The sequence below is a fragment of the Engystomops pustulosus genome, chromosome 4, assembly GCF_040894005.1.
Source record: "Engystomops pustulosus chromosome 4, aEngPut4.maternal, whole genome shotgun sequence".
Taxonomy (NCBI): Eukaryota; Metazoa; Chordata; class Amphibia; order Anura; family Leptodactylidae; genus Engystomops; species Engystomops pustulosus.
The window spans coordinates 226,773,101-226,845,189 of record NC_092414.1 but is presented as its reverse complement, the minus strand read 5'-3'; the positions used below and the strand labels follow the sequence as shown (position 1 = coordinate 226,845,189).

At 46.0% G+C, this 72,089-nt stretch overlaps 1 protein-coding gene across 1 annotated transcript; it reads left to right on the top strand.

The window, feature by feature from the left end:
* The first annotated feature begins 33,687 nt into the window (after positions 1 to 33,687).
* Positions 33,688 to 63,853, top strand: LOC140128409 (disks large homolog 4-like). The gene is made up of 11 exons (XM_072150111.1): positions 33,688 to 33,784; positions 33,865 to 33,985; positions 34,063 to 34,233; positions 34,549 to 34,579; positions 39,077 to 39,104; positions 50,822 to 50,869; positions 50,955 to 51,056; positions 54,980 to 55,152; positions 55,231 to 55,340; positions 62,864 to 62,955; positions 63,065 to 63,853. Exons 2-11 carry the CDS (start codon positions 33,912 to 33,914, stop codon positions 63,169 to 63,171), a joined length of 936 nt encoding a protein of 311 aa, XP_072006212.1. The 5' UTR covers positions 33,688 to 33,784; positions 33,865 to 33,911; the 3' UTR covers positions 63,172 to 63,853.
* The last annotated feature ends 8,236 nt before the right edge of the window (positions 63,854 to 72,089 follow it).

Genomic DNA, 72,089 nt, shown 5'->3' with positions numbered 1-72,089 from the left:
GGAGGACATAGAGGGGGTCAGTAGGATGTATGGTGGAGATGACATGAGATGGGGAGTAGATTATACAGTATATGAGGACATAGAGGAGGTCAGTAGGATGTATGGAGGAGATGACATGAGATGGGGAGTAGATTATACAGTATATGGAGGACATAGAGGGGGTCAGTAGGATGTATGGTGGAGATGACATGAGATGGGGAGTAGATTATACAGTATATGGAGGACATAGAGGGGTCAGTAGGATGTATGGTGGAGATGACATGAGATGGGGAGTAGATTATACAGTATATGAGGACATAGAGGGGTCAGTAGGATGTATGGTGGAGATGACATGAGATGGGGAGTAGATTATACAGTATATGGGGGACATAGAGGGGGTCAGTAGGATGTATGGAGGAGATGACATGAGATGGGGAGTAGATTATACAGTATATGGGAGGACATAGAGGGAGGTCAGTAGGATGTATGGAGGAGATGACATGAGATGGGGAGTAGATTATACAGTATATGAGGACATAGAGGGGTCAGTAGGATGTATGGAGGAGATGACATGAGATGGGGAGTAGATTATACAGTATATGAGGACATAGAGGGGTCAGTAGGATGTATGGTGGAGATGACATGAGATGGGGGAGTAGATTATACAGTATATGGGGAGGACATAGAGGGGGTCAGTAGGATGTATGGTGGAGATGACATGAGATGGGGAGTAGATTATACAGTATATGAGGACATAGAGGGGTCAGTAGGATGTATGGTGGAGATGACATGAGATGGGGGAGTAGATTATACAGTATATGGGGAGGACATAGAGGGGTCAGTAGGATGTATGGAGGAGATGACATGAGATGGGGAGTAGATTATACAGTATATGAGGACATAGAGGAGGTCAGTAGGATGTATGGTGGAGTGACATGAGATGGGGAGTAGATTATACAGTATATGAGGACATAGAGGAGGTCAGTAGGATGTATGGAGGAGATGACATGAGATGGGGAGTAGATTATACAGTATATGAGGACATAGAGGAGGTCAGTAGGATGTATGGAGGAGATGACATGAGATGGGGAGTAGATTATACAGTATATGAGGACATAGAGGAGGTCAGTAGGATGTATGGTGGAGATGACATGAGATGGGGAGTAGATTATACAGTATATGAGGACATAGAGGAGGTCAGTAGGATGTATGGAGGAGATGACATGAGATGGGGAGTAGATTATACAGTATATGAGGACATAGAGGAGGTCAGTAGGATGTATGGAGGAGATGACATGAGATGGGGAGTAGATTATACAGTATATGAGGACATAGAGGAGGTCAGTAGGATGTATGGAGGAGATGACATGAGATGGGGAGTAGATTATACAGTATATGAGGACATAGAGGGGTCAGTAGGATGTATGGAGGAGATGACATGAGATGGGGAGTAGATTATACAGTATATGAGGACATAGAGGGGTCAGTAGGATGTATGGAGGAGATGACATGAGATGGGGAGTAGATTATACAGTATATGAGGACATAGAGGAGGTCAGTAGGATGTATGGTGGAGATGACATGAGATGGGGAGTAGATTATACAGTATATGAGGACATAGAGGAGGTCAGTAGGATGTATGGTGGAGATGACATGAGATGGGGAGTAGATTATACAGTATATGAGGACATAGAGGAGGTCAGTAGGATGTATGGAGGAGATGACATGAGATGGGGAGTAGATTATACAGTATATGAGGACATAGAGGAGGTCAGTAGGATGTATGGAGGAGATGACATGAGATGGGGAGTAGATTATACAGTATATGAGGACATAGAGGGGTCAGTAGGATGTATGGAGGAGATGACATGAGATGGGGAGTAGATTATACAGTATATGAGGACATAGAGGAGGTCAGTAGGATGTATGGAGGAGATGACATGAGATGGGGAGTAGATTATACAGTATATGAGGACATAGAGGAGGTCAGTAGGATGTATGGAGGAGATGACATGAGATGGGGAGTAGATTATACAGTATATGAGGACATAGAGGGGGTCAGTAGGATGTATGGAGGAGATGACATGAGATGGGGAGTAGATTATACAGTATATGAGGACATAGAGGAGGTCAGTAGGATGTATGGAGGAGATGACATGAGATGGGGAGTAGATTATACAGTATATGAGGACATAGAGGGGTCAGTAGGATGTATGGAGGAGATGACATGAGATGGGGAGTAGATTATACAGTATATGAGGACATAGAGGAGGTCAGTAGGATGTATGGAGGAGATGACATGAGATGGGGAGTAGATTATACAGTATATGAGGACATAGAGGAGGTCAGTAGGATGTATGGAGGAGATGACATGAGATGGGGAGTAGATTATACAGTATATGAGGACATAGAGGAGGTCAGTAGGATGTATGGAGGAGATGACATGAGATGGGGAGTAGATTATACAGTATATGAGGACATAGAGGAGGTCAGTAGGATGTATGGAGGAGATGACATGAGATGGGGAGTAGATTATACAGTATATGAGGACATAGAGGAGGTCAGTAGGATGTATGGAGGAGATGACATGAGATGGGGAGTAGATTATACAGTATATGAGGACATAGAGGAGGTCAGTAGGATGTATGGAGGAGATGACATGAGATGGGGAGTAGATTATACAGTATATGAGGACATAGAGGAGGTCAGTAGGATGTATGGTGGAGATGACATGAGATGGGGAGTAGATTATACAGTATATGAGGACATAGAGGGGTCAGTAGGATGTATGGAGGAGATGACATGAGATGGGGAGTAGATTATACAGTATATGAGGACATAGAGGAGGTCAGTAGGATGTATGGAGGAGATGACATGAGATGGGGAGTAGATTATACAGTATATGAGGACATAGAGGAGGTCAGTAGGATGTATGGAGGAGATGACATGAGATGGGGAGTAGATTATACAGTATATGAGGACATAGAGGAGGTCAGTAGGATGTATGGTGGAGATGACATGAGATGGGGAGTAGATTATACAGTATATGAGGACATAGAGGAGGTCAGTAGGATGTATGGAGGAGATGACATGAGATGGGGAGTAGATTATACAGTATATGAGGACATAGAGGAGGTCAGTAGGATGTATGGAGGAGATGACATGAGATGGGGAGTAGATTATACAGTATATGAGGACATAGAGGGGTCAGTAGGATGTATGGAGGAGATGACATGAGATGGGGAGTAGATTATACAGTATATGAGGACATAGAGGGGTCAGTAGGATGTATGGAGGAGATGACATGAGATGGGGAGTAGATTATACAGTATATGAGGACATAGAGGAGGTCAGTAGGATGTATGGAGGAGATGACATGAGATGGGGAGTAGATTATACAGTATATGAGGACATAGAGGGGGTCAGTAGGATGTATGGAGGAGATGACATGAGATGGGGAGTAGATTATACAGTATATGAGGACATAGAGGAGGTCAGTAGGATGTATGGAGGAGATGACATGAGATGGGGAGTAGATTATACAGTATATGAGGACATAGAGGAGGTCAGTAGGATGTATGGAGGAGATGACATGAGATGGGGAGTAGATTATACAGTATATGAGGACATAGAGGAGGTCAGTAGGATGTATGGAGGAGATGACATGAGATGGGGAGTAGATTATACAGTATATGAGGACATAGAGGGGTCAGTAGGATGTATGGAGGAGATGACATGAGATGGGGAGTAGATTATACAGTATATGAGGACATAGAGGGGTCAGTAGGATGTATGGTGGAGATGACATGAGATGGGGAGTAGATTATACAGTATATGAGGACATAGAGGGAGGTCAGTAGGATGTATGGAGGAGATGACATGAGATGGGGAGTAGATTATACAGTATATGAGGACATAGAGGAGGTCAGTAGGATGTATGGAGGAGATGACATGAGATGGGGAGTAGATTATACAGTATATGAGGACATAGAGGAGGTCAGTAGGATGTATGGAGGAGATGACATGAGATGGGGAGTAGATTATACAGTATATGAGGACATAGAGGGGTCAGTAGGATGTATGGAGGAGATGACATGAGATGGGGAGTAGATTATACAGTATATGAGGACATAGAGGAGGTCAGTAGGATGTATGGAGGAGATGACATGAGATGGGGAGTAGATTATACAGTATATGAGGACATAGAGGAGGTCAGTAGGATGTATGGAGGAGATGACATGAGATGGGGAGTAGATTATACAGTATATGGAGGACATAGAGGAGGTCAGTAGGATGTATGGAGGAGATGACATGAGATGGGGAGTAGATTATACAGTATATGAGGACATAGAGGGGTCAGTAGGATGTATGGAGGAGATGACATGAGATGGGGAGTAGATTATACAGTATATGAGGACATAGAGGAGGTCAGTAGGATGTATGGAGGAGATGACATGAGATGGGGAGTAGATTATACAGTATATGAGGACATAGAGGGGTCAGTAGGATGTATGGAGGAGATGACATGAGATGGGGAGTAGATTATACAGTATATGAGGACATAGAGGGGTCAGTAGGATGTATGGAGGAGATGACATGAGATGGGGAGTAGATTATACAGTATATGAGGACATAGAGGGGTCAGTAGGATGTATGGAGGAGATGACATGAGATGGGGAGTAGATTATACAGTATATGAGGACATAGAGGAGGTCAGTAGGATGTATGGAGGAGATGACATGAGATGGGGAGTAGATTATACAGTATATGAGGACATAGAGGGGTCAGTAGGATGTATGGTGGAGATGACATGAGATGGGGAGTAGAATGACATGAGATGGGGAGTAGATTATACAGTATATGAGGACATAGAGGAGGTCAGTAGGATGTATGGAGGAGATGACATGAGATGGGGAGTAGATTATACAGTATATGAGGACATAGAGGAGGTCAGTAGGATGTATGGTGGAGATGACATGAGATGGGGAGTAGATTATACAGTATATGAGGACATAGAGGAGGTCAGTAGGATGTATGGAGGAGATGACATGAGATGGGGAGTAGATTATACAGTATATGAGGACATAGAGGAGGTCAGTAGGATGTATGGAGGAGATGACATGAGATGGGGAGTAGATTATACAGTATATGAGGACATAGAGGGGGTCAGTAGGATGTATGGTGGAGATGACATGAGATGGGGAGTAGATTATACAGTATATGGGAGGACATAGAGGAGGTCAGTAGGATGTATGGTGGAGATGACATGAGATGGGGAGTAGATTATACAGTATATGAGGACATAGAGGAGGTCAGTAGGATGTATGGAGGAGATGACATGAGATGGGGAGTAGATTATACAGTATATGAGGACATAGAGGAGGTCAGTAGGATGTATGGAGGAGATGACATGAGATGGGGAGTAGATTATACAGTATATGGGAGGACATAGAGGGGGTCAGTAGGATGTATGGAGGAGATGACATGAGATGGGGAGTAGATTATACAGTATATGAGGACATAGAGGGGTCAGTAGGATGTATGGAGGAGATGACATGAGATGGGGAGTAGATTATACAGTATATGAGGACATAGAGGAGGTCAGTAGGATGTATGGAGGAGATGACATGAGATGGGGAGTAGATTATACAGTATATGGGAGGACATAGAGAAGGTCAGTAGGATGTATGGAGGAGATGACATGAGATGGGGAGTAGATTATACAGTATATGAGGACATAGAGGAGGGTCAGTAGGATGTATGGTGGAGATGACATGAGATGGGGAGTAGATTATACAGTATATGGGGAGGACATAGAGGGGTCAGTAGGATGTATGGAGGAGATGACATGAGATGGGGAGTAGATTATACAGTATATGAGGAGGACATAGAGGAGGTCAGTAGGATGTATGGAGGAGATGACATGAGATGGGGAGTAGATTATACAGTATATGAGGACATAGAGGAGGTCAGTAGGATGTATGGAGGAGATGACATGAGATGGGGAGTAGATTATACAGTATATGAGGACATAGAGGAGGTCAGTAGGATGTATGGAGGAGATGACATGAGATGGGGAGTAGATTATACAGTATATGGGGAGGACATAGAGGAGGTCAGTAGGATGTATGGTGGAGATGACATGAGATGGGGAGTAGATTATACAGTATATGAGGACATAGAGGAGGTCAGTAGGATGTATGGTGGAGATGACATGAGATGGGGAGTAGATTATACAGTATATGAGGACATAGAGGAGGTCAGTAGGATGTATGGAGGAGATGACATGAGATGGGGAGTAGATTATACAGTATATGGAGGACATAGAGGAGGTCAGTAGGATGTATGGTGGAGATGACATGAGATGGGGAGTAGATTATACAGTATATGAGGACATAGAGGAGGTCAGTAGGATGTATGGAGGAGATGACATGAGATGGGGAGTAGATTATACAGTATATGAGGACATAGAGGAGGTCAGTAGGATGTATGGAGGAGATGACATGAGATGGGGAGTAGATTATACAGTATATGGGGAGGACATAGAGGAGGGTCAGTAGGATGTATGGTGGAGATGACATGAGATGGGGAGTAGATTATACAGTATATGGGGAGGACATAGAGGGGGTCAGTAGGATGTATGGTGGAGATGACATGAGATGGGGAGTAGATTATACAGTATATGGAGGACATAGAGGAGGTCAGTAGGATGTATGGTGGAGATGACATGAGATGGGGAGTAGATTATACAGTATATGAGGAGGACATAGAGGAGGTCAGTAGGATGTATGGAGGAGATGACATGAGATGGGGAGTAGATTATACAGTATATGGAGGACATAGAGGAGGTCAGTAGGATGTATGGAGGAGATGACATGAGATGGGGAGTAGATTATACAGTATATGAGGACATAGAGGAGGTCAGTAGGATGTATGGAGGAGATGACATGAGATGGGGAGTAGATTATACAGTATATGAGGACATAGAGGGGGTCAGTAGGATGTATGGTGGAGATGACATGAGATGGGGAGTAGATTATACAGTATATGAGGACATAGAGGAGGTCAGTAGGATGTATGGTGGAGATGACATGAGATGGGGAGTAGATTATACAGTATATGAGGACATAGAGGAGGTCAGTAGGATGTATGGAGGAGATGACATGAGATGGGGAGTAGATTATACAGTATATGAGGACATAGAGGAGGTCAGTAGGATGTATGGTGGAGATGACATGAGATGGGGAGTAGATTATACAGTATATGAGGACATAGAGGAGGTCAGTAGGATGTATGGAGGAGATGACATGAGATGGGGAGTAGATTATACAGTATATGAGGACATAGAGGAGGTCAGTAGGATGTATGGAGGAGATGACATGAGATGGGGAGTAGATTATACAGTATATGGGAGGACATAGAGGGGTCAGTAGGATGTATGGTGGAGATGACATGAGATGGGGAGTAGATTATACAGTATATGAGGACATAGAGGAGGTCAGTAGGATGTATGGTGGAGATGACATGAGATGGGGAGTAGATTATACAGTATATGAGGACATAGAGGAGGTCAGTAGGATGTATGGAGGAGATGACATGAGATGGGGAGTAGATTATACAGTATATGAGGACATAGAGGAGGTCAGTAGGATGTATGGAGGAGATGACATGAGATGGGGAGTAGATTATACAGTATATGAGGACATAGAGGAGGTCAGTAGGATGTATGGAGGAGATGACATGAGATGGGGAGTAGATTATACAGTATATGAGGACATAGAGGAGGTCAGTAGGATGTATGGTGGAGATGACATGAGATGGGGAGTAGATTATACAGTATATGAGGAGGACATAGAGGGGTCAGTAGGATGTATGGTGGAGATGACATGAGATGGGGAGTAGATTATACAGTATATGAGGACATAGAGGAGGTCAGTAGGATGTATGGTGGAGATGACATGAGATGGGGAGTAGATTATACAGTATATGGGGAGGACATAGAGGAGGTCAGTAGGATGTATGGTGGAGATGACATGAGATGGGGAGTAGATTATACAGTATATGAGGACATAGAGGAGGTCAGTAGGATGTATGGAGGAGATGACATGAGATGGGGAGTAGATTATACAGTATATGAGGACATAGAGGAGGTCAGTAGGATGTATGGAGGAGATGACATGAGATGGGGAGTAGATTATACAGTATATGAGGACATAGAGGAGGTCAGTAGGATGTATGGAGGAGATGACATGAGATGGGGAGTAGATTATACAGTATATGAGGACATAGAGGAGGTCAGTAGGATGTATGGTGGAGATGACATGAGATGGGGAGTAGATTATACAGTATATGAGGACATAGAGGAGGTCAGTAGGATGTATGGTGGAGATGACATGAGATGGGGAGTAGATTATACAGTATATGAGGACATAGAGGAGGTCAGTAGGATGTATGGAGGAGATGACATGAGATGGGGAGTAGATTATACAGTATATGAGGACATAGAGGAGGTCAGTAGGATGTATGGTGGAGATGACATGAGATGGGGAGTAGATTATACAGTATATGAGGAGGACATAGAGGAGGTCAGTAGGATGTATGGAGGAGATGACATGAGATGGGGAGTAGATTATACAGTATATGGGAGGACATAGAGGGGGTCAGTAGGATGTATGGAGGAGATGACATGAGATGGGGAGTAGATTATACAGTATATGAGGACATAGAGGAGGTCAGTAGGATGTATGGTGGAGATGACATGAGATGGGGAGTAGATTATACAGTATATGGAGGACATAGAGGAGGTCAGTAGGATGTATGGAGGAGATGACATGAGATGGGGAGTAGATTATACAGTATATGAGGACATAGAGGGGTCAGTAGGATGTATGGTGGAGATGACATGAGATGGGGAGTAGATTATACAGTATATGAGGACATAGAGGAGGTCAGTAGGATGTATGGTGGAGATGACATGAGATGGGGAGTAGATTATACAGTATATGAGGACATAGAGGAGGTCAGTAGGATGTATGGTGGAGATGACATGAGATGGGGAGTAGATTATACAGTATATGAGGACATAGAGGGGTCAGTAGGATGTATGGAGGAGATGACATGAGATGGGGAGTAGATTATACAGTATATGGAGGACATAGAGGGGTCAGTAGGATGTATGGTGGAGATGACATGAGATGGGGAGTAGATTATACAGTATATGAGGACATAGAGGGGGTCAGTAGGATGTATGGTGGAGATGACATGAGATGGGGAGTAGATTATACAGTATATGAGGACATAGAGGAGGTCAGTAGGATGTATGGAGGAGATGACATGAGATGGGGAGTAGATTATACAGTATATGAGGACATAGAGGAGGTCAGTAGGATGTATGGAGGAGATGACATGAGATGGGGAGTAGATTATACAGTATATGGGGAGGACATAGAGGGGTCAGTAGGATGTATGGAGGAGATGACATGAGATGGGGAGTAGATTATACAGTATATGAGGACATAGAGGAGGTCAGTAGGATGTATGGAGGAGATGACATGAGATGGGGAGTAGATTATACAGTATATGGAGGACATAGAGGAGGTCAGTAGGATGTATGGTGGAGATGACATGAGATGGGGAGTAGATTATACAGTATATGAGGACATAGAGGAGGGTCAGTAGGATGTATGGTGGAGATGACATGAGATGGGGAGTAGATTATACAGTATATGAGGACATAGAGGAGGTCAGTAGGATGTATGGTGGAGATGACATGAGATGGGGAGTAGATTATACAGTATATGAGGACATAGAGGAGGTCAGTAGGATGTATGGTGGAGATGACATGAGATGGGGAGTAGATTATACAGTATATGGGGAGGACATAGAGGGGTCAGTAGGATGTATGGAGGAGATGACATGAGATGGGGAGTAGATTATACAGTATATGAGGACATAGAGGAGGTCAGTAGGATGTATGGTGGAGATGACATGAGATGGGGAGTAGATTATACAGTATATGAGGACATAGAGGAGGTCAGTAGGATGTATGGTGGAGATGACATGAGATGGGGAGTAGATTATACAGTATATGAGGACATAGAGGAGGTCAGTAGGATGTATGGAGGAGATGACATGAGATGGGGAGTAGATTATACAGTATATGAGGACATAGAGGGGTCAGTAGGATGTATGGTGGAGATGACATGAGATGGGGAGTAGATTATACAGTATATGAGGAGGACATAGAGGAGGTCAGTAGGATGTATGGTGGAGATGACATGAGATGAGGAGTAGATTATACAGTATATGAGGACATAGAGGGGTCAGTAGGATGTATGGAGGAGATGACATGAGATGGGGAGTAGATTATACAGTATATGAGGACATAGAGGAGGTCAGTAGGATGTATGGAGGAGATGACATGAGATGGAGGAGTAGATTATACAGTATATGAGGACATAGAGGGGGTCAGTAGGATGTATGGTGGAGATGACATGAGATGGGGAGTAGATTATACAGTATATGAGGACATAGAGGGGTCAGTAGGATGTATGGTGGAGATGACATGAGATGGGAGTAGATTATACAGTATATGAGGAGGACATAGAGGGGTCAGTAGGATGTATGGTGGAGATGACATGAGATGAGGAGTAGATTATACAGTATATGAGGACATAGAGGGGTCAGTAGGATGTATGGTGGAGATGACATGAGATGGGGAGTAGATTATACAGTATATGAGGACATAGAGGAGGTCAGTAGGATGTATGGTGGAGATGACATGAGATGAGGAGTAGATTATACAGTATATGAGGACATAGAGGGGTCAGTAGGATGTATGGTGGAGATGACATGAGATGGGGAGTAGATTATACAGTATATGAGGACATAGAGGAGGTCAGTAGGATGTATGGAGGAGATGACATGAGATGGGGAGTAGATTATACAGTATATGAGGAGGACATAGAGGAGGTCAGTAGGATGTATGGTGGAGATGACATGAGATGGGGAGTAGATTATACAGTATATGAGGACATAGAGGAGGTCAGTAGGATGTATGGTGGAGATGACATGAGATGAGGAGTAGATTATACAGTATATGAGGACATAGAGGGGTCAGTAGGATGTATGGTGGAGATGACATGAGATGGGGAGTAGATTATACAGTATATGAGGACATAGAGGAGGTCAGTAGGATGTATGGAGGAGATGACATGAGATGGGGAGTAGATTATACAGTATATGAGGAGGACATAGAGGAGGTCAGTAGGATGTATGGTGGAGATGACATGAGATGGGGAGTAGATTATACAGTATATGAGGACATAGAGGGGTCAGTAGGATGTATGGTGGAGATGACATGAGATGGGGAGTAGATTATACAGTATATGAGGACATAGAGGAGGTCAGTAGGATGTATGGAGGAGATGACATGAGATGGGGAGTAGATTATACAGTATATGAGGACATAGAGGGGTCAGTAGGATGTATGGTGGAGATGACATGAGATGGGGAGTAGATTATACAGTATATGAGGACATAGAGGAGGTCAGTAGGATGTATGGAGGAGATGACATGAGATGGGGAGTAGATTATACAGTATATGGGGAGGACATAGAGGGGGTCAGTAGGATGTATGGAGGAGATGACATGAGATGGGGAGTAGATTATACAGTATATGAGGACATAGAGGGGTCAGTAGGATGTATGGAGGAGATGACATGAGATGGGGAGTAGATTATACAGTATATGAGGACATAGAGGAGGTCAGTAGGATGTATGGAGGAGATGACATGAGATGGGGAGTAGATTATACAGTATATGAGGACATAGAGGAGGTCAGTAGGATGTATGGAGGAGATGACATGAGATGGGGGAGTAGATTATACAGTATATGAGGACATAGAGGGGTCAGTAGGATGTATGGTGGAGATGACATGAGATGGGGAGTAGATTATACAGTATATGAGGACATAGAGGGGTCAGTAGGATGTATGGAGGAGATGACATGAGATGAGGAGTAGATTATACAGTATATGAGGACATAGAGGAGGTCAGTAGGATGTATGGTGGAGATGACATGAGATGGGGAGTAGATTATACAGTATATGAGGACATAGAGGGGTCAGTAGGATGTATGGTGGAGATGACATGAGATGAGGAGTAGATTATACAGTATATGGGGAGGACATAGAGGAGGTCAGTAGGATGTATGGTGGAGATGACATGAGATGGGGAGTAGATTATACAGTATATGAGGACATAGAGGAGGTCAGTAGGATGTATGGTGGAGATGACATGAGATGGGGAGTAGATTATACAGTATATGAGGACATAGAGGGGTCAGTAGGATGTATGGAGGAGATGACATAAGATGGGGAGTAGATTATACAGTATATGAGGACATAGAGGAGGTCAGTAGGATGTATGGTGGAGATGACATGAGATGGGGAGTAGATTATACAGTATATGAGGACATAGAGGAGGTCAGTAGGATGTATGGTGGAGATGACATGAGATGGGGAGTAGATTATACAGTATATGAGGACATAGAGGGGGTCAGTAGGATGTATGGAGGAGATGACATGAGATGGGGAGTAGATTATACAGTATATGAGGACATAGAGGAGGTCAGTAGGATGTATGGAGGAGATGACATGAGATGGGGAGTAGATTATACAGTATATGAGGACATAGAGGGGGTCAGTAGGATGTATGGAGGAGATGACATGAGATGAGGAGTAGATTATACAGTATATGGGGAGGACATAGAGGAGGTCAGTAGGATGTATGGTGGAGATGACATGAGATGGGGAGTAGATTATACAGTATATGAGGACATAGAGGAGGTCAGTAGGATGTATGGTGGAGATGACATGAGATGGGGAGTAGATTATACAGTATATGGGGAGGACATAGAGGGGGTCAGTAGGATGTATGGTGGAGATGACATGAGATGGGGAGTAGATTATACAGTATATGAGGACATAGAGGGGTCAGTAGGATGTATGGTGGAGATGACATGAGATGGGGAGTAGATTATACAGTATATGAGGACATAGAGGAGGTCAGTAGGATGTATGGTGGAGATGACATGAGATGGGGGAGTAGATTATACAGTATATGAGGAGGACATAGAGGGGGTCAGTAGGATGTATGGTGGAGATGACATGAGATGGGGAGTAGATTATACAGTATATGAGGAGGACATAGAGGGGTCAGTAGGATGTATGGTGGAGATGACATGAGATGGGGGAGTAGATTATACAGTATATGAGGAGGACATAGAGGGGGTCAGTAGGATGTATGGTGGAGATGACATGAGATGGGGAGTAGATTATACAGTATATGGGGAGGACATAGAGGGGTCAGTAGGATGTATGGTGGAGATGACATGAGATGGGGGAGTAGATTATACAGTATATGAGGACATAGAGGGGTCAGTAGGATGTATGGTGGAGATGACATGAGATGGGGAGTAGATTATACAGTATATGAGGACATAGAGGGGGTCAGTAGGATGTATGGAGGAGATGACATGAGATGGGGAGTAGATTATACAGTATATGGGGAGGACATAGAGGAGGTCAGTAGGATGTATGGAGGAGATGACATGAGATGGGGAGTAGATTATACAGTATATGAGGACATAGAGGGGGTCAGTAGGATGTATGGTGGAGATGACATGAGATGAGGAGTAGATTATACAGTATATGAGGACATAGAGGAGGTCAGTAGGATGTATGGTGGAGATGACATGAGATGGGGAGTAGATTATACAGTATATGAGGACATAGAGGGGTCAGTAGGATGTATGGTGGAGATGACATGAGATGAGGAGTAGATTATACAGTATATGAGGACATAGAGGGGTCAGTAGGATGTATGGAGGAGATGACATGAGATGGGGAGTAGATTATACAGTATATGAGGACATAGAGGAGGTCAGTAGGATGTATGGAGGAGATGACATGAGATGGGGGAGTAGATTATACAGTATATGAGGACATAGAGGGGTCAGTAGGATGTATGGAGGAGATGACATGAGATGGGGGAGTAGATTATACAGTATATGAGGACATAGAGGGGTCAGTAGGATGTATGGAGGAGATGACATGAGATGAGGAGTAGATTATACAGTATATGAGGACATAGAGGAGGTCAGTAGGATGTATGGTGGAGATGACATGAGATGAGGAGTAGATTATACAGTATATGGGGAGGACATAGAGGGGGTCAGTAGGATGTATGGTGGAGATGACATGAGATGGGGAGTAGATTATACAGTATATGGGGAGGACATAGAGGAGGTCAGTAGGATGTATGGTGGAGATGACATGAGATGGGGAGTAGATTATACAGTATATGGGGAGGACATAGAGGAGGTCAGTAGGATGTATGGAGGAGATGACATGAGATGGGGAGTAGATTATACAGTATATGGGGAGGACATAGAGGAGGTCAGTAGGATGTATGGAGGAGATGACATGAGATGGGGAGTAGATTATACAGTATATGAGGAGGACATAGAGGAGGTCAGTAGGATGTATGGAGGAGATGACATGAGATGGGGAGTAGATTATACAGTATATGAGGACATAGAGGGGGTCAGTAGGATGTATGGTGGAGATGACATGAGATGGGGAGTAGATTATACAGTATATGAGGACATAGAGGGGTCAGTAGGATGTATGGAGGAGATGACATGAGATGGGGAGTAGATTATACAGTATATGAGGACATACAGGAGGTCAGTAGGATGTATGGAGGAGATGACATGAGATGGGGAGTAGATTATACAGTATATGAGGACATACAGGAGGTCAGTAGGATGTATGGAGGAGATGACATGAGATGGGGAGTAGATTATACAGTATATGGGGAGGACATAGAGGAGGTCAGTAGGATGTATGGTGGAGATGACATGAGATGGGGAGTAGATTATACAGTATATGGGGAGGACATAGAGGGGGTCAGTAGGATGTATGGTGGAGATGACATGAGATGGGGAGTAGATTATACAGTATATGAGGAGGACATAGAGGAGGTCAGTAGGATGTATGGTGGAGATGACATGAGATGGGGAGTAGATTATACAGTATATGGGGAGGACATAGAGGAGGTCAGTAGGATGTATGGTGGAGATGACATGAGATGGGGAGTAGATTATACAGTATATGGGGAGGACATAGAGGGGGTCAGTAGGATGTATGGTGGAGATGACATGAGATGGGGAGTAGATTATACAGTATATGGGGAGGACATAGAGGAGGTCAGTAGGATGTATGGAGGAGATGACATGAGATGAGGAGTAGATTATACAGTATATGGGGAGGACATAGAGGAGGTCAGTAGGATGTATGGTGGAGATGACATGAGATGGGGGAGTAGATTATACAGTATATGGGGAGGACATAGAGGAGGTCAGTAGGATGTATGGTGGAGATGACATGAGATGGGGAGTAGATTATACAGTATATGGGGAGGACATAGAGGGGGTCAGTAGGATGTATGGTGGAGATGACATGAGATGGGGAGTAGATTATACAGTATATGGGGAGGACATAGAGGAGGTCAGTAGGATGTATGGTGGAGATGACATGAGATGGGGAGTAGATTATACAGTATATGGGGAGGACATAGAGGAGGTCAGTAGGATGTATGGAGGAGATGACATGAGATGGGGAGTAGATTATACAGTATATGGGGAGGACATAGAGGAGGTCAGTAGGATGTATGGTGGAGATGACATGAGATGGGGAGTAGATTATACAGTATATGGGGAGGACATAGAGGGGGTCAGTAGGATGTATGGTGGAGATGACATGAGATGGGGAGTAGATTATACAGTATATGAGGAGGACATAGAGGGGGTCAGTAGGATGTATGGTGGAGATGACATGAGATGGGGGAGTAGATTATACAGTATATGAGGAGGACATAGAGGGGGTCAGTAGGATGTATGGAGGAGATGACATGAGATGGGGAGTAGATTATACAGTATATGGGGAGGACATAGAGGGGGCCAGTAGGATGTATGGTGGAGATGACATGAGATGGGGAGTAGATTATACAGTATATGAGGAGGACATAGAGGAGGTCAGTAGGATGTATGGTGGAGATGACATGAGATGGGGGAGTAGATTATACAGTATATGGGGAGGACATAGAGGAGGTCAGTAGGATGTATGGTGGAGATGACATGAGATGGGGGAGTAGATTATACAGTATATGGGGAGGACATAGAGGAGGTCAGTAGGATGTATGGTGGAGATGACATGAGATGGGGAGTAGATTATACAGTATATGGGGAGGACATAGAGGAGGTCAGTAGGATGTATGGTGGAGATGACATGAGATGGGGAGTAGATTATACAGTATATGGGGAGGACATAGAGGAGGTCAGTAGGATGTATGGTGGAGATGACATGAGATGGGGAGTAGATTATACAGTATATGGGGAGGACATAGAGGGGGTCAGTAGGATGTATGGTGGAGATGACATGAGATGGGGAGTAGATTATACAGTATATGGGGAGGACATAGAGGAGGTCAGTAGGATGTATGGTGGAGATGACATGAGATGGGGAGTAGATTATACAGTATATGGGGAGGACATAGAGGGGGTCAGTAGGATGTATGGTGGAGATGACATGAGATGGGGGAGTAGATTATACAGTATATGGGGAGGACATAGAGGGGGTCAGTAGGATGTATGGTGGAGATGACATGAGATGAGGAGTAGATTATACAGTATATGGGGAGGACATAGAGGAGGTCAGTAGGATGTATGGTGGAGATGACATGAGATGGGGAGTAGATTATACAGTATATGAGGAGGACATAGAGGAGGTCAGTAGGATGTATGGAGGAGATGACATGAGATGGGGAGTAGATTATACAGTATATGGGGAGGACATAGAGGAGGTCAGTAGGATGTATGGAGGAGATGACATGAGATGGGGAGTAGATTATACAGTATATGGGGAGGACATAGAGGAGGTCAGTAGGATGTATGGTGGAGATGACATGAGATGGGGAGTAGATTATACAGTATATGGGGAGGACATAGAGGAGGTCAGTAGGATGTATGGAGGAGATGACATGAGATGGGGAGTAGATTATACAGTATATGGGGAGGACATAGAGGGGGTCAGTAGGATGTATGGTGGAGATGACATGAGATGGGGAGTAGATTATACAGTATATGGGGAGGACATAGAGGGGGTCAGTAGGATGTATGGTGGAGATGACATGAGATGGGGAGTAGATTATACAGTATATGAGGAGGACATAGAGGAGGTCAGTAGGATGTATGGTGGAGATGACATGAGATGGAGGAGTAGATTATACAGTATATGGGGAGGACATAGAGGGGGTCAGTAGGATGTATGGAGGAGATGACATGAGATGAGGAGTAGATTATACAGTATATGGGGAGGACATAGAGGGGGTCAGTAGGATGTATGGTGGAGATGACATGAGATGGGGAGTAGATTATACAGTATATGAGGACATAGAGGGGGTCAGTAGGATGTATGGAGGAGATGACATGAGATGAGGAGTAGATTATACAGTATATGAGGACATAGAGGAGGTCAGTAGGATGTATGGTGGAGATGACATGAGATGGGGAGTAGATTATACAGTATATGAGGACATAGAGGGGTCAGTAGGATGTATGGTGGAGATGACATGAGATGGGGAGTAGATTATACAGTATATGAGGACATAGAGGGGTCAGTAGGATGTATGGTGGAGATGACATGAGATGGGGAGTAGATTATACAGTATATGAGGACATAGAGGGGTCAGTAGGATGTATGGAGGAGATGACATGAGATGGGGAGTAGATTATACAGTATATGAGGACATAGAGGGGTCAGTAGGATGTATGGTGGAGATGACATGAGATGAGGAGTAGATTATACAGTATATGAGGACATAGAGAGGTCAGTAGGATGTATGGTGGAGATGACATGAGATGGGGAGTAGATTATACAGTATATGGGGAGGACATAGAGGAGGTCAGTAGGATGTATGGTGGAGATGACATGAGATGGGGGAGTAGATTATACAGTATATGGGGAGGACATAGAGGGGTCAGTAGGATGTATGGTGGAGATGACATGAGATGGGGAGTAGATTATACAGTATATGAGGACATAGAGGGGGTCAGTAGGATGTATGGTGGAGATGACATGAGATGAGGAGTAGATTATACAGTATATGGGGAGGACATAGAGGAGGTCAGTAGGATGTATGGTGGAGATGACATGAGATGGGGAGTAGATTATACAGTATATGGGGAGGACATAGAGGAGGTCAGTAGGATGTATGGTGGAGATGACATGAGATGAGGAGTAGATTATACAGTATATGGAGAGGACATAGAGGAGGTCAGTAGGATGTATGGAGGAGATGACATGAGATGGGGAGTAGATTATACAGTATATGAGGACATAGAGGAGGTCAGTAGGATGTATGGTGGAGATGACATGAGATGGGGAGTAGATTATACAGTATATGAGGACATAGAGGGGTCAGTAGGATGTATGGAGGAGATGACATGAGATGGGGAGTAGATTATACAGTATATGAGGACATAGAGGGGGTCAGTAGGATGTATGGAGGAGATGACATGAGATGGGGGAGTAGATTATACAGTATATGAGGAGGACATAGAGGGGGTCAGTAGGATGTATGGTGGAGATGACATGAGATGAGGAGTAGATTATACAGTATATGAGGACATAGAGGGGTCAGTAGGATGTATGGTGGAGATGACATGAGATGGGGAGTAGATTATACAGTATATGGGGAGGACATAGAGGGGTCAGTAGGATGTATGGTGGAGATGACATGAGATGGGGAGTAGATTATACAGTATATGGGGAGGACATAGAGGAGGTCAGTAGGATGTATGGTGGAGATGACATGAGATGGGGGAGTAGATTATACAGTATATGAGGAGGACATAGAGGGGGTCAGTAGGATGTATGGTGGAGATGACATGAGATGAGGAGTAGATTATACAGTATATGGGGAGGACATAGAGGGGTCAGTAGGATGTATGGTGGAGATGACATGAGATGGGGAGTAGATTATACAGTATATGGGGAGGACATAGAGGAGGTCAGTAGGATGTATGGTGGAGATGACATGAGATGGGGAGTAGATTATACAGTATATGGGGAGGACATAGAGGAGGTCAGTAGGATGTATGGTGGAGATGACATGAGATGGGGAGTAGATTATACAGTATATGGGGAGGACATAGAGGGGGTCAGTAGGATGTATGGTGGAGATGACATGAGATGGGGAGTAGATTATACAGTATATGGGGAGGACATAGAGGAGGTCAGTAGGATGTATGGTGGAGATGACATGAGATGGGGAGTAGATTATACAGTATATGAGGACATAGAGGGGTCAGTAGGATGTATGGTGGAGATGACATGAGATGGGGAGTAGATTATACAGTATATGAGGACATAGAGGAGGTCAGTAGGATGTATGGAGGAGATGACATGAGATGGGGAGTAGATTATACAGTATATGAGGACATAGAGGGGTCAGTAGGATGTATGGAGGAGATGACATGAGATGGGGAGTAGATTATACAGTATATGAGGACATAGAGGGGTCAGTAGGATGTATGGTGGAGATGACATGAGATGGGGAGTAGATTATACAGTATATGGGGAGGACATAGAGGGGGTCAGTAGGATGTATGGTGGAGATGACATGAGATGGGGAGTAGATTATACAGTATATGGGGAGGACATAGAGGAGGTCAGTAGGATGTATGGTGGAGATGACATGAGATGGGGAGTAGATTATACAGTATATGAGGACATAGAGGAGGTCAGTAGGATGTATGGTGGAGATGACATGAGATGGGGAGTAGATTATACAGTATATGAGGACATAGAGGAGGTCAGTAGGATGTATGGAGGAGATGACATGAGATGAGGAGTAGATTATACAGTATATGGGGAGGACATAGAGGAGGTCAGTAGGATGTATGGAGGAGATGACATGAGATGGGGAGTAGATTATACAGTATATGGGGAGGACATAGAGGAGGTCAGTAGGATGTATGGTGGAGATGACATGAGATGGGGAGTAGATTATACAGTATATGAGGACATAGAGGAGGACAGTAGGATGTATGGTGGAGATGACATGAGATGGGGAGTAGATTATACAGTATATGAGGACATAGAGGAGGTCAGTAGGATGTATGGAGGAGATGACATGAGATGAGGAGTAGATTATACAGTATATGAGGAGGACATAGAGGGGGTCAGTAGGATGTATGGTGGAGATGACATGAGATGAGGAGTAGATTATACAGTATATGAGGACATAGAGGGGGTCAGTAGGATGTATGGTGGAGATGACATGAGATGAGGAGTAGATTATACAGTATATGGGGAGGACATAGAGGGGGTCAGTAGGATGTATGGAGGAGATGACATGAGATGGGGAGTAGATTATACAGTATATGAGGATATAGAGGAGGTCAGTAGGATGTATGGAGGAGATGACATGAGATGGGGAGTAGATTATACAGTATATGAGGAGGACATAGAGGAGGTCAGTAGGATGTATGGTGGAGATGACATGAGATGGGGAGTAGATTATACAGTATATGAGGAGGACATAGAGGAGGTCAGTAGGATGTATGGTGGAGATGACATGAGATGGAGGAGTAGATTATACAGTATATGAGGAGGACATAGAGGAGGTCAGTAGGATGTATGGTGGAGATGACATGAGATGGGGAGTAGATTATACAGTATATGGGGAGGACATAGAGGGGGTCAGTAGGATGTATGGTGGAGATGACATGAGATGGGGGAGTAGATTATACAGTATATGGAGAGGACATAGAGGTGGTTATGTTATCTGAATGTTGGTCTCCATACTCTTATATTGCAGGGAGCCTCGCCGGATTGTTATACATCGTGGCTCTACTGGGCTTGGATTTAATATTGTTGGTGGAGAAGATGGGGAAGGAATATTCATCTCCTTCATCTTGGCGGGAGGTCCAGCTGACCTGAGTGGAGCTTTACGGAAGGGGGATCAGATCTTGTCCGTGAGTTACATAGGGCGTTACCTGTCCAGCATGATTTCCTTATATCTTATACATAAGTGGAAAGGAGGTAGATTTTATAATGTCTCCCCAGAGAAAAGCCTAAACACAAGACACCTATGACCTTCTGACTGACCCCAATAGACATGGATAAAATTGGGTAAAAGATAAGTAAAAAAGTAAAAAAACATGTCCCACATTGAAGGGGTTTGTCCATGAAAGAAAATTCTCAAATTTCAATCTCCCAGTGATGTTTACAAAATATAAATAATGTTTAACCCCTTATTTTACAATGTTACTCAGCATTATTTGTGTTTAAGCTCCTATCACTGATTCCAGAGTGGGGGTGGGGACACTTCATGATCCCTCTGTGCTGTGAGATGTTGTGTTCTGACAATGCGCTTAGATTATCAGGGTCCAGGGTTTATCTACACTTTCATTTACCTTCTGAACATTCACTAGAATTCCCTACTGACAGATTGAAAGAGATGAGACAGATCAGAGATGATGAGATCCATGAGATGCATATTACACACAACAACATTCATAGGTCTGCTATCTCAGCCATAAGATACACAGTCACCTCTGCTATACGCTTCCCTCTGCCCTAGATAAAGACCTTATCTGCTCATAGATTTACTCTCCTCACACTGTTGTTTGCCAGCAGGACGTGTGTGTGTACATACACTCACCGGCCACTTTATTAGGTCCACCTGTCCAACTGCTCGTTAACACTTAATTTCTAACCAGCCAATCACATGGCGGCAACTCAGTGCATTTAGGCATGTAGACATGGTCAAGACAATCTCCTGCAGTTCTCCCGAGCATCAGTATGGGGAAGAAAGGTGATTTGTGGCCTTTGAACGTGGCATGGTTGTTGGTGCCAGAAGGGCTGGTCTGAGTATTTCAGAAACTGCTGATCTACTGGGATTTTCACACACAACCATCTCTAGGGTTTACAGAGAATGGTCCGAAAAAGAAAAAACATCCAGTGAGCGGCAGTTCTGTGGGCGGAAATGCCTTGATGCCAGAGGTCAGAGGAGAATGGGCAGACTGGTTCGAGTTGATAGAAAGGCAACAGTGACTCAAATCGCCACCCGTTACAACCAAGGTAGGCAGAAGAGCATCTCTGAACGCACAGTACGTCCAACTCTGAGGCAGATGGGCTACAGCAGCAGAAGACCACACCGGGTGCCACTCCTTTCAGCTAAGAACAGGAAACTGAGGCTACAATTTGCACAAGCTCATCGAAATTGGACAGTAGAAGATTGGAAAAACGTTGCCTGGTCTGATGAGTCTTGATTTCTGCTGCAACATTCGGATGGTAGGGTCAGAATTTGGTACAACAACATGAAAGCATGGATCCATCCTGCCTTGTATCAGCAGCTCAGGCTGGTGGTGGTGGTGTCATGGATCCATCCTGCCTTGTATCAGCGGCTCAGGCTGGTGGTGCTGGTGTCATGGATCCATCCTGCCTTGTATCAGCGGCTCAGGCTGGTGCTGGTGGTGTCATGGATCCATCCTGCCTTGTATAAGCGGTTCAGGCTGGTGGTGGTGTCATGGATCCATCCTGCCTTGTATCAGCGGCTCAGGCTGGTGGTGGTGGTGTCATGGGTCCATCCTGCCTTGTATCAGCGGGTCAGGCTGGTGGTGGTGGTGTCATGGATCCATCCTGCCCTGTATCAGCGGGTCAGGCTGGTGGTGCTGGTGTCATGGATCCATCCTGCCCTGTATCAGCGGGTCAGGCTGGTGGTGGTGGTGTCATGGATCCATCCTGCCTTGTATCAGCGGGTCAGGCTGGTGGTGGTGGTGTCATGGATGCATCCTGCCTTGTGTCAGCGGGTCAGGCTGGTGGTGGTGGTGGTGTCATAGATCCATCCTGCCTTGTATCAGCGGCTCAGGCTGGTGGTGGTGGTGTCATGGATCCATCCTGCCTTGTATCAGCGGCTCAGGCTGGTGGTGGTGGTGTCATGGATCCATCCTGCCTTGTATCAGCGGCTCAGGCTGGTGGTGGTGGTGTCATGGATCCATCCTGCCTTGTATCAGCGGCTCAGGCTGGTGGTGCTGGTGTCATGGATCCATCCTGCCTTGTATCAGCGGGTCAGGCTGGTGGTGGTGGTGTCATGGATCCATCCTGCCTTGTATCAGCGGCTCAGGCTGGTGGTGGTGGTGTCATGGATCCATCCTGCCTTGTATCAGTGGCTCAGGCTGGTGGTGGTGTCATGGATCCATCCTGCCTTGTATCAGCGGCTCAGGCTGGTGGTGGTGGTGTCATGGATCCATCCTGCCTTGTATCAGCGGCTCAGGCTGGTGGTGGTGGTGTCATGGATCCATCCTGCCTTGTATCAGCGGGTCAGGCTGGTGGTGGGGGTGTCATGGATCCATCCTGCCTTGTATCAGTGGGTCAGGCTGGTGGTGGTGGTGTCATGGATCCATCCTGCCATGTATCAGCGGCTCAGGCTGGTGGTGGTGGTGTCATGGATCCATCCTGCCTTGTACCAGCGGCTCAGGCTGGTGCTGGTGGTGTCATGGATCCATCCTGCCTTGTACCAGCGGGTCAGGCTGGTGGTGGTGGTGTCATGGATCCATCCTGCCTTGTATCAGCGGCTCAGGCTGGTGGTGCTGGTGTCATGGATCCATCCTGCCTTGTATCAGCGGGTCAGGCTGGTGGTGGTGGTGTCATGGATCCATCCTGCCTTGTATCAGCGGCTCAGGCTGGTGGTGGTGGTGTCATGGATCCATCCTGCCTTGTATCAGTGGCTCAGGCTGGTGGTGGTGTCATGGATCCATCCTGCCTTGTATCAGCGGCTCAGGCTGGTGGTGGTGGTGTCATGGATCCATCCTGCCTTGTATCAGCGGCTCAGGCTGGTGGTGGTGGTGTCATGGATCCATCCTGCCTTGTATCAGCGGGTCAGGCTGGTGGTGGGGGTGTCATGGATCCATCCTGCCTTGTATCAGTGGGTCAGGCTGGTGGTGGTGGTGTCATGGATCCATCCTGCCTTGTATCAGCGGCTCAGGCTGGTGGTGGTGGTGTCATGGATCCATCCTGCCATGTATCAGCGGCTCAGGCTGGTGGTGGTGGTGTCATGGATCCATCCTGCCTTGTACCAGCGGCTCAGGCTGGTGCTGGTGGTGTCATGGATCCATCCTGCCTTGTATCAGCGGCTCAGGCTGGTGGTGCTGGTGTCATGGATCCATCCTGCCTTGTATCAGCGGCTCAGGCTGGTGGTGGTGTCATGGATCCATCCTGCCTTGTATCAGCGGGTCAGGCTGGTGGTGGTGGTGTCATGGATCCATCCTGCCTTGTATCAGCGGGTCAGGCTGGTGGTGGTGGTGCCATGGATCCATCCTGCCTTGTATCAGCGGCTCAGGCTGGTGGTGCTGGTGTCATGGATCCATCCTGCCTTGTATCAGCGGCTCCGGCTGGTGGTGGTGGTGTCATGGATCCATCCTGCCTTGTATCAGCGGGTCAGGCTGGTGGTGGTGGTGTCATGGATCCATCCTGCCTTGTATCAGCGGGTCAGGCTGGTGGTGGTGATGTCATGGATCCATCCTGCCTTGTATCAGCGGCTCAGGCTGGTGGTGCTGGTGTCATGGATCCATCCTGCCTTGTATCAGCGGCTCCGGCTGGTGGTGGTGGTGTCATGGATCCATCCTGCCTTGTATCAGCGGCTCAGGCTGGTGGTGGTGGTGTCATGGATCCATCCTGCCTTGTATCAGCGGCTCAGGCTGGTGGTGGTGGTGTCATGGATCCATCCTGCCTTGTATCAGCGGGTCAGGCTGGTGGTGGTGTCATGGATCCATCCTGCCTTGTATCAGCGGCTCAGGCTGGTGGTGGTGGTGTCATGGGTCCATCCTGCCTTGTATCAGCGGGTCAGGCTGGTGGTGGTGTCATAGATCCATCCTGCCTTGTATCAGCGGGTCAGGCTGGTGCTGGTGGTGTCATGGATCCATCCTGCCTTGTATCAGCGGTTCAGGCTGGTGGTGGTGGTGTCATGGATCCATCCTGCCTTGTATCAGCGGCTCAGGCTGGTGGTGGTGGTGTCATGGATCCATCCTGCCTTGTATCAGCGGTTCAGGCTGGTGGTGGTGGTGTCATGGATCCATCCTGCCTTGTATCAGCGGGTCAGGCTGGTGGTGGTGGTGTCATGGATCCATCCTGCCTTGTATCAGCGGCTCAGGCTGGTGGCGGTGGTGTCATGGATCCATCCTGCCTTGTATCAGCGGGTCAGGCTGGTGGTGGTGGTGTCATGGATCCATCCTGCCTTGTATCAGCGGCTCAGGCTGGTGGTGGTGGTGTCATGGATCCATCCTGCCTTGTATCAGCGGCTCAGGCTGGTGGTGGTGGTGTCATGGATCCATCCTGCCTTGTATCAGCGGCTCAGGCTGGTGGCGGTGGTGTCATGGATCCATCCTGCCTTGTATCAGCGGGTCAGGCTGGTGGTGGTGGTGTCATGGATCCATCCTGCCTTGTATCAGCGGCTCAGGCTGGTGGTGGTGGTGTCATGGATCCATCCTGCCTTGTATCAGCGGGTCAGGCTGGTGGTGGTGGTGTCATGGATCCATCCTGCCTTGTATCAGCGGGTCAGGCTGGTGGTGGTGGGGTCATGGATCCATCCTGCCTTGTATCAGCGGGTCAGGCTGGTGGTGGTGGTGTCATGGATCCATCCTGCCTTGTATCAGCGGCTCAGGCTGGTGGTGGTGGTGTCATGGATCCATCCTGCCTTGTATCAGCGGCTCAGGCTGGTGCTGGTGGTGTCATGGATCCATCCTGCCTTGTATCAGCGGCTCAGGCTGGTGGTGGTGGTGTCATGGATCCATCCTGCCTTGTATCAGCAGGTCAGGCTGGTGGTGGTGGTGTCATGGATCCATCCTGCCTTGTATCAGCGGGTCAGGCTGGTGGTGGTGTCATGGATCCATCCTGCCTTGTATCAGCGGCTCAGGCTGGTGGTGGTGGTGTCATGGATCCATCCTGCCTTGTATCAGCGGGTCAGGCTGGTGGTGGTGGTGTCATGGATCCATCCTGCCTTGTATCAGCGGGTCAGGCTGGTGCTGGTGATGTCATGGATCCATCCTGCCTTGTATCAGCGGGTCAGGCTGGTGGTGGTGGTGTCATGGATCCATCCTGCCTTGTATCAGCGGCTCAGGCTGGTGGTGGTGGTGTCATGGATCCATCCTGCCCTGTATCAGCGGGTCAGGCTGGTGGTGGTGGTGTCATGGATCCATCCTGCCTTGTATCAGCGGGTCAGGCTGGTGGTGCTGGTGTCATGGATCCATCCTGCCTTGTATCAGCGGCTCAGGCTGGTGGTGGTGGTGTCATGGATCCATCCTGCCTTGTATCAGCGGGTCAGGCTGGTGGTGGTGGTGTCATGGATCCATCCTGCCTTGTATCAGCGGCTCAGGCTGGTGGTGGTGGTGTCATGGATCCATCCTGACTTGTATCAGCGGCTCAGGCTGGTGGTGGTGGTGTCATGGATCCATCCTGCCTTGTATCAGCGGGTCAGGCTGGTGGTGGTGGTGTCATGGATCCATCCTGCCTTGTATCAGCGGGTCAGGCTGGTGGTGGTGGTGTCTTGGATCCATCCTGCCTTGTATCAGTGGCTCAGGCTGGTGGTGGTGGTGTCATGGATCCATCCTGCCTTGTATCAGCGGCTCAGGCTGGTGGTGGTGGTGTCATGGATCCATCCTGCCTTGTATCAGCGGCTCAGGCTGGTGGTGGTGGTGTCATGGATCCATCCTGCCTTGTATCAGCGGCTCAGGCTGGTGGTGGGGGTGTCATGGATCCATCCTGCCTTGTATCAGCGGCTCAGGCTGGTGGTGGTGGTGTCATGGATCCATCCTGCCTTGTATCAGCGGGTCAGGCTGGTGGTGGTGGTGTCATGGATCCATCCTGCCTTGTATCAGCGGTTCAGGCTGGTGGTGGTGGTGTCATGGTGTCTTTGGGCCCCTTGGTAACGCCACAGCCTACCTGAGTATTGTTGCTGCCCATGTCCATCCCTTTATGAGCACAATGTACCCTGTAACATCTGATGGCTACTTTCAGCAGGATAATGCGCCATGTCATAAAGCTGGAAGCATCTCAGACTGGTTTCTTGAACATGACAATGAGGTCACTGGACACAAATGGCCTCCACAGTCACCAGATCTCAATCCAATAGAGCATCTTTGGGATGTGGTGGAACGGGAGATTCGCATCATGGATGTGCAGCCGACAAATCTGCGGCAACTGTGTGATGCCATCATGTCACTATGGAGCAAAATCTCTGAGGAGCTTCCAGCACCTTGTTGTATCTATGCCACGAAGAATTGAGGCAGTTCTGAAGGCAAAAGGGGGTCCAACCCGTTACTAGCATGGTGGACCTAATAAAGTGGCCGGTGAGTGTATATGCGTGTTTGTACATATATGTGTGTGTGTGTGTGTGAAAGGATGGAATTAGATCTGCGAAATGCTGTATTTTTGTCAATAACAGTAAATTAGAAAATGTGTTATGTTGTTATTCTGAGTATATTTAAAAATCCTGTCTTCGTGAGAAAACCCCTTCAATGCTCCTGGTGAGCCTGAGATTCCAGTCTACCTCTGCTGGCCAACATTTTCAGGTCCTCCTACATACATGATACCATAAACCAGTGTACATCTGCTGGAGAACATTGTCAGCTCCTCCTACATACATGATCCCATAAACCAGTGTACATCTGCTGGAGAACATTGTCAGCTCCTCCTACATACATGATACCATATACCAGTGTACATCTGCTGGAGAACATTGTCAGGTCCTCCTATATTCGTACATCTGCTGGAGAACATTGTCAGGTCCTCCTACATACATGATACCATATACCAGTGTACATCTGCTGGAGAACATTGTCAGCTCCTCCTACATACATGATACCATATACCAGTGTACATCTGCTGGAGAACATTGTCAGGTCCTCCTATATTCGTACATCTGCTGGAGAACATTGTCAGGTCCTCCTACATACATGATACCATATACCAGTGTACATCTGCTGGAGAACATTGTCAGCTCCTCCTATATTTGTACATCTGCTGGAGAACATTGTCAGGACCTCCTACATACATGATACCATTTACCAGTGTACATCTGCTGGAGAACATTGGTATATGGTATCATGTATGTAGGAGGACCTGACAGTGTACATCTGCTGGAGAACATTGTCAGCTCCTCCTATATTTGTACATCTGCTGGAGAACATTGTCAGCTCCTCCTATATTTGTACATCTGCTGGAGAACATTGTCAGGACCTCCTACATACATGATACCATTTACCAGTGTACATCTACTGGAGAACATTGTCAGGTCCTCCTACATACATGATACAATAGACCAGTGTACATCTGCTGGAGAACATTGTCAGGTCCTCCTACATACATGATACAATAATCCAGTGTACATCTGCTGGAGAACATTGTCAGGTCCTCCTACATACATGATACCATATACCAGTGTACATCTGCTGGAGAACATTGTCAGGTCCTCTTACATACATGATACAATAATCCAGTGTACATCTGCTGGAGAACATTGTCAGGTCCTCCTACATACATGATACAATAATCCAGTGTACATCTGCTGGAGAACATTGTCAGGTCCTCCTACATACATGATACCATATACCAGTGTACATCTGCTGGAGAACATTGTCAGCTCCTCCTACATACATGATACAATAATCCAGTGTACATCTACTGGAGAACATTGTCAGGTCCTCCTACATACATGATACAATAATCCAGTGTACATCTGCTGGAGAACATTGTCAGGTCCTCCTACATACATGATACCATATACCAGTGTACATCTGCTGGAGAACATTGTCAGCTCCTCCTACATACATGATACAATAATCCAGTGTACATCTACTGGAGAACATTGTCAGGTCCTCCTACATACATGATACAATAAACCAGTGTACATCTGCTGGAGAACATTGTCAGGTCCTCCTACATACATGATACCATATACCAGTGTACATCTGCTGGAGAACATTGTCAGGTCCTCCTACATACATGATACCATATACCAGTGTACATCTGCTGGAGAACATTGTCAGGCCCTCCTACATACATGATACCATAAACCAGTGTACATCTACTGGAGAACATTGTCAGGTCCTCCTATATACATGATACAATAATCCAGTGTACATCTGCTGGAGAACATTGTCAGGTCCTCCTACATACATGATACAATAATCCAGTGTACATCTGCTGGAGAACATTGTCAGGTCCTCCTACATACATGATACCATATACCAGTGTACATCTGCTGGAGAACATTGTCAGCTCCTCCTACATACATGATACAATAATCCAGTGTACATCTGCTGGAGAACATTGTCAGGTCCTCCTACATACATGATACCATATACCAGTGTACATCTGCTGGAGAACATTGTCAGCTCCTCCTACATACATGATACAATAATCCAGTGTACATCTGCTGGAGAACATTGTCAGGTCCTCCTACATACATGATACCATATACCAGTGTACATCTGCTGGAGAACATTGTCAGCTCCTCCTACATACATGATACAATAATCCAGTGTACATCTACTGGAGAACATTGTCAGGTCCTCCTACATACATGATACAATAAACCAGTGTACATCTGCTGGAGAACATTGTCAGCTCCTCCTACATACATGATACCATATACCAGTGTACATCTGCTGGAGAACATTGTCAGCTCCTCCTACATACATGATACCATATACCAGTGTACATCTGCTGGAGAACATTGTCAGCTCCTCCTACATACATGATACCATATACCAGTGTACATCTGCTGGAGAACATTGTCAGGTCCTCCTACATACATGATACCATATACCAGTGTACATCTGCTGGAGAACATTGTCAGGCCCTCCTACATACATGATACCATAAACCAGTGTACATCTACTGGAGAACATTGTCAGGTCCTCCTATATACATGATACAATAATCCAGTGTACATCTGCTGGAGAACATTGTCAGGTCCTCCTACATACATGATACAATAATCCAGTGTACATCTGCTGGAGAACATTGTCAGGTCCTCCTACATACATGATACCATATACCAGTGTACATCTGCTGGAGAACATTGTCAGCTCCTCCTACATACATGATACCATATACCAGTGTAAATCTACTGGAGAACATTGTCAGGTCCTCCTACATACATGATACCATATACCAGTGTACATCTGCTGGAGAACATTGTCAGGTCCTCCTACATACATGATACAATAAACCAGTGTACATCTGCTGGAGAACATTGTCAGGCCCTCCTACATACATGATACCATATACCAGTGTACATCTGCTGGAGAACATTGTCAGGTCCTCCTACATACATGATACCATATACCAGTGTACATCTGCTGGAGAACATTGTCAGGTCCTCCTACATACATGATACCATAAACCAGTGTACATCTGCTGGAGAACATTGTCAGGCCCTCCTACATACATGATACCATAAACCAGTGTACATCTGCTGGAGAACATTGTCAGGTCCTCCTACATACATGATACAATAAACCAGTGTACATCTGCTGGAGAACATTGTCAGGTCCTCCTACATACAGGATACAATAATCCAGTGTACATCTGCTGGAGAACATTGTCAGGTCTTCCTACATACATGATACCATAAACCAGTGTACATCTGCTGGAGAACATTGTCAGGTCCTCCTACATACATGATACAATAAACCAGTGTACATCTGCTGGAGAACATTGTCAGGACCTCCTACATACATGATACCATTTACCAGTGTACATCTACTGGAGAACATTGTCAGGTCCTCCTACATACATGATACAATAGACCAATGTACATCTGCTGGAGAACATTGTCAGGTCCTCCTACATACATGATACAATAATCCAGTGTACATCTGCTGGAGAACATTGTCAGGTCCTCCTACATACATGATACCATATACCAGTGTACATCTGCTGGAGAACATTGTCAGCTCCTCCTACATACATGATACCATATACCAGTGTAAATCTACTGGAGAACATTGTCAGGTCCTCCTACATACATGATACCATATACCAGTGTACATCTGCTGGAGAACATTGTCAGCTCCTCCTACATACATGATACAATAATCCAGTGTACATCTGCTGGAGAACATTGTCAGGTCCTCCTACATACATGATACAATAAACCAGTGTACATCTGCTGGAGAACATTGTCAGGTCCTCCTACATACATGATACCATAAACCAGTGTACATCTGCTGGAGAACATTGTCAGGTCCTCCTATATTCGTACATCTGCTGGAGAACATTGTCAGGTCCTACTACATACATGATACCATATACCAGTGTACATCTGCTGGAGAACATTGTCAGGTCCTCCTACATACATGATACCATATACCAGTGTACATCTGCTGGAGAACATTGTCAGGACCTCCTACATACATGATACCATTTACCAGTGTACATCTACTGGAGAACATTGTCAGGTCCTCCTACATACATGATACAATAGACAAGTGTACATCTGCTGGAGAACATTGTCAGGTCCTCCTACATACATGATACAATAATCCAGTGTACATCTGCTGGAGAACATTGTCAGGTCCTCCTACATACATGATACCATATACCAGTGTACATCTGCTGGAGAACATTGTCAGCTCCTCCTTCATACATGATACAATAAACCAGTGTACATCTGCTGGAGAACATTGTCAGGTCCTCCTACATACATGATACAATAATCCAGTGTACATCTGCTGGAGAACATTGTCAGGTCCTCCTACATACATGATACAATAAACCAGTGTACATCTGCTGGAGAACATTGTCAGGTCCTCCTACATACATGATACAATAAACCAGTGTACATCTGCTGGAGAACATTGTCAGGTCCTCCTACATACATGATACCATAAACCAGTGTACATCTGCTGGAGAACATTGTCAGGTCCTCCTACATACATGATACAATAATCCAGTGTACATCTGCTGGAGAACATTGTCAGGTCCTCCTACATACATGATACCATATACCAGTGTACATCTGCTGGAGAACATTGTCAGCTCCTCCTTCATACATGATACAATAAACCAGTGTACATCTGCTGGAGAACATTGTCAGGTCCTCCTACATACATGATACAATAATCCAGTGTACATCTGCTGGAGAACATTGTCAGGTCCTCCTACATACATGATACAATAAACCAGTGTACATCTGCTGGAGAACATTGTCAGGTCCTCCTACATACATGATACAATAAACCAGTGTACATCTGCTGGAGAACATTGTCAGGTCCTCCTACATACATGATACCATAAACCAGTGTACATCTGCTGGAGAACATTGTCAGGTCCTCCTACATAAATGATACAGTAATCCAGTGTACATCTACTGGAGAACATTGTCAGGTCTTCCTACATACATGATACCATAAACCAGTGTACATCTGCTGGAGAACATTGTCAGGTCCTCCTACATACATGATACCATATACCAGTGTACATCTGCTGGATAACATTGTCAGGTCCTCCTACATACATGATACCATATACCAGTGTACATCTGCTGGAGAACATTGTCAGCTCCTCCTACATACATGATACAATAAACCAGTGTACATCTGCTGGAGAACATTGTCAGCTCCTCCTACATACATGATACCATATACCAGTGTACATCTGCTGGAGAACATTGTCAGCTCCTCCTACATACATGATACCATATACCAGTGTACATCTGCTGGAGAACATTGTCAGCTCCTCCTATATTTGTACATCTGCTGGAGAACATTGTCAGCTCCTCCTATATTTGTACATCTGCTGGAGAACATTGTCAGCTCCTCCTATATTTGTACATCTGCTGGAGAACATTGTCAGCTCCTCCTATATTCGTACATCTGCTGGAGAACATTGTCAGCTCCTCCTATATTCGTACATCTGCTGGAGAACATTGTCAGCTCCTCCTATATTCGTACATCTGCTGGAGAACATTGTCAGCTCCTCCTATATTCGTACATCTGCTGGAGAACATTGTCAGCTCCTCCTATATTCGTACATCTGCTGGAGAACATTGTCAGCTCCTCCTATATTCGTACATCTGCTGGAGAACATTGTCAGCTCCTCCTATATTCGTACATCTGCTGGAGAACATTGTCAGCTCCTCCTATATTCGTACATCTGCTGGAGAACATTGTCAGGTCCTTCTACATACATGATACAATAATCCAGTGTACATCTGCTGGAGAACATTGTCAGGTCCTCCTATATCCGTACATCTGCTGGGGAACATTGTCAGCTCCTCCTATATCCGTACATCTGCTGGGGAACATTGTCAGCTCCTCCTATATTTGTACATTTGCTGGAGAACATTGTCAGCTCCTCCTATATTTGTACAATTGCTGGAGAACATTGTCAGCTCCTCCTATATTCGTACATCTGCTGGAGAACATTGTCAGCTCCTCCTATATTCGTACTTCTGCTGGAGAACATTGTCAGGTCCTCCTATATTCGTACATCTGCTGGGGAACAATGTGGCTTTGGTTTTCAGAGTGTTGGGGCTGCCTCATTTCTGCTGTCTCTTCATGATTTTCAGGTGAATGGGGTGGATTTGAGGAACGCTACTCATGAACAAGCGGCTCTTGCTCTTAAGAATGCGGGTCAGACGGTCACCATCATAGCCCAGTACAAGCCTGAGGGTGAGGACACGCATGACACATAGACCTCTATATAACGTGTATGAGATCGCCCTTCTGATGATGTGTCCTTGACCTCATAGAGTACAGTAGGTTCGAAGCCAAGATCCATGACCTGAGGGAGCAGCTGATGAATAGCAGCCTGGGCTCGGGAAGTGCCTCCCTGCACAACACCAATGGTGGCAAGAGAGGATTCTACATCAGGTAGGTGGTCCGGGTGGGACACAGACCAGCAGATCACAGGACATTCATCAGGACGCTCTCCTTGTTTCCCTTTTCAGGGCTCTTTTTGACTATGACAAGACACGAGACTGTGGCTTCCTCAGCCAAGCCCTCAGCTTCAAGTTTGGGGATGTCCTCCATGTTATAGATGCCACTGATGAGGAGTGGTGGCAGGCGAGGCGCGTCCTACCCGAGGGAGAAGAGGTCGGCTTCATCCCTAGTAAGAGAAGGTGAGAGGCAGAAGATGATAAGATATCACCACCCAATGTATTACACAGTATATAGACACAACAGCCGTATATACACCGTATTACACAGTATATAGACACAACAGCCGTATATACACCGTATTACACAGTATATAGACACAACAGCCGTATATACACACCGTATTACACAGTATATAGACACAACAGCCGTATATACACCGTATTACACGGTATATAGACAGTAGTATAGCACATACAATCTATTATATACACTTGATTATTACCTTATGTAATACATATAAATGTATGATATATATTTTTTTATCCCCCTCGTAGGGTTGAAAGACGGGAGTGGTCTCGGTTAAAGGTAACGGTGAGATTGTGTTGTGCCTTAGCTGAAAGTACTTTGGGGAAGATGTGTAGATGACAGGTTGTGTAGTCTCGGGGCAGTGTGGAGACGGCAGGCTCTGTAGTCTCGGGATGGTGTGGAGATGGCAGGCTCTGTAGTCTCGGGATGGTGTGGAGATGGCAGGTTCTGTAGTCTCGGGATGGTGTGGAGATGGCAGGCTCTGTAGTCTCGGGAGGGTGTGGAGATGGCAGGCCCTGTAGTCTCCGGATGGTGTGGACATAGCAGGCTCAGTAGTCTCAGGATGTTGTGGAGATGGCAGGTTCTGTAGTCTCAGGGGAGTGTGGAGATGGCAGGTTCTGTAGTCTCGAGCGGTGTGTAGCCTCGGGGTGGTGTGGAGATTGCAGCTTCTGTAGCCTCGGGACGTTGTGGAGATGGCAGGTTTTCTAGTCTCGGGACGTTGTGGAGATTACAGGTTCTGTAGCCTTAGGGCGGTATGGAGATGGCAGACTCTGTATTCTCGGGGCGGTGTGGAGATGACAGGTTCTGTAGTCTTCGGGCGGTGTGGAGATTTCAGGTTCTGTAGTCTCGGGCGTTGTGGAGATTTCAGGTTCTGTAGTCTCGGGCGTCGTGGAGAACGTAGGCTCTGTAGTCTCAGGATGGTGTGGAGATGGCAGGCTCAGTAGTCTTAGGACGTTGTAGAGATGGAAGGTTCTGTAGTATAGGGGCGGTGTGTAGATGGCAGACACTAGCCTCGGGACGTTGGGGAGATGGCAGGTTCTGTAGTCTCGGGGTGGTGTGGAGATGGCAGGCTCTGTAGTCTTGGGGCGGAGTGGAGATGGCAGGTTCTGTAGCCTCGGGACGGTGTGGAGATGGCAGGTTCTTTAGTCTCGGACACTGTGGAGATGGCAGGTTCTGTAACCACGGGCAGTGTGGAGATTGCAGGTTCTGTAGTCTCGGGACGGTGTAGAGATGGCAAGTTCTGTAGTCTCAGGATATTGTGGAGATGGCAGGTTCTGTAGTCTCGGGATGGTGTGGAGATGGCAGGCTCTGTAGTCTCGGGATGGTGTGGAGATGGCAGGCTCTGTAGTCTCGGGATGGTGTGGAGATGGCAGGCTCTGTAGTCTCGGGATGGTGCGGAGATGGCAGGCTCTGTAGTCTCGGGATGGTGTGGAGATGGCAGGTTTTGTAGTCTCGGGATGGTGTGGAGATGGCAGGCTCTGTAGTCTCGGAACGTTGTGAAGATGGCAGGCTCTGTAGTCTCGGGGGGCGGTGTGGAAATTGCAGGTTCTGTAGTCTCGGGATGGTGCGGAGATGGCAGGCTCTGTAGTCTCGGGATGATGTGGAGATGGCAGGTTCTGTAGTCTCTGGTGGCGGTGTGGCAATTGCAGGTTCTGTAGTCTCGGGATGGTGTGGAGATAGCAGGCTCTGTAGTCTCGGGATGATGTGGAGATGGCAGGTTCTGTAGTCTCGGGATGGTGTGGAGATAGCAGGCTCTGTAGTCTCGGGATGGTGTGGAGATGGCAGGTTCTGTGTCCTCGGGTCAGTGTGCAGATGGCAGGTTCTGTAGTCTTGGGACAGTGTGGAGATGGCAGGTTCTGTAGTCTTGGGACTCTGTGGAGATGGCACTTTCTGTAGTCTCGGGCGTTGTGGAGAATGCAGCTTCTGTAGTCTCGGGAAATTGTGGAGATGGCAGGTTCTGTAGTTTCGGGACAATGTGGAGATGGCAGGCTCTGTAGTCTCGGGACATTGTGGAGATGACAGGTTCTGTAGTTTCGGGACAATGTGGAGATGGCAGACTCTGTAGTCTCGGGATGGTGTGGAGATGGCAGTCTCTGTAGTCTCCGAATGGTGTGGACATGGCAGGCTCAGTAGTCTCAGGATGTTGTGGAGATGGCAGGTTCTGTAGTCTCGAACGGTGTGTAGCCTCGGGACGTTGTGGAGATGGCAGGTTTTCTAGTCTCGGGACGTTGTGGTGATGACAGGTTCTGTAGCCTTAGGGCGGTATGGAGATGGCAGACTCTGTATTCTCGGGGCGGTGTGGAGATGACAGGTTCTGTAGTCTTGGGGCGGTGTGGAGATGGCAGGCTCAGTAGTCTCGGGAAGTTGTGGAGATTTCAGGTTCTGTAGTCTCGGGCGTCGTGGAGAAGTAGGCTTTGTAGTCTCAGGATGGTGTGGAGATGGCAGGCTCAGTAGTCTTAGGACGTTGTAGAGATGGAAGGTTCTGTAGTATAGGGGTGGTGTGTAGATGGCAGACACTGTAGCCTCGGGATGTTGGGGAGATGGCAGGCTCTGTAGTCTCGGGGTGGTGTGGAGATGGCAGGTTCTGTAGCCTCGGGACGGTGTGGAGATGGCAGGTTCTTTAGTCTCGGACACTGTGGAGATGGCAGGTTCTGTAACCATGGGCAGTGTGGAGATGGCAGGTTCTGTAGTCTCGGGACGGTGTGGAGATGGCAAGTTCTGTAGTCTCGGGACATTGTGGAGATGGCAGGTTCTGTAGTCTCGGGATGGTGTGGAGAATGTAGCCTCTGTAGTCTTGGGGCGGAGTGGAGATGGCAGGTTCTGTAGTCTCGGGATGGTGTGGAGATGGCAGGCTCCGTAGTCTCGGGATGGTGTGGAGATGGCAGGTTCTGTAGTCTCGGGATGGTGTGGAGATGGCAGGCTCTGTAGTCTCGGGATGGTGTGGAGATGGCAGGCTCCGTAGTCTCGGGATGGTGTGGAGATAGCAGGCTTTGTAGTCTCGGGATGGTGTGGAGATGGCAGGCTCTGTAGTCTCGGGATGGTGTGGAGATGGCAGGCTCTGTAGTCTCGGGATGGTGCGGAGATGGCAGGCTCTGTAGTCTCGGGATGGTGTGGAGATGGCAGGCTCTGTAGTCTTGGGATGGTGTGGAGATGGCAGGCTCTGTAGTCTCGGAACGTTGTGAAGATGGCAGGCTCTGTAGTCTCGGGGGGCGGTGTGGAGATGGCAGGCTCTGTAGTCTCGGGTTGGTGTGGAGATGGCAGGTTCTATAGTCTCGGGTTGGTGTGGAGATGGCAGGTTCTGTAGTCTCGGGATGGTGTGGAGATGGCAGGCTCTGTAGTCTCGGGATGGTGTGGAGATGGCAGGCTGTGTAGTCTCGGGATGGTGTGGAGATGGCAGGCTTTGTTGTCTCGGGATGGTGTGGAGATGGCAGGTTCTGTAGTCTCGGGGCGGTGTGGAGATGGCAGGTTCTGTAGTCTCGGGATGGTGTGGAGATGGCAGGCTCTGTAGTCTCGGGATGGTGTGGAGATGGCAGGCTCTGTAGTCTCGGGGCAATGTGGAGATGGCAGACTCTGTAGTCTCGGGGCAGTGTACAGATGACAGGTTCTGTAGTCTCGGGGCGGTGTGGAGATGGCAGGTTGTGTAGTCTCGGGATGGCTTGGAGATGGCAGGTTCTGTAGTCTCGGGATGGTGTGGAGATGGCAGGTTCTGTAGTCTCGGGATGGTGTGGGGATGACAGGTTCTGCAGTCTCGGAATGGTGTGGAGATGGCAGGTTCTGCAGTCTCGGAATGGTGTGGAGATGGCAGGTTCTGTAGTCTCGGGTTGGTGTGGAGATGGCAGGTTCTGTAGTCTCGGGATGGTGTGGAGATGGCAGGTTCTGTAGTCTCGGGATGGTGTGGAGATGGCAGGTTCTGTAGTCTCGGGATGGTGTGGAGATGGCAGACTCTGTAGTCTCGGGTTGGTGTGGAGATGGCAGGTTCTGCAGTCTCGGGATGGTGTGGAGATGGCAGGTTCTGCAGTCTCGGGATGATGTGGAGATGGCAGGTTCTGCAGTCTCGGGATGGTGTGGAGATGGCAGGTTCTGTAGTCTTGGGATGGTGTGGAGATGGCAGGTTCTGTAGTCTTGGGATGGTGTGGAGATGGCAGGTTCTGTAGTCTCGGGTTGCTGTGGAGATGGCAGGTTCTGTAGTCTCGGGTTGCTGTGGAGATGGCAGGTTCTGCAGTCTCGGAATGGTGTGGAGATGGCAGGTTCTGCAGTCTCGGAATGGTGTGGAGATGGCAGGTTCTGCAGTCTCGGGATGGTGTGGAGATGGCAGACTCTGCAGTCTCGGGTTGGTGTGGAGATGGCAGGTTCTGTAGTCTCGGGATGGTGTGGAGATGGCAGGTTCTGTAGTCTCGGGGTGGTGTGGGGATAGCAGGTTCTGCAGTCTCGGGTTGGTGTGGAGATGGCAGGTTCTGTTGTTCTGTGGTTCTGTAGTCTTATTCATACCTGTAGTGTTCTGCCTGGGTTGCATGTTTGTGTTGATGTTCTGTGCTTCCCCGGGACCCTGCCTTGTGTTACATTGACTACATCATCTCTGTGGGCACTGCTCCAGTCCAGACTACCACACCAACTCTCCATCATGATCACCTGGCACAAGCTGTCCATATGTAACTGTACAGTGACCACCTATAGCATGTCCGCGCCATCGCTGTGTAGCATGTAGCTGTCATGTCTGCAGGAGCCTTCTCACTACAGTATCTGTCTATCTTTTCACTTCTCTCCTCTGCTGCGCAGGACCGAAGCAGCACTACAGGTTCTCAGAGTATGTATCCTCCTCCCATGTACTACAACCACCAACATTCACTACACCTCCGTTCTGTCCTGTATATACTATTCCTGTACATTATATATACGCTACACCCCGTCCTGTATATACTATTCCTGTACATTATATATACTACACCCCGTCCTGTATATACTATTCCTGTACATTATATATACGCTGCACCCCGTCCTGTATATACTATTCCTGTACATTATATATACCCTACACCCCGTCCTGTATATACTATTCCTGTACATTATATATACACTACACCCCGTCCTGTATATACTATTCCTGTACATTATATATACACTACACCCCGTCCTGTATATACTATTCCTGTACATTATATATACGCTACACCCCGTCCTGTATATACTATTCCTGTACATTATATATACTACACCCGTCCTGTATATACTATTCCTGTACATTATATATACGCTACACCCCGTCCTGTATATACTATTCCTGTACATTATATATACTACACCCCGTCCTGTATATACTATTCCTGTACATTATATATACGCTACACCCCGTCCTGTATATACTATTCCTGTACATTATATATACACTACACCCCGTCCTGTATATACTATTCCTGTACATTATATATACACTACACCCCGTCCTGTATATACTATTCCTGTACATTATATATACACTACACCCCGTCCTGTATATACTATTCCTGTACATTATATATACTACACCCCGTCCTGTATATACTATTCCTGTACATTATATATACGCTACACCCCGTCCTGTATATACTATTCCTGTACATTATATATACGCTACACCCCGTCCTGTATATACTATTCCTGTACATTATATATACGCTACACCCCGTCCTGTATATACTATTCCTGTACATTATATATACGCTACACCCCGTCCTGTATATACTATTCCTGTACATTATATATACACTACACCCCGTCCTGTATATACTATTCCTGTACATTATATATACACTACACCTCGTCCTGTATATACTATTCCTGTACATTATATATACACTACACCCCGTCCTGTATATACTATCCCTGTACATTATATATACACTACACCCCGTCCTGTATATACTATTCCTGTACATTATATATACACTACACCCCGTCCTGTATATACTATTCCTGTACATTATATATACACTACACCCCGTCCTGTATATACTATTCCTGTACATTATATATACACTACACCCCGTCCTGTATATACTATTCCTGTACATTATATATACACTACACCCCGTCCTGTATATACTATTCCTGTACATTATATATACACTACACCCCGTCCTGTATATACTATTCCTGTACATTATATATACACTACACCCCGTCCTGTATATACTATTCCTGTACATTATATATACGCTACACCCCGTCCTGTATATACTATTCCTGTACATTATATATACACTACACCCCGTCCTGTATATACTATTCCTGTACATTATATATACACTACACCCCGTCCTGTATATACTATTCCTGTACATTATATATACACTACACCCCGTCCTGTATATACTATTCCTGTACATTATATATACGCTACACCCCGTCCTGTATATACTATTCCTGTACATTATATATACTACACCCCGTCCTGTATATACTATTCCTGTACATTATATACACTACACCCCGTCCTGTATATACTATTCCTGTACATTATATATACACTACACCCCGTCCTGTATATACTATTCCTGTACATTATATATACACTACACCCCGTCCTGTATATACTATTCCTGTACATTATATATACGCTACACCCCGTCCTGTATATACTATTCCTGTACATTATATATACTACACCCCGTCCTGTATATACTATTCCTGTACATTATATATACTACACCCCGTCCTGTATATACTATTCCTGTACACTATATATACGCTACACCCCGTCCTGTATATACTATTCCTGTACATTATATATACGCTACACCCCGTCCTGTATATACTATTCCTGTACATTATATATACGCTACACCCCGTCCTGTATATACTATTCCTGTACATTATATATACGCTACACCCCGTCCTGTATATACTATTCCTGTACATTATATATACACTACACCCCGTCCTGTATATACTATTCCTGTACATTATATATACACTACACCCCGTCCTGTATATACTATTCCTGTACATTATATATACACTACACCCCGTCCTGTATATACTATTCCTGTACATTATATATACACTACACCCTGTCCTGTATATACTATTCCTGTACATTATATATACACTACACCCCGTCCTGTATATACTATTCCTGTACATTATATATACAATACACCCCCTCCTGTATATACTATTCCTGTACATTATATATACGCTACACCCCGTCCTGTATATACTATTCCTGTACATTATATATACACTACACCCCGTCCTGTATATACTATTCCTGTACATTATATATACACTACACCCCGTCCTGTATATACTATTCCTGTACATTATATATACACTACACCCCGTCCTGTATATACTATTCCTGTACATTATATATACGCTACACCCCGTCCTGTATATACTATTCCTGTACATTATATATACGCTACACCCCGTCCTGTATATACTATTCCTGTACATTATATATACGCTACACCCCGTCCTGTATATACTATTCCTGTACATTATATATACACTACACCCCGTCCTGTATATACTATTCCTGTACATTGTATATACACTACACCCCGTCCTGTATATACTATTCCTGTACATTATATACACGCTACACCCCGTCCTGTATATACTATCCCTGTACATTATATATACGCTACACCCCGTCCTGTATATACTATTCCTGTACATTATATATATACTACACCCCGTCCTGTATATACTATTCCTGTACATTATATACACGCTACACCCCGTCCTGTATATACTATCCCTGTACATTATATATACGCTACACCCCGTCCTGTATATACTATTCCTGTACATTATATATACACTACACCCCGTCCTGTATATACTATTCCTGTACATTATATACACGCTACACCCCGTCCTGTATATACTATCCCTGTACATTATATATACGCTACACCCCGTCCTGTATATACTATTCCTGTACATTATATATATACTACACCCCGTCCTGTATATACTATTCCTGTACATTATATATACGCTACACCCCCTCCTGTATATACTATTCCTGTACATTATATATACGCTACACCCCGTCCTGTATATACTATTCCTGTACATTATATATACGCTACACCCCGTCCTGTATATACTATTCCTGTACATTATATATACGCTACACCCCGTCCTGTATATACTATTCCTGTACATTATATATACGCTACACCCCGTCCTGTATATACTATCCCTGTACATTATATACACTACACCCCGTCCTGTATATACTATTCCTGTACATTATATATATGCTACACCCCGTCCTGTATATACTATTCCTGTACATTATATATACGCTACACCCCGTCCTGTATATACTATTCCTGTACATTATATATACGCTACACCCCGTCCTGTATATACTATTCCTGTACATTATATATACGCTACACCCCGTCCTGTATATACTATCCCTGTACACTATATATACGCTACACCCCGTCCTGTATATACTATTCCTGTACATTATATATACGCTACACCCCGTCCTGTATATACTATTCCTGTACATTATATATACGCTACACCCCGTCCTGTATATACTATTCCTGTACATTATATATACGCTACACCCCGTCCTGTATATACTATTCCTGTACATTATATATACGCTACACCCCGTCCTGTATATACTATTCCTGTACATTATATATATGCTACACCCCGTCCTGTATATACTATTCCTGTACATTATATATATACTACACCCCGTCCTGTATATACTATTCCTGTACATTATATATACGCTACACCCCGTCCTGTATATACTATTCCTGTACATTATATATACGCTACACCCCGTCCTGTATATACTATTCCTGTACACTATATATACGCTACACCCCGTCCTGTATATACTATTCCTGTACATTATATATACACTACACCCCGTCCTGTATATACTATTCCTGTACATTATATATACGCTACACCCCGTCCTGTATATACCATTCCTGTATATTATATATACACTACACCCCGTCCTGTATATACTATTCCTGTACATTATATATACCCTACACCCCGTCCTGTATATACTATTCCTGTACATTATATATACGCTACACCCCGTCCTGTATATACTATTCCTGTACATTATATATACACTACACCCCGTCCTGTATATACTATTCCTGTACATTATATATACGCTACACCCCGTCCTGTATATACTATCCCTGTACATTATATATACGCTACACCCCGTCCTGTATATACTATTCCTGTACATTATATATACGCTACCCCCCGTCCTGTATATACTATTCCTGTACATTATATATACGCTACACCCCGTCCTGTATATACTATTCCTGTACATTATATATACGCTACACCCCGCCCTGTATATACTATTCCTGTACATTATATATACGCTACACCCCGTCCTGTATATACCATTCCTGTACATTATATATACGCTACACCCCGTCCTGTATATACCATCCCTGTACATTATATATACGCTACACCCCGTCCTGTATATACTATTCCTGTACATTATATATACACTACACCCCGTCCTGTATATACTATTCCTGTACATTATATATACGCTACACCCCGTCCTGTATATACTATTCCTGTACATTATATATACGCTACCCCCCGTCCTGTATATACTATCCCTGTACATTATATATACGCTACACCCCGTCCTGTATATACTATTCCTGTACATTATATATACGCTACACCCCGTCCTGTATATACTATTCCTGTACATTATATATACGCTACACCCCGTCCTGTATATACTATTCCTGTACATTATATATACACTACACCCCGTCCTGTATATACTATTCCTGTACATTATATATACACACTACACCCCGTCCTGTATATACTATTCCTGTACATTATATATACGCTACACCCCGTCCTGTATATACTATTCCTGTACATTATATATACGCTACACCCCGTCCTGTATATACTATTCCTGTACATTATATATACGCTACACCCCGCCCTGTATATACTATTCCTGTACATTATATATACGCTACACCCCCTCCTGTATATACTATTCCTGTACATTATATATACGCTACACCCCGTCCTGTATATACTATTCCTGTACATTATATATACGCTACACCCCGTCCTGTATATACTATTCCTGTACATTATATATACACTACACCCCGTCCTGTATATACTATTCCTGTACATTATATATACACTACACCCCGTCCTGTATATACTATTCCTGTACATTATATATACGCTACACCCCGTCCTGTATATACTATTCCTGTACATTATATATACACTACACCCCGTCCTGTATATACTATTCCTGTACATTATATATACGCTACACCCCGTCCTGTATATACTATTCCTGTACATTATATATACACTACACCCCGTCCTGTATATACTATTCCTGTACATTATATATACGCTACACCCCGTCCTGTATATACTATTCCTGTACATTATATATACACTACACCCCGTCCTGTATATACTATTCCTGTACATTATATATACGCTACACCCCCGTCCTGTATATACTATTCCTGTACATTATATATACGCTACACCCCGTCCTGTATATACTATTCCTGTACATTATATATACACTACACCCCGTCCTGTATATACTATTCCTGTACATTGTATATACACTACACCCAGTCCTGTATATACTATTCCTGTACATTATATATACTACACCCCGTTCTGTATATACTATTCCTGTACATTATATATACACTACACCCCGTCCTGTATATACTATTCCTGTACATTATATATACACACTACACCCCGTCCTGTATATACTATTCCTGTACATTATATATACGCTACACCCCGTCCTGTATATACTATTCCTGTACATTATATATACGCTACACCCCGTCCTGTATATACTATTCCTGTACATTATATATACGCTACACCCCGCCCTGTATATACTATTCCTGTACATTATATATACGCTACACCCCCTCCTGTATATACTATTCCTGTACATTATATATACGCTACACCCCGTCCTGTATATACTATTCCTGTACATTATATATACACTACACCCCGTCCTGTATATACTATTCCTGTACATTATATATACGCTACACCCCGTCCTGTATATACTATTCCTGTACACTATATATACTACACCCCGTCCTGTATATACTATTCCTGTACATTATATATACGCTACACCCCGTCCTGTATATACTATTCCTGTACATTATATATACGCTACACCCCGTCCTGTATATACTATTCCTGTACATTATATATACACTACACCCCGTCCTGTATATACTATTCCTGTACATTATATATACGCTACACCCCGTCCTGTATATACTATTCCTGTACATTATATATATGCTACACCCCGTCCTGTATATACTATTCCTGTACATTATATATACACTACACCCCGTCCTGTATATACTATTCCTGTACATTATATATACCCTACACCCCCTCCTGTATATACTATTCCTGTACATTATATATACGCTACACCCCGTCCTGTATATACTATTCCTGTACATTATATATACGCTACACCCCGTCCTGTATATACTATTCCTGTACATTATATATACACTACACCCCGTCCTGTATATACTATTCCTGTACATTATATATACACTACACCCCGTCCTGTATATACTATTCCTGTACATTATATATACGCTACACCCCGTCCTGTATATACTATTCCTGTACATTATATATACACTACACCCCGTCCTGTATATACTATTCCTGTACATTATATATACGCTACACCCCGTCCTGTATATACTATTCCTGTACATTATATATACACTACACCCCGTCCTGTATATACTATTCCTGTACATTATATATACGCTACACCCCGTCCTGTATATACTATTCCTGTACATTATATATACACTACACCCCGTCCTGTATATACTATTCCTGTACATTGTATATACACTACACCCAGTCCTGTATATACTATTCCTGTACATTATATATACTACACCCCGTTCTGTATATACTATTCCTGTACATTATATATACACTACACCCCGTCCTGTATATACTATTCCTGTACATTATATATACACTACACCCCGTCCTGTATATACTATTCCTGTACATTATATATACACTACACCCCCTCCTGTATATACTATTCCTGTACATTATATATACACTACACCCCGTCCTGTATATACTATTCCTGTACATTATATATACGCTACACCCCGTCCTGTATATACTATTCCTGTACATTATATATACGCTACACCCCGTCCTGTATATACTATTCCTGTACATTATATATACACTACACCCCGTCCTGTATATACTATTCCTGTACATTATATATATACTACACCCCGTCCTGTATATACTATTCCTGTACATTATATATACACTACACCCCGTCCTGTATATACTATTCCTGTACATTATATATACACTACACCCCGTCCTGTATATACTATTCCTGTACACTATATATACACTACACCCCGTCCTGTATATACTATTCCTGTACATTATATATACGCTACACCCCGTCCTGTATATACTATTCCTGTACACTATATATACACTACACCCCGTCCTGTATACACTATTCCTGTACATTATATATACACACTACACCCCGTCCTGTATATACTATTCCTGTACATTATATATATACTACACCCCGTCCTGTATATACTATTCCTGTACATTATATATACACTACACCCCGTCCTGTATATACTATTCCTGTACATTATATATACACTACACCCCGTCCTGTATATACTATCCCTGTACATTATATATACACTACACCCCGTCCTGTATATACTATCCCTGTACATTATATACACTACACCCCGTCCGGTATATACTATTCCTGTACATTATATATACACTACACCCCGTCCTGTATATACTATTCCTGTACATTATATATACACTACACCCCGTCCTGTATATACTATACCTGTACATTATATATACACTACACCCCGTCCTGTATATACTATTCCTGTACATTATATATACACTACACCCCGTCCTGTATATACTATTCCTGTACATTATATATACTACACCCCGTCCTGTATATACTATTCCTGTACATTATATATACACTACACCCCGTCCTGTATATACTATTCCTGTACATTATATATACACTACACCCCCCGTCCTGTATATACTATTCCTGTACATTATATATACGCTACACCCCGTCCTGTATATACTATTCCTGTACATTATATATATACTACACCCCGTCCTGTATATACTATTCCTGTACATTATATATACACTACACCCCGTCCTGTATATACTATTCCTGTACATTATATATACGCTACACCCCGTCCTGTATATACTATTCCTGTACATTATATATACGCTACACCCCGTCCTGTATATACTATTCCTGTACATTATATATACGCTACACCCCGTCCTGTATATACTATCCCTGTACATTATATATACACTACACCCCGTCCTGTATATACTATTCCTGTACATTATATATACACTACACCCCCGTCCTGTATATACTATTCCTGTACATTATATATACCCTACACCCCGTCCTGTATATACTATTCCTGTACATTATATATACGCTACACCCCGTCCTGTATATACTATTCCTGTACATTATATATACCCTACACCCCGTCCTGTATATACTATTCCTGTACATTATATATACGCTACACCCCGTCCTGTATATACTATTCCTGTACATTATATATACACTACACCCCGTCCTGTATATACTATTCCTGTACATTATATATACCCTACACCCCGTCCTGTATATACTATTCCTGTACATTATATATACACTACACCCCGTCCTGTATATACTATTCCTGTACATTATATATACACTACACCCCGTCCTGTATATACTATTCCTGTACATTATATATACACTACACCCCGTCCTGTATATACTATTCCTGTACATTATATATACACTACACCCCGTCCTGTATATACTATTCCTGTACATTATATATACTACACCCCGTCCTGTATATACTATTCCTGTACATTATATATACGCTACACCCCGTCCTGTATATACTATTCCTGTACATTATATATACGCTACACCCCGTCCTGTATATACTATCCCTGTACATTATATATACACTACACCCCGTCCTGTATATACTATTCCTGTACATTATATATACACTACACCCCCGTCCTGTATATACTATTCCTGTACATTATATATACGCTACACCCCGTCCTGTATACACTATTCCTGTACATTATATATACACTACACCCCGTCCTGTATATACTATTCCTGTACATTATATATACGCTACACCCCGTCCTGTATATACTATCCCTGTACATTATATATACACTACACCCCGTCCTGTATATACTATTCCTGTACATTATATATACGCTACACCCCGTCCTGTATATACTATTCCTGTACATTATATATATACTACACCCCGTCCTGTATATACTATTCCTGTACATTATATATACACTACACCCCGTCCTGTATATACCATTCCTGTATATTATATATACACTACACCCCGTCCTGTATATACTATTCCTGTACATTATATATACACTACACCCCGTCCTGTATATACCATTCCTGTATATTATATATACACTACACCCCGTCCTGTATATACTATCCCTGTACATTATATATACGCTACACCCCATCCTGTATATACTATCCCTGTACATTATATATACGCTACACCCCATCCTGTATATACTATTCCTGTACATTATATATATACTACACCCCGTCCTGTATATACTATTCCTGTACATTATATATACACTACACCCCGTCCTGTATATACCAATCCTGTACATTATATATACACTACACCCCGTCCTGTATATACTATTCCTGTACATTATATATACACTACACCCCGTCCTGTATATACCATTCCTGTATATTATATATACACTACACCCCGTCCTGTATATACTATCCCTGTACATTATATATACGCTACACCCCATCCTGTATATACTATCCCTGTACATTATATATACGCTACACCCCATCCTGTATATACTATCCCTGTACATTATATATACGCTACACCCCGTCCTGTATATACTATTCCTGTACATTATATATACGCTACACCCCGTCCTGTATATACTATTCCTGTACATTATATATACACTACACCCCGTCCTGTATATACTATTCCTGTACATTATATATACACTACACCCCGTCCTGTATATACTATTCCTGTACATTATATATACGCTACACCCCGTCCTGTATATACTATTCCTGTACATTATATATACACTACACCCCGTCCTGTATATACTATTCCTGTACATTATATATACACTACACCCCGTCCTGTATATACTATTCCTGTACATTATATATACACTACACCCCGTCCTGTATATACTATTCCTGTACATTATATATACACTACACCCCGTCCTGTATATACTATTCCTGTACATTATATATACACTACACCCCGTCCTGTATATACTATTCCTGTACATTATATATACTACACCCCGTCCTGTATATACTATTCCTGTACATTATATATACACTACACCCCGTCCTGTATATACTATTCCTGTACATTATATATACACTACACCCCGTTCTGTATATACTATTCCTGTACATTATATATACACTACACCCCGTCCTGTATATACTATTCCTGTACATTATATATACACTACACCCCGTCCTGTATATACTATTCCTGTACATTATATATACACTACACCCCGTCCTGTATATACTATTCCTGTACATTATATATACACTACACCCCGTCCTGTATATACTACTCCTGTACATTATATATACACTACACCCCGTCCTGTATATACTATTCCTGTACATTATATATACACTACACCCCGTTCTGTATATACTATTCCTGTACATTATATATACACTACACCCCGTCCTGTATATACTATTCCTGTACATTATATATACACTACACCCCGTCCTGTATATACTATTCCTGTACATTATATATACACTACACCCCGTCCTGTATATACTATTCCTGTACATTATATATACGCTACACCCCGTCCTGTATATACTATTCCTGTACATTATATATACGCTACACCCCGTCCTGTATATACTATTCCTGTACATTATATATACGCTACACCCCGTCCTGTATATACTATTCCTGTACATTATATATACGCTACACCCCGTCCTGTATATACTATTCCTGTACATTATATATACACTACACCCCGTCCTGTATATACTATTCCTGTACATTATATATACACTACACCCCGTCCTGTATATACTATACCTGTACATTATATATACACTACACCCCGTCCTGTATATACTATTCCTGTACATTATATATACACTACACCCCGTCCTGTATATACTACTCCTGTACATTATATATACACTACACCCCGTCCTGTATATACTACTCCTGTACACTATATACCCGGTTTCTCAGTGGGCCGTCTCTTGTATTCTCTCTGTAGGTCGGGAGGACGCGGTGCTGAGCTATGAGATGGTTGTACATATGGAAGGTCGGTGACTCTCCCGCTGGTTATGAAGGACTTTCTCCCTTTGTTCCCTTCTTACATCGCTGTCTGTTGTCTCCTCTCTGTGCAGTGCACTACGCCCGTCCCATCATCATCCTGGGCCCTGGGAAGGACAGGGTTAATGACGACCTTCTCTCAGAGTTTCCTGATAAGTTTGGCTCCTGCGTTCCTCGTGAGTATCTCTGGCGTTTCCTGGGGGGGGGTCCTGGTTAGGGGCGATGTCCTCTGGGTGTCCCGGTGGGGGGAGTCCTGGTTAGGGGCGATGTCCTCTGGGTGTCCCTGGGGGGTCCTGGTTAGGGGCGATGTCCTCTGGGTGTCCCGGGGGGGGGGGGGGTCCTGGTTAGGGGCGATGTCCTCTGGGTGTCCCTGGGGGATCCTGGTTAGGGGAGATGTCCTCTAGGTGTCCCTGGGGGGTCCTGGTTAGGGGCGATGTCCTTTGGGTGTCCCTGGGGGATCCTGGTTAGGGGAGATGTCCTCTAGGTGTCCCTGGGGGGTCCTGGAAAGGGGCGATGTCCTCTGGGTGTCCCGGGGGGGGTCCTGGTTAGGGGCAATGTCCTCTGGGTGTCCCGGGGGGGGGGGGTCCTGGTTAGGGGCGATGTCCTCTGGGTGTCCCGGGGGGGTCCTGGTTAGGGGCGATGTCCTCTGGGTGTCCTGGGGGGGTCCTGGTTAGGGGCGATGTCCTCTGGGTGTCCCGGGGGGGTCCTGGTTAGGGGTGATGTCCTCTGGGTGTCCCGGGGGGGGGGGGTCCTGGTTAGGGGCGATGTCCTCTGGGTGTCCCGGGGGGGTCCTGGTTAGGGGCGATGTCCTCTTGGTGTCCCTGGGGGGTCCTGGTTAAGGGCGATGTCCTCTAGGTGTCCCTGGGGGGTCCTGGTTAGGGGCGATGTCCTCTGGGTGTCCCTGGGAGGTCCTGGTTAGGGGCGATGTCCTCTGGGTGTCCCTGGGGGATCCTGGTTAGGGGAGATGTCCTCTAGGTGTCCCTGGGGGGTCCTGGTTAGGGGCGATGTCCTCTGGGTGTCCCTGGGGGGTCCTGGTTAGGGGCGATGTCCTCTGGGTGTCCCTGGGGGATCCTGGTTAGGGGAGATGTCCTCTAGGTGTCCCTGGGGGGTCCTGGTTAGGGGCGATGTCCTCTGGGTGTCCCGGGGGGGGTCCTGGTTAGGGGCGATGTCCTCTGGGTGTCCCGGGGGGGGTCCTGGTTAGGGGCGATGTCCTCTGGGTGTCCCTGGGGGATCCTGGTTAGGGGAGATGTCCTCTAGGTGTCCCTGGGGGGTCCTGGTTAGGGGCGATGTCCTCTGGGTGTCCCGGGGGGGGTCCTGGTTAGGGGCGATGTCCTCTGGGTGTCCCGGGGGGTCCTGGTTAGGGGCGATGTCCTCTTGGTGTCCCGGGGGGGGGGGTCCTGGTTAGGGGCGATGTCCTTTGGGTGTCCCGGGGGGGGGGTCCTGGTTAGGGGCGATGTCCTCTGGGTGTCCCGGGGGGGGGGGTCCTGGTTAGGGGCGATGTCCTCTGGGTGTCCCTGCGGGGTCATGGTTAGGGGCGATGTCCTCTGGGTGTCCTGGGGGGGTCCTGGTTAGGGGCGATGTCCTCTGGGTGTCCCTGGGGGGTCCTGGTTAGGGGCAATGTCCTCTGGGTGTCCCGGGGAGGTCCTGGTTAGGGGCGATGTCCTCTGGGTGTCCCGGGGGGGGGGGGGTCCTGGTTAGGGGCGATGTCCTCTGGGTGTCCTGGGGGGGTCCTGGTTAGGGGTGATGTCCTCTGGGTGTCCCGGGGGGGGGTCCTGGTTAGGGGTGATGTCCTCTGGGTGTCCCGGGGGGGGGGGTCCTGGTTAGGGGCGATGTCCTCTGGGTGTCCCTGGGGGGTCCTGGTTAGGGGCAATGTCCTCTGGGTGTCCCGGGGAGGTCCTGGTTAGGGGCGATGTCCTCTGGGTGTCCCGGGGGGGGGGGGGGTCCTGGTTAGGGGCGATGTCCTCTGGGTGTCCTGGGGGGGTCCTGGTTAGGGGTGATGTCCTCTGGGTGTCCCGGGGGGGGTCCTGGTTAGGGGTGATGTCCTCTGGGTGTCCCGGGGGGGGGGTCCTGGTTAGGGGTGATGTCCTCTGGGTGTCCCAGGGTCAGGGACCAGCCTTACAGAATAGTCCCTTATATCCTGCGTCTTACCCAATGGATGCGTCTCTAGGGATGTCCTGGAATATTCCAACCAATCCAGATCTACCAGGAGGCGGCCGTAGTCTCCCCGCACAGCATTGAGGGGCTGCCCGTGATTTGTTGGCTTCTTGTTGAGGCTGCGATGGGAAGACAAGACCCCAGAGATATTTCATGGGGCAATAATTCCACCTCTCAGCCTCTAATCATTTAGATATTGGGGCACATTTACTTACCCAGTCCTGTCGCTATCCCGCGGTGCGTTGTCCGACGAGGATTCGGGTCCGGCACGATTCTCTAAGGTCGTGCGTCCGAGTTCCTTCCTGTGTCGCTGCTGCGCCGAGGTCCGCCGGAGTTCACCTTCTTCTTCCTGGTGCATGTGAGTGCTGATCCTGCGACACATTTCCTTTTTAAAATTTGTCCGAAACCGTTGGGCTGCACGACGGCCACGCCCCCAATTTCTGTCGCATGCAAGCCGGCGCCGATGTGCCACAATCCGATCGCGTGCGCCAAAAACCCGGGGAAATTCAGGGCAAAAGAGAAATATTCGGGAAACCCGACAAAAGTGCAGCGTTCGGACCCTTAGTAAATGAGCCCCATTGGGTTGTGGCACATCGGCGCCGGCTTGCTTGCGACAGAAATCGGTAGGCGTGGCCATCGGATAACCGGACGGATTCGGATAAACCGCGGAATTTTAAAAAGGAAATGTGTCGCAAGATCAGCACTCGCATGCACCGGGAAGAAGAAGGTGAACTCCGGCGGACCTCCGCGCAGAAGCGAAAGATGCAGAAACTCGGGCGCACGGACCTCAGTGAATTGCGGCAGACTCGAACCTGACAACGCACCGGAGGATCGCGACAGGACCGGGTAAGTAAATGTATCCCATTGTGTCTGTCTCCTAGACTAGTGGCTTCAGCACCAACCCAATAGTGAAAGCAGTTTGGTGATGATGATGATGATGGACTGGTGACTGTGGTCATGGTAGATGATGATGATGATGATGATGATTATGGACTGGTGACTGTGGTCACGGCGGATGATGATGATGATGGACTGGTGACTGTGGTTACGGCAGATGATGATTATGGACTGGTGACTGTGGTCACGGCGGATGATGATGATGATGATGATGGACTGGTGACTGTGGTTACGGCAGATGATGATGATGATGATGGACTGGTGACTGTGGTCACGGTAGATGATGATGATGATGGACTGGTGACTGTGGTCATGGCGGATGATGATGATGATGATGGACTGGTGACTGTGGTCACGGCGGATGATGATGATGATGGACTGGTGACTGTGGTTACGGCAGATGATGATGATGATGATGGACTGGTGACTGTGGTCACGGTAGATGATGATGATGATGGACTGGTGACTGTGGTCATGGCGGATGATGATGATGGACTGGTGACTGTGGTCACGGCGGATGATGATGATGATGATGATGGACTGGTGACTGTGGTCACGGCGGATGATGATGATGATGATGGACTGGTGACTGTGGTCATGGTAGATGATGATGATGATGATGATTATGGACTGGTGACTGTGGTCACGGCGGATGATGATGATGATGATGGACTGATGACTGTGGTTACGGCAGATGATGATGATGATGATGGACTGGTGACTGTGGTCATGGCGGATGATGATGATGATGATGATGATGGACTGGTGACTGTGGTCATGGCGGATGATGATGATGATGATGATGATGGACTGGTGACTGTGGTCACGGCGGATGATGACGATGATGGACTGGTGACTGTGGTTACGGCAGATGATGATGATGGACTGGTGACTGTGGTCATGGCGGATGATGATGATGATGATGATGGACTGGTGACTGTGGTTACGGCAGATGATGATGATGATGGACTGGTGACTGTGGTCACGGCGGATGATGACGCTTGGTATGACTGCCATACGCCAACCCTCTCCACCTTCCTCTCCACAGATACGACGCGTCCAAAGCGAGATTATGAGGTGGATGGAAGAGATTACCACTTTGTATCATCTCGGGAAAAGATGGAGAAAGACATTCAGAGTCACAAGTTTATTGAGGCGGGACAATATAATGGTCACCTATACGGCACAAGCGTGCAGAGCGTACGGGAGGTTGCCGAGCAGGTAATGGCGGCCCCGTCCTTTCATGGTTCTCCAGGGTTACCTCCTGCGTAATCCTAATCCCTGGTAATCTCTTCTCAGGGTAAACATTGTATCCTTGATGTCTCGGCTAACGCTGTCCGACGTCTGCAGGCGGCTCAGCTCCAGCCCATCGCCATCTTTATACGGCCCAAGTCTCTGGAGAACATCCTGTAAGTGTCTCGCACCTCCTCGCCCATAAAGAGGAGAGACATCTGGTCTTTTGGTCATGCATGTTCTTCTGTGAAGATATAGGGGGACATTAATCATAGGGGGTCTGAGCTTCGCCTTTTTTTGTGCCTAATTTTGCACCAAATTTGTCTTAAATTCCTCCCCTATATATATAAAGTCATTTGTGACCAATCATGAAGCGAGAAGGGGACAGAACGTTCCGGGCTCTATAACCGCACTGAAGGATTTTTTATGTTTCATAGAGATCATTTTTTTTCCAGTAATGTAAAGGGAGGATTTTTGAGGTGCTCCTAAACTATGAGCAATGTCCCCCATGGAGTCCCCCGTACTCCATCACAAATGTTGTATATTTGTATACAAGCGGATAGACCAGGTCCATCAACAGTACTGAATACAGATGGTTTCCATTGGCCATGTTCTGTTTGGTTGATCAGGTCTCCGTCCAGGAGTTTGTAGAGATATGGTCACCATTGCTAAGGGTCTACTGTGGAAATGTAGCTCCTTGATGAGCTTCTGTTGTAGAGATCTAGTCCATCCATAAAGTTCTGGTGTAGAGATCTAGTCCATCAATACAATTCTGGTGTAGAGGTCTGGCCCATGACTGATGTTGTAGTGTAGGGATCTAGTCCATGACTGATGTTGTAGTGTAGAGATCTAGTCCATGGCTGATGTTGTAGTGTAGAGATCTAGTCCATGGCTGATGTTGTAGTGTAGAGATCTAGTCCATGACTGATGATGTAGTGTAGAGATCTAGTCCATGACTGATGTTGTAGTGTAGAGATCTAGTCCATGGCTGATGTTGTAGTGTAGAGATCTAGTCCATGACTGATGTTGTAGTGTAGAGATCTAGTCCATGACTGATGTTGTAGTGTAGAGATCTAGTCCATGGCTGATGTTGTAGTGTAGAGATCTAGTCCATGGCTGATGTTGTAGTGTAGAGATCTAGTCCATGACTGATGTTGTAGTGTAGAGATATAGTCCATGACTGATGTTGTAGTGTAGGGATCTAGTCCATGACTGATGTTGTAGTGTAGAGATCTAGTCCATGACTGATGTTGTAGTGTAGAGATCTAGTCCATGGCTGATGTTGTAGTGTAGAGATCTAGTCCATGACTGATGTTGTAGTGTAGAGATCTAGTCCATGGCTGATGTTGTAGTGTAGAGATCTAGTCCATGACTGATGTTGTAGTGTAGATATCTAGTCCATGGCTGATGTTGTAGTGTAGAGATCTAGTCCATGACTGATGTTGTAGTGTAGGGATCTAGTCCATGACTGATGTTGTAGTGTAGAGATCTAGTCCATGGCTGATGTTGTAGTGTAGAGATCTAGTCCATGACTGATGTTGTAGTGTAGAGATCTAGTCCATGGCTGATGTTGTAGTGTAGAGATCTAGTCCATGGCTGATGTTGTAGTGTAGGGATCTAGTCCATGACTGATGTTGTAGTGTAGAGATCTAGTCCATGGCTGATGTTGTAGTGTAGAGATCTAGTCCATGGCTGATGTTGTAGTGTAGAGATCTAGTCCATGGCTGATGTTGTAGTGTAGAGATCTAGTCCTTGACTGATGTTGTAGTGTAGAGATCTAGTCCATGACTGATGTTGTAGTGTAGAGATCTAGTCCATGACTGATGTTGTAGTGTAGAGATCTAGTCCATGACTGATGTTGTAGTGTAGAGATCTAGTCCATGACTGATGTTGTAGTGTAGAGATCTAGTCCATGACTGATGTTGTAGTGTAGGGATCTAGTCCATGACTGATAATCTAGTGTAGAGATCTAGTCCATGACTGATTATCTAGTGTAGAAATCTAGTCCATGACTGATGTTGTAATGTAGAGATCTAGTCCATGACTGATGTTGTAGTGTAGGGATCTAGTCCATGACTGATAATCTAGTGTAGAGATCTAGTCCATGACTGATAATCTAGTGTAGAAATCTAGTCCATGACTGATGTTGTAATGTAGAGATCTAGTCCATGACTGATGTTGTAGTGTAGAGATCTAGTCCATGACTGATGTTGTAGTGTAGAGATCTAGTCCATGACTGATGTTGTAGTGTAGAGATCTAGTCCATGACTGATGTTGTAGTGTAGAGATCTAGTCCATGACTGATGTTGTAGTGTAGAGATCTAGTCCATGACTGATGTTGTAGTGTAGGGATCTAGTCCATGACTGATGTTGTAGTGTAGAGATCTAGTCCATGACTGATGTTGTAGTGTAGAGATCTCGTCCATGACTGATGTTGTAGTGTAGAGATCTAGTCCATGACTGATTTTGTAGTGTAGGGATTTCGTCCATGACTGATGTTGTAGTGTAGAGATCTAGTCCATGACTGATGTTGTACTGTAGAGATCTAGTCCATGACTGGTGTTGTAATGTAGAGATCTAGTCCATGACTGATGTGGTACTGTAGGGATCTAGTCCATGACTGATGTTGTAATGTAGAGATCTAGTCCATGACTGATGTTGTAGTGTAGAGATCTAGTCCATGACTGATGTTGTAGTGTAGAGATCTAGTCCATGACTGATGTTGTAGTGTAGAGATCTAGTCCATGGCTGATGTTGTAGTGTAGAGATCTAGTCCATGACTGATGTTGTAGTGTAGAGATCTAGTCCATGACTGATGTTGTAGTGTAGAGATCTAGTCCATGACTGATGTTGTAGTGTAGAGATCTAGTCCATGACTGATGTTGTAGTGTAGAGATCTAGTCCATGACTGATGTTGTAGTGTAGAGATCTAGTCCATGACTGATGTTGTAGTGTAGAGATCTAGTCCATGACTGATGTTGTAGTGTAGAGATCTCGTCCATGACTGATGTTGTAGTGTAGAGATCTAGTCCATGACTGATGTTGTAGTGTAGAGATCTAGTCCATGACTGATGTTGTAGTGTAGAGATCTAGTCCATGACTGATGTTGTAGTGTAGGGATCTCGTCCATGACTGATGTTGTAGTGTAGAGATCTAGTCCATGACTGATGTTGTAGTGTAGAGATCTAGTCCATGACTGATGTTGTAGTGTAGAGATCTAGTCCATGACTGATGTTGTAGTGTAGAGATCTAGTCCATGACTGATGTTGTAGTGTAGAGATCTAGTCCATGACTGATGTTGTAATGTAGAGATCTAGTCCATGACTGATGTTATAGTGTAGAGATCTAGTCCATGACTGATGTTGTAGTGTAGAGATCTAGTCCATGACTGATGTTATAGTGCAGAGATCTAGTCCATGACTGATGTTGTAGTGCAGAGATCTAGTCCATGACTGATGTTGTAATGTAGAGATCTAGTCCATGACTGATGTTGTAGTGTAGAGATCTAGTCCATGACTGATGTTGTAGTGTAGAGATCTAGTCCATGACTGATGTTGTAGTGTAGGGATCTAGTCCATGACTGATGTTGTAGTGTAGGGATCTAGTCCATGACTGATGTTGTAGTGTAGGGATCTAGTCCATGACTGATGTTGTAGTGTAGAGATCTCGTCCATGACTGATGTTGTAGTGTAGAGATCTCGTCCATGACTGATGTTCTAGTGTAGAGATCTAGTCCATGACTGATGTTGTAGTGTAGAGATCTAGTCCATGACTGATGTTGTAGTGTAGGGATCTAGTCCATGACTGATGTTGTAGTGTAGAGATCTAGTCCATGACTGATGTTGTAGTGTAGAGATCTTGTCCATGACTGATGTTCTATTGTAGAGATCTCGTCCATGACTGATGTTGTAGTGTAGAGATCTAGTCCATGACTGATGTTGTACTGCAGGGATCTAGTCCATGACTGATGTTGTAGTGTAGAGATCTAGTCCATGACTGATGTTGTAGTGTAGAGATCTAGTCCATGGCTGATGTTGTAGTGTAGAGATCTAGTCCATTGCTGATGTTGTAGTGTAGAGATCTAGTCCATGACTGATGTTGTAGTGTAGAGATCTAGTCCATTGCTGATGTTGTAGTGTAGAGATCTAGTCCATGACTGATGTTGTAGTGTAGAGATCTAGTCCATGACTGATGTTGTAATGTAGAGATCTAGTCCATGACTGATGTTGTAGAGTAGAGATCTAGTCCATGACTGATGTTGTAGTGTAGAGATCTAGTCCATGACTGATGTTCTAGTGTAGAGATCTCGTCCATGACTGATGTTGTAGTGTAGAGATCTAGTCCATGACTGATGTTGTAGTGTAGAGATCTAGTCCATGACTGATGTTGTAGTGTAGAGATCTAGTCCATGACTGATGTTGTAGTGTAGAGATCTAGTCCATGACTGATGTTGTAGTGTAGAGATCTCGTCCATGACTGATGTTGTAGTGTAGAGATCTAGTCCATGACTGATGTTGTAGTGCAGAGATCTAGTCCATGACTGATGTTGTAGTGCAGAGATCTAGTCCATGACTGATGTTGTAGTGCAGAGATCTAGTCCATGACTGATGTTGTAGTGCAGAGATCTAGTCCATGACTGATGTTGTAATGTAGAGATCTAGTCCATGACTGATAATCTAGTGTAGAGATCTAGTCCATGACTGATGATGTAGTGTAGTGATCTAGTCCATGGCTGATGTTGTAGTGTAGAGATCTAGTCCATGACTGATGTTGTACTGTAGAGATCTAGTCCATGACTGATGTTGTAGTGTAGAGATCTAGTCCATGACTGATGTTGTAGTGTAGAGATCTAGTCCATGACTGATGTTGTAGTGTAGAGATTTAGTCCATGGCTGATGTTGTAGTGTAGAGATCTAGTCCATGGCTGATGTTGTAGTGTAGAGATCTAGTCCATGACTGATGTTGTAGTGTAGAGATCTAGTCCATGACTGATGTTGTAGTGTAGAGATCTAGTCCATGACTGATGTTGTAGTGTAGAGATCTAGTCCATGACTGATGTTGTAGTGTAGAGATCTAGTCCATGACTGATGTTGTAGTGTAGAGATCTAGTCCATGACTGATGTTGTACTTTAGGGATCTAGTCCATGGCTGATGTTGTAGTGTAGAAATCTAGTCCATAACTAATGTTGTAGTGTAGAGATCTAGTCCATGACTGATGTTGTAGTGTAGAGATCTAGTCCATGACTGATGTTGTAGTGTAGAGATCTAGTCCATGACTGATGTTGTAGTGTAGAGATCTAGTCCATGGCTGATGTTGTAGTGTAGAGATCTAGTCCATGGCTGATGTTGTAGTGTAGAGATCTAGTCCATGACTGATGTTGTAGTGTAGAGATCTTGTCCATGACTGATGTTGTAGTGTAGAGATCTAGTCCATGACTGATGTTGTAGTGTAGAGATCTAGTCCATGACTGATGTTGTACTGCAGGGATCTCGTCCATGACTGATGTTGTAGTGTAGAGATCTAGTCCATGACTGATGTTGTAGTGTAGAGATCTAGTCCATGACTGATGTTGTAGTGTAGAGATCTAGTCCATGACTGATGTTGTAGTGTAGAGATCTAGTCCATGGCTGATGTTGTAGTGTAGAGATCTAGTCCATGGCTGATGTTGTAGTGTAGAGATCTAGTCCATGACTGATGTTGTAATGTAGAGATCTAGTCCATAACTGATGTTGTAGTGTAGAGATCTAGTCCATGACTGATGTTGTAGTGTAGAGATCTAGTCCATGACTGATGTTGTAGTGTAGAGATCTAGTCCATGACTGATGTTGTAGTGTAGAGATCTAGTCCATGACTGATGTTGTACTTTAGGGATCTAGTCCATGACTGATGTTGTAGTGTAGAGATCTAGTCCATGACTGATGTTGTTGTGTAGGGATCTAGTCCATGACTGTTGTAGTGTAGAGATCTAGTCCATGGCTGATGTTGTAATGTAGAGATCTAGTCCATGACTGATGTTGTAGTGTAGAGATCTAGTCCATGGCTGATGTTGTAGTGTAGAGATCTAGTCCATGACTGATGTTGTAGTGTAGAGATCTAGTCCATGACTGATGTTGTAGTGTAGAGATCTAGTCCATGACTGATGTTATAGTGTAGAGATCTAGTCCATGACTGATGTTGTAGTGTAGAGATCTAGTCCATGACTGATGTTGTTGTGTAGGGATCTAGTCCATGACTGATGTTGTTGTGTAGGGATCTAGTCCATGACTGATGTTGTAGTGTAGGGATCTAGTCCATGACTGATGTTGTTGTGTAGGGATCTAGTCCATGACTGATGTTGTAGTGTAGAGATCTAGTCCATGACTGATGTTGTACTGCAGGGATCTCGTCCATGACTGATGTTGTAGTGTAGAGATCTAGTCCATGACTGATGTTGTAGTGTAGAGATCTAGTCCATGACTGATGTTGTAGTGTAGAGATCTAGTCCATGACTGATGTTGTAGTGTAGAGATCTAGTCCATGGCTGATGTTGTAGTGTAGAGATCTAGTCCATGGCTGATGTTGTAGTGTAGAGATCTAGTCCATGACTGATGTTGTAATGTAGAGATCTAGTCCATGACTGATGTTGTAGTGTAGAGATCTAGTCCATGACTGATGTTGTAGTGCAGAGATCTAGTCCATGACTGATGTTGTAATGTAGAGATCTAGTCCATGACTGATGTTGTAGTCTAGAGATCTAGTCCATAACTGATGTTGTAGTGTAGAGATCTCGTCCATGACTGATGTTGTAGTGTAGAGATCTAGTCCATGACTGATGTTGTAGTGTAGAGATCTAGTCCATGACTGATGTTGTAGTGTAGAGATCTAGTCCATGACTGATGTTGTACTTTAGGGATCTAGTCCATGACTGATGTTGTAGTGTAGAGATCTAGTCCATGGCTGATGTTGTAATGTAGAGATCTAGTCCATGACTGATGTTGTAGTGTAGAGATCTAGTCCATGGCTGATGTTATAGTGTAGAGATCTAGTCCATGACTGATGTTGTAGTGTAGAGATCTAGTCCATGACTGATGTTGTAGTGTAGAGATCTAGTCCATGACTGATGTTATAGTGTAGAGATCTAGTCCATGACTGATGTTGTAGTGTAGAGATCTAGTCCATGACTGATGTTGTTGTGTAGGGATCTAGTCCATGACTGATGTTGTTGTGTAGGGATCTAGTCCATGACTGATGTTGTAGTGTAGGGATCTAGTCCATGACTGATGTTGTTGTGTAGGGATCTAGTCCATGACTGTTGTAGTGTAGAGATCTAGTCCATGACTGATGTTGTAGTGTAGAGATCTAGTCCATGACTGATGTTGTAGTGTAGAGATCTAGTCCATGACTGATGTTGTAGTGTAGGGATCTAGTCCATGACTGATGTTGTAGTGTAGAGATCTCGTCCATGACTGATGTTGTAGTGTAGAGATCTAGTCCATGACTGATGTTGTAGTGTAGAGATCTAGTCCATGACTGATGTTGTAGTGTAGGGATCTAGTCCATGACTGATGTTGTAATGTAGGGATCTAGTCCATGACTGATGTTGTAGTGTAGGGATCTAGTCCATGACTGATGTTGTAGTGTAGGGATCTAGTCCATGACTGATGTTTCTATTTTGAGATCTGTTCTTAATCTTCACTTCTTTTTTTTATGTCCCAACAGAGAAATTAACAAACGTCTTACCGAGGAACAAGCCAGAAAAACATACGAGAGATCCACGAAGCTGGAGCAGGACTTCACCGAGTGCTTTTCAGGTGAGATACTGATGGGATGATTGCTGTGTGCGGGGGAGTCTTCGGGCCCCTCAGGTCCAGGCTGCCATTGGGTGCATTCATCCAACCTTCTGTGTCTTCTTCTCCACAGCGGTGGTCGAGGGCGACAGCTTTGAAGAAGTCTACCATAAAGTTAAGGGGATCATCGAGGATCTTTCAGGACCCTACATCTGGGTTCCATCCCGAGAAAGACTTTAAAACCATGAAATAGCGGAGACTTCTCTCTCCTGGAGCATTGTAAATGTGGAGGCAATAAGGCACTCCGGCACGTATCCGGCATCACCATGCCACGCCCACCTGGAGTGCCTGATTACTTCTGAATGGGGCTGACATATCCCTGCACAGGAGACCTGCCCCATGGAGCTTCTATAGGATTTTCTGTGTGTATCTTGTACATGCACAAACTCTCTATAGAGCACGGCCTGGCTCTGCTGTACATGCTCAGCTCCTCATGGGAGGGGTTTCCTCGTGAGCCTGCCCCTGCTATGGGTGGAGCCTGTTGTATAAAAGACTTTTAGTCCTGGTTTTTTATCTCGCTGTCTGCGTCATTTTGTGCATGCGTCTTATACTGGAAGGGGGAGGACTTGGAATTAATGGACAATTACCCCATTATTCCCCCCATTCCCTACGCACATGCCCTAAAAGTACTGGGCAATATGGACACAAACTGCCCCTTGTGGGGCAGTAGATTCATGGATGTCTCCTTAGCTCTCAAACAAAGCCATGGAGGGGTGAAGTGTGCCACGTTCTGCAGGTCCTGTCACATGACAGATGTGTGCGGAGAGCAGTGAGCGGCGGGCCCCGGAAGGTCAAGGGTCACAGAGCGTAAAGTAATAACAAATCAAATATTTTATGTGGATAAATAAAATGTTATATATTTTCTCGTTGTGGTTTCTTTAAACTTACCGGGGTATGTCCACATGCCCCCACACTCATACACACATACATCCACATGCCCCCACACTCATACACGTATACATCCACATGCACACACACTCATACACATATACATCCACATGCACCCCCACTCATACACACATACATCCACATGCCCCCACACTCATACACACATACATCCACATGCCCCCACACTCATACACACATACATCCACATGCACCCCCACTCATACACACATACATCCACATGCCCCCACACTCATACACACATACATCCACATGCACACACACTCATACACACATACATCCACATGCACACACACTCATACACACTTACATCCACATGCACGCACACTCATACACACATACATCCACATGCCCCCACACTCATACACACATACATCCACATGCACGCACACTCATACACATATACATCCACATGCCCCCACACTCATACACACATACAACCACATGCACACATACTCATACACACGTACATCCACATGCACTCACACTCATACACACGTACATCCACATGCACTCACACTCATACACGTATACATCCACATGCCCCCACACTCATACACACATACATCCACATGCACCCACACTCATACACATATACATCCACATGCCCCCACACTCATACACGTGTACATCCACATGCGCGCACACTCATACACGTGTACATCCACATGCGCGCACACTCATACACGTGTACATCCACATGCCCCCACACTCATACACGTGTACATCCACATACTCATACACGTGTACATCCACATGCGCGCACACTCATACACGTGTACATCCACATGCGCGCACACTCATACACGTGTACATCCACATGCGCGCACACTCATACACGTGTACATCCACATGCGCGCACACTCATACACACATACATCCACATGCGCGCACACTCATACACACGTACATCCACATGCGCGCACACTCATACACACGTACATCCACATGCGCGCACACTCATACACACGTACATCCGCATGCGCGCACACTCATACACGTGTACATCCACATGCACGCACACTCATACACGTGTACATCCACACGCACGCACACTCATACACGTGTACATCCACATGTATCAGGTGATATACTGTCAGTGTGCACACAGCAGTGTATATAATCAGGAAGATGGAAGGTCCGTGACAAAGTCCACAGTCACGTGTGACCACACGTGACTGGGTTTGGTAACAGCAGCAAGAGAGCAGCTGGTTTCAGACGGGAAGGCTTATTACGGGCACAGGAGGTGAAGGATCCGGACATCCTTGACTAAGTCTGGCCACCAGTAGTAGTGAGAGATGAGGGCCATGGAGTGTTGCACCCCAGGGTGCCCAGCCCGGCCTGAAGAATGTCCCCAAGACAAAATCCTCTTCCGCAGTACAGATCGGACATAGTCCTGACTGAGGGAAGCAGCTGAAGATCCACTGGAGTGGTAGCAACCAATTGTTCCGAAAAGATAATATACTGAGGAAGCGGCTCTTCCCCAATGACATCGGAGACACATGAAAGCGCATCCGCTTTAATATTCTTCTCCCAGATCAGAAGTGGATTAACGGGTTAAAGCGGGAGAAGAAGAGAGACCAATGGGCTTGCCTGGGATTAAGGCGCTGGGCAGTCTGGGGAAACCAGAGGTTTTTATGCATTGATAGGATCAAAAAAGGGGGGTCCAGCTCTCCTTCTTTTAGCCACCCCTTGTGCACGGAGAACAAGTTGGACCTCACAGACTTCGGGTCTACGTTGTAGAAAAGTAATCCAGCGTCTCAGGGAAAAATGCTTGTAAATCTTTGCTTTTATTGAAGTTCCATATAACATAAAAACATTAGGCAAGGTACGCAGCCTCTAGTGTCATGGTCTGCAGGAGATGACCTACGCGCTTGGCTCAGGTGAGCTTACTCATGGTCTGCAGGAGATGACCTACGCGCTTCGCTCAGGTGAGCTTACTCATGGTCTGCAGGAGATGACCTACGCGCTTCGCTCAGGTGAGCTTACTCATGGTCTGCAGGAGATGACCTACGCGTTTCGCTCAGGTGAGCTTACTCATGGTCTGCAGGAGATGACCTACGCGCTTGGCTCAGGTGAGCTTACTCATGGTCTGCAGGAGATGACCTACGCGTTTCGCTCAGGTGAGCTTACTCATGGTCTGCAGGAGATGACCTACGCGCTTGGCTCAGGTGAGCTTACTCATGGTCTGCAGGAGATGACCTACGCGCTTGGCTCAGGTGAGCTTACTCATGGTCTGCAGGAGATGACCTACGCGCTTCGCTCAGGTGAGCTTACTCATGGTCTGCAGGAGATGACCTACGCGCTTGGCTCAGGTGAGCTTACTCATGGTCTGCAGGAGATGACCTACGCGCTTGGCTCAGGTGAGCTTACTCATGGTCTGCAGGAGATGACCTACGCGCTTCGCTCAGGTGAGCTTACTCATGGTCTGCAGGAGATGACCTACGCGCTTCGCTCAGGTGAGCTTACTCATGGTCTGCAGGAGATGACCTACGCGTTTCGCTCAGGTGAGCTTACTCATGGTCTGCAGGAGATGACCTACGCGCTTGGCTCAGGTGAGCTTACTCATGGTCTGCAGGAGATGACCTACGCGTTTCGCTCAGGTGAGCTTACTCATGGTCTGCAGGAGATGACCTACGCGCTTGGCTCAGGTGAGCTTACTCATGGTCTGCAGGAGATGACCTACGCGCTTGGCTCAGGTGAGCTTACTCATGGTCTGCAGGAGATGACCTACGCGCTTCGCTCAGGTGAGCTTACTCATGGTCTGCAGGAGATGACCTACGCGCTTGGCTCAGGTGAGCTTACTCATGGTCTGCAGGAGATGACCTACGCGCTTGGCTCAGGTGAGCTTACTCATGGTCTGCAGGAGATGACCTACGCGCTTCGCTCAGGTGAGCTTACTCATGGTCTGCAGGAGATGACCTACGCGCTTCGCTCAGGTGAGCTTACTCATGGTCTGCAGGAGATGACCTACGCGCTTGGCTCAGGTGAGCTTACTCATGGTCTGCAGGAGATGACCTACGCGCTTCGCTCAGGTGAGCTTACTCATGGTCTGCAGGAGATGACCTACGCGCTTGGCTCAGGTGAGCTTACTCATGGTCTGCAGGAGATGACCTACGCGCTTCGCTCAGGTGAGCTTACTCATGGTCTGCAGGAGATGACCTACGCGCTTCGCTCAGGTGAGCTTACTCATGGTCTGCAGGAGATGACCTACGCGTTTCGCTCAGGTGAGCTTACTCATGGTCTGCAGGAGATGACCTACGCGCTTGGCTCAGGTGAGCTTACTCATGGTCTGCAGGAGATGACCTACGCGTTTCGCTCAGGTGAGCTTACTCATGGTCTGCAGGAGATGACCTACGCGCTTGGCTCAGGTGAGCTTACTCATGGTCTGCAGGAGATGACCTACGCGCTTGGCTCAGGTGAGCTTACTCATGGTCTGCAGGAGATGACCTACGCGCTTGGCTCAGGTGAGCTTACTCATGGTCTGCAGGAGATGACCTACGCGCTTGGCTCAGGTGAGCTTACTCATGGTCTGCAGGAGATGACCTACGCGCTTGGCTCAGGTGAGCTTACTCATGGTCTGCAGGAGATGACCTACGCGCTTGGCTCAGGTGAGCTTACTCATGGTCTGCAGGAGATGACCTACGCGCTTCGCTCAGGTGAGCTTACTCATGGTCTGCAGGAGATGACCTACGCGCTTCGCTCAGGTGAGCTTACTCATGGTCTGCAGGAGATGACCTACGCGTTTCGCTCAGGTGAGCTTACTCATGGTCTGCAGGAGATGACCTACGCGCTTGGCTCAGGTGAGCTTACTCATGGTCTGCAGGAGATGACCTACGCGTTTCGCTCAGGTGAGCTTACTCATGGTCTGCAGGAGATGACCTACGCGCTTGGCTCAGGTGAGCTTACTCATGGTCTGCAGGAGATGACCTACGCGCTTGGCTCAGGTGAGCTTACTCATGGTCTGCAGGAGATGACCTACGCGCTTCGCTCAGGTGAGCTTACTCATGGTCTGCAGGAGATGACCTACGCGCTTGGCTCAGGTGAGCTTACTCATGGTCTGCAGGAGATGACCTACGCGCTTGGCTCAGGTGAGCTTACTCATGGTCTGCAGGAGATGACCTACGCGCTTCGCTCAGGTGAGCTTACTCATGGTCTGCAGGAGATGACCTACGCGCTTCGCTCAGGTGAGCTTACTCATGGTCTGCAGGAGATGACCTACGCGCTTGGCTCAGGTGAGCTTACTCATGGTCTGCAGGAGATGACCCACGCGCTTCGCTCAGGTGAGCTTACTCATGGTCTGCAGGAGATGACCTACGCGCTTGGCTCAGGTGAGCTTACTCATGGTCTGCAGGAGATGACCTACGCGCTTCGCTCAGGTGAGCTTACTCATGGTCTGCAGGAGATGACCTACGCGCTTCGCTCAGGTGAGCTTACTCATGGTCTGCAGGAGATGACCTACGCGTTTCGCTCAGGTGAGCTTACTCATGGTCTGCAGGAGATGACCTACGCGCTTGGCTCAGGTGAGCTTACTCATGGTCTGCAGGAGATGACCTACGCGTTTCGCTCAGGTGAGCTTACTCATGGTCTGCAGGAGATGACCTACGCGCTTGGCTCAGGTGAGCTTACTCATGGTCTGCAGGAGATGACCTACGCGCTTGGCTCAGGTGAGCTTACTCATGGTCTGCAGGAGATGACCTACGCGCTTGGCTCAGGTGAGCTTACTCATGGTCTGCAGGAGATGACCTACGCGCTTGGCTCAGGTGAGCTTACTCATGGTCTGCAGGAGATGACCTACGCGCTTGGCTCAGGTGAGCTTACTCATGGTCTGCAGGAGATGACCTACGCGCTTCGCTCAGGTGAGCTTACTCATGGTCTGCAGGAGATGACCTACGCGCTTCGCTCAGGTGAGCTTACTCATGGTCTGCAGGAGATGACCTACGCGTTTCGCTCAGGTGAGCTTACTCATGGTCTGCAGGAGATGACCTACGCGCTTGGCTCAGGTGAGCTTACTCATGGTCTGCAGGAGATGACCTACGCGTTTCGCTCAGGTGAGCTTACTCATGGTCTGCAGGAGATGACCTACGCGCTTGGCTCAGGTGAGCTTACTCATGGTCTGCAGGAGATGACCTACGCGTTTCGCTCAGGTGAGCTTACTCATGGTCTGCAGGAGATGACCTACGCGCTTGGCTCAGGTGAGCTTACTCATGGTCTGCAGGAGATGACCTACGCGCTTGGCTCAGGTGAGCTTACTCATGGTCTGCAGGAGATGACCTACGCGCTTCGCTCAGGTGAGCTTACTCATGGTCTGCAGGAGATGACCTACGCGCTTGGCTCAGGTGAGCTTACTCATGGTCTGCAGGAGATGACCTACGCGCTTCGCTCAGGTGAGCTTACTCATGGTCTGCAGGAGATGACCTACGCGTTTCGCTCAGGTGAGCTTACTCATGGTCTGCAGGAGATGACCTACGCGCTTGGCTCAGGTGAGCTTACTCATGGTCTGCAGGAGATGACCTACGCGTTTCGCTCAGGTGAGCTTACTCATGGTCTGCAGGAGATGACCTACGCGCTTGGCTCAGGTGAGCTTACTCATGGTCTGCAGGAGATGACCTACGCGTTTCGCTCAGGTGAGCTTACTCATGGTCTGCAGGAGATGACCTACGCGCTTGGCTCAGGTGAGCTTACTCATGGTCTGCAGGAGATGACCTACGCGCTTGGCTCAGGTGAGCTTACTCATGGTCTGCAGGAGATGACCTATGCGCTTGGCTCAGGTGAGCTTACTCATGGTCTGCAGGAGATGACCTACGCGCTTCGCTCAGGTGAGCTTACTCATGGTCTGCAGGAGATGACCTACGCGCTTGGCTCAGGTGAGCTTACTCATGGTCTGCAGGAGATGACCTACGCGTTTCGCTCAGGTGAGCTTACTCATGGTCTGCAGGAGATGACCTACGCGCTTGGCTCAGGTGAGCTTACTCATGGTCTGCAGGAGATGACCTACGCGCTTCGCTCAGGTGAGCTTACTCATGGTCTGCTTTCATAATGTGCATTGCAGCTATTTAAAGATCGCTGTCTCTCTCGGCGTGTGACACGCGTCACATGATCAACGATACTCCGCCTCCTGGAAGATAGCGATCATATACAAATTAAAAAAACGTATGAAATGCTAAAAAATGGTACCATAGGAAAGGTGAGTGGGGCACCATGTGAGTGCAGGTCTATGCACTGATTAAAGGGGTTATCAGGGTTTAAAAAAATGTTTTATGGCCGGGCTTGGGAGGGCTATTTAAACACAATAAACGTGTACTTACCTCCTCCGGTGCTGCCGATGTCCTGCGCCGCGGCCGGTCTTCTCCGTGCGCCGGTTTCATTACAAGGGCGCACAGGGAGCTTCCGGCCGTCCGGATGCTCCCATGCGCACCATCTCCCAGCACTTACAACGCTGAGAGATAGGGACGGATGGGAGGAACCGTCCACATCGCGGACCGGAAGCTCCCTGTGCACGGCTTCCGTGCCCCTGTAAACAAACAGGGACACGGATCGAAGGGACCGCGGTGTGGGACATCGGCGGCTCCGGAGGAGGTAAGTACATGTTTATTATGTTTAACTAGCCCTCCCCAGCCCGGTCATAAGTAATTTTTTAAGCCCGGATAACCCCTTTAAGCAATAAGCCTACATGAAGAAACATCACGGGTGACAAATAGAGAAAGGAAGAATAATAAAGTTAAATGGGACGAGTGTTAGAGGTATTTCGGGAGACAACATTAGGGTAATGCACAAAAAAGAACACAATGTATTGGAAAGGAATAACATAAAATAAGGTCCTGTCTTAGGTTCATATCCAAGGGTTGGACAGTTTTCGGGATGAACATCCTATTCATGAGTGTTTTCCTGTGGTCTCTTATTGGTTTGGTGACTTTGTCGATTCCCTGCCTCCTGAACGTGTCACAGTTGCCATCATGTGAATCACGAAAATGTTTCGCGGCGGCCGACATGTTGGTTAAATGAGTGTTTTTGACATGTGAGAGATGTTTTCTGATCCGGGTCTTAGGGGAGTTGGCGGTGCGTCCGATGTATTGTTTCTCACATGTGATGCAGGGTAGTAAGTTGTGTTACAGTTGATGTAACTGGTTATGTTGTACTTTATTTTGCATCTGGCACGTCCACACTTATGGTTGCCGGATAATGCAGCCAGCTGGAATCACCTTGTTTGTTCTTTTTACTACTAAATAAAGTCGGTGACACGATCGATCCAATGTATGTAGGTGGTTTATATATCTAATACCATGGGAAAGGTCTTCACGGTTGTGTCTTGCTCCAAAATTGGTTTGTATTTGTTAACAATGTTTCTGATCTGATTAAAGTGTTTACTGTATGTTGTTACAGATGTGATTGGTTTAGTGGTGGACATGCCTTCTCTATTACCTTCTCATAGGTTTATTTTTTAGCAAATCATTGCGGTTGATGTTTTAAATTCTTTTTTTGGCTGAAGATAAAACTGTGAGCTGTTCCTGCGTAGTCGAATTAATTCACCATAGGGGATATTGTCCACCACATGTCTGGGGTGGCACGAGGTGGACAACAAAATTGTATTGCCTGCAACTGGTTTTCGAAAGGGGTGACCCCAACACTTTATCTCCCTGTCCTATTAACCCCTTCCCGACGCGCATATTGCAGCAAAGGCTTACCGGTAACACCCCCGATCGTGGGTGCTTTCACCGCAAACGCCGCCGACAATGCTGCCGGAGGCTTCAAAAAGATGGCCGCCATCTTGCCACGGATCTTCGCTCCCTGATGACGTCACGAGGAGCGGTGATCCGTTGCCATGACAGCATCGGGTCTCACGAAGGCCCGAAGCTGTCTCGTTTTAACCCATTCATTACAATGTGCTATCAGCACATTGTAATGAATGAGGAGTAAAATCCCCATATACTGCCATACTGTAGTATGGCAGTATATGGTAGGATCGATCAGACAACCTAGGGTTAGAGTACCCTAGGGAGTCTGAAAAATAGTTAAAGTAAAAGTAAAAAAAAGTTTAAAAAAAAATTATATTAAAAAAACCTAAAAATTCAAATCACCCCCCTTTCCCTAGAACTGATATTAATATAAATAAACAGTAAAAATCATAAACACATTAGGTATCACCGCGTCCGAAAATGTCCGATCTAACAAAATATAATAACGTTTTTTCA

Coding starts and splice junctions, on each gene's coding strand:
- LOC140128409 (XM_072150111.1), top strand. CDS start 33,912: ATGAATAGCAGCCTGGGCTCGGGAAGTGCCTCCCTGCACAACACCAAT. Junction 34,234..34,548: donor TTCATCCCTAGTAAGAGAAG/GTGAGAGGCAGA, acceptor TCCCCCTCGTAG/GGTTGAAAGACGGGAGTGGT. Junction 34,580..39,076: donor GGGAGTGGTCTCGGTTAAAG/GTAACGGTGAGA, acceptor TCTGCTGCGCAG/GACCGAAGCAGCACTACAGG.